This window comes from Oryza glaberrima, chromosome 7 (assembly GCF_000147395.1).
Source record: "Oryza glaberrima chromosome 7, OglaRS2, whole genome shotgun sequence".
Taxonomy (NCBI): Eukaryota; Viridiplantae; Streptophyta; class Magnoliopsida; order Poales; family Poaceae; genus Oryza; species Oryza glaberrima.
Window position 1 is genome coordinate 16176856 of NC_068332.1, and position 55423 is coordinate 16232278.

The following is a 55423-nucleotide window of genomic DNA, read 5'->3' on the forward strand; positions in this document are numbered from 1 at the left end:
TTATACGTCATATTAATCGGAATGTTCCAAGTCATATTACACAAAGATTATTTAGATAAGTATCACTGGATAGCCGATATAGCTCTTTGCCTAATCTGTTCTACTTCCTCTATGGCATGGGCATCTTAAGCGTCGGTTCCAGGAATGACCTTCAAATATTTGGTTATATCAGCGACATTCTTGATAGCCGATTTTAACCTTGCTTTTTGTTCTTCGATAGACCGTGGGAGATCGGCTAACTTCTTGTTCTCTAGATCCAGTTCAGCATTGCATTCTTGAAGTTGTGCTAGGAGTTCGATCTTGCAAGCTTCAAGCCGGTCAATATTGGATTTGATCGGGCCTTCAGATAGTTGATCGAGCTTGGCTTTTTCTTCATGAACAAGTTGCCAATTGGCCTGGATTGTTGCTTCGATGTCTTTGCGCTCTTGACGCTCGGCTAATCTCAGCTTGGCCTTTTCCAGCTTAAATTGATGTTGCTCAAGATAAACAGCTGGAGTAAGGATATCGGCTAACTCATCGGGGATTTGAGCCTGGACCTCATGAAGCTGAGTCCTAATTGATCCACAGTCGACTACTAGGCTGTCTAGTGATGATGTCTCTAGCCGATGAGAGATATCTTCAAGAGTTTTCTTCACGTCATCAGACAAAGGAGCTAGAGCCTTGCTAGTAGTGTCAACCTCTGTCTCCTCATCAAGATAATCTCTGATATCAAAAGAGAAAAGATCGGCTAAGTCCTGCAGTAATGATTTAAAGAGAGTTAGAGATCAAATAGGCATAGCCGATCTGCATATATTGGTTATAAGAAATTTACTAGAATAGCCGGAGCAGTTGGTTGAACTTCTTCTTCTATGTGGTGACTACCTACAGCTGATGGGGTCCGATCGCTTGATGCTTGTTGAATAGGAGGGGAAGGAGGCTGAAAATAGACAAGCGTTATATAAAATCGGCTGAGGTTAACTAATGAAAGAAGTAAGATTATTGTACCAGTGGGGCTGGTTTAGATGTCATTGGAGCCGATTTCTTCTTCACAGCAGCCTTCCTTTTCTGCAATTACCAAGTATGTGAGCAATCGGCCATAAAGTGAGATGATTACAAAAGTGGTTAGAGAAGGTTGCTTACTCTTGTAAAAGGAGTTGGAGAAGAAGGAGTTGGAGGGGTTTGCTTAGGTGAAGCCGATAGTGTTCTTTCAGTATCGCTTACTTCGGCTGCGGCTTGATCAACATCTTCTCCGATTTCTTCTTCATCCAGAGCTTGTTCAATGGATGGATCTAGGGCAGGCAGATCATCAGCTAGTTTAGCTTTCTTTTTTATCTTCTTCTTTGGAGCCGGGGCCGAAGTATCTACAGCCGATGATCTGGTTTTCCTTTTCTTACCGACATCGGCTGGTTCTCTGATAAGCCCTTGAAGAAGAGCTGAAGTCTTGGGGGCATCATAGCCGATGACAGGAGGAGATGGCCCACCTCCATTAGGAATTAAGCCTGGGGCGTAGGTGATATCCCTGCCACTATTGCTTTGACTAGGAGGAGAGGATTCTGTTGTCTACAAATCAAAGAAAAGATTAGTTAAGATAAATCGGCTAAGCAGTTATTCAAATGAAATCAAGTAAAGTCAAAGACTTACCTGAGGGACAACATCTGGAAAGAGGTCTGTCATGTACATTGAAGCTGGTTGGTGGAATAGATGCAACTTCCATTCACCCCACCATCTATCAAAGTTTTTGCTCCTGAAGCTCTATGTTTTCAATGCTGCCCAGAGGGGGTCCTGGAAGGCTGAGCAGCCGATCCATCATCAAGGTTGATGAAATTTCTCCTTGGCATTGGATCTTGTCAGCAAAGAATAAGCCGGTTGGGAGTTGGCCCATTCCAAGCTGTCTAGCTGAACTCGTTGGGTGATAGAATTCGTAAGAGGCTTGGATGTTTCTTCCTTGATGGATGCCGATTGGAAGAATGCATGGACTAATTGTAGCTGTGAAGACTTCTCTGGATGTTTGGAATCTTTCATGGTTAATGTCTTCGAATCTGAAATCTGATGGGAGCTCGAAGTCTGCTGAATCTTCATAGGGAAACCAAACTCGAGCATCTTTTTGAAAGCCTTCATAGAAACTGCAGAACCAATCTTTGAGCAGTTCGGCTGATAACTTTGCTCCAGCATCGGCCGGTGTGGATGCGTATTCTCCATATGACATACATCAGCGATGAGTGTGTTCTTCGTCATCTTCTATAATCGGCTCTAATCTTGGAAATTCAGCTTCTGTGACGGATGGCCGATTAACGACTTTCGTGACTATTAGATTCAACCAAGTTTGCAGCAGCCACCATGGTCCACCTGCTCCGACTACTGAGCCGACAGCTAACTTAGCCGAAGCATTATTCAACATTTGGTACAAGTAGCCGAGGAGGATTTTGCCTAAAGGAAATTATTTCTTTGCTTCCAAGGCTTCGGCTACGAACTGCCAGTTGGTTGTAGGGCCACAGCTTGATCCACAAAAGAGGAATTTTTCTAGCCACATTAGCAAAAAGGCCACATGTTCTCGAGGGGTGACAGAACCCTGGCCCATGTATGCTGCTACATAGCCTGACCAACCTCCTATGCTCTTGGTTTTGAAGTCGTATTGATTCTTTATGTTCAGATTCATGGGGCTAGCTGTTGAGGTGACATCTAGACCCGTGATCATAATGATGTCTATGAGAGTTGGGGTCATCGGCCCTTGGTTGAATAAGAAGGCGTTGATGGTGTTGGACCAGAAATAAGAGGCAGCTGCCATTAGAGGTTCATCCTTGGCTAAGTTTGCTATGGTTAGGTCAAGTGCTTGGCTGATTCCGATTTCGTCCCAGTGAACTCTTTTGCTAGCCGACATGCGCTTGAACCATGTAATCCAACTTTTCTCGGGTGAAGTTTTTTCTAGAGACGGCCAAGATTTAAAGGTGTTCTTCCAATGACCTAGATCTGGATTGGACAGTCTGAAAGGAATCCTATTGGTCTCACCGATGATGAACTCAGTGGTGTCGGGGTTGCCGACTGGGCCGAGAAAGTAGTGGTTTTCATGCGACAAGCTGGGAATTGCGACCAAATTGGAGAAATGCTACAAGTTCAAAGTAACCGAGAGAAGAAAGCAGTAAGAGGCGAGAGAAAACCGATCCAGTGATGAAAAAGGGGATCTAGCCGATGGTAACTTACCTCAGCGTATTCGGCTGATGGTGCGGCAGATGGACTGGCGGAGATCGACATCGTAGTAGGCGGAGATCTGGCCGGAGATGAAGTTGCCTGGGGATCGCCTTGAGCGTCGGGGGAATTGCCGGAGAGAGAGAGGGTAAAGTTTTGCTTAAGCGGGGAAAACGGAAGTCACGGTGTGAGATCTCGGGGATAACGGTTAGTATTTGAAGCACTAGAGTAACAATCGGGAAAACGGCAGAGTGTGAAACTTGTTCAGAGTCGATACACGGCAAATCCGGAACATTACCAAATATCCCGGACTTGGGGGGCATGTGTTAACGACAAAATTTGGTAATATCAGCATCGGAGATGAAGATGAAATCGAAGCGGAATCGAAGATAAGGGTTTTTCCGGAAACAGAATAAGAATCGGCTGGAGTCCGGATCGGCTACGACTGGGATCGGCTAAGTCTGAGTTGGACTGGTTAAGTGATACAGCCGATTCTGACAATACGACCCATGTGCGACATTGGGTTCGAGTTGATGTGCTTCAAGATGATTGCCACGCATGGATAGAGTCCTGAGAAGGCAATTGTATCTATTAATTAGGATATTTTATGTAATTTCCTTAGAGATTTGTTTGGGCAAAAGTCTGCCGCAAAGACTTATAGTATCTTAGAGTTTGTTAGAGATAAGAGTCGTGTCCAATATGGACATATCTTGTATTTCTCGGGTATAAATAGACCCCGAGCCCTATGTAATAAAAAACACACACATTCAATACAATTTCGGCGCATCGCCACCCTTTTTGCTTTCGTTTTATTTCGACGAGTTATTGCTTTCAGGTTGAGCTGCATCGGTTTCGATCTTCAACAAGAGGTAAAACTTGTTGTGACGGCTTGTGTTCCCGAGATTAGTGCTTCCATCTTTATGATACTCTAATCTTGTTTATGTAATCCGTCAAGTTATCATATATCTTGCATAATCCTTAACAATATCGTCATTTAACCTACAATCGGCTAACATCTGTTACCAGAAGGTAGCCGGTTAGGTTAAATAGCGACGTTGGCTTAGATTATATAAGATATCCACCACTCTATGAAACATCCAGCAGCTTGATTGTCTAGATATTGTTCTTCTTTTCATACTTAATGCTGTATCAGTTGAGTTTGATCTATTAAGTCGTGCTTAGAATTTCAATCTCTAGCCTGCCTACTGGTTGCCGATTAGGGTAGTATCGGAGTTTCAGCCGATCTTATCTAATCCAATTGCTTTTGTTCTACATGCTCAATTAACATGTTAGATTTGTCCTTCATGTTAAGATCTTGTCGCATTTAAGTATATTAGATTTCTGTTTAGTATATTCTATTTGCTTTAATATCTTAATATAAAGTAGTATCGGAGTATTAGCCGATACATGCTAGATCTATTTGATCGGTTATGCTATAAATATGTATATAATCTCATTATTAATATATATTTCGATCTAAGTGATTTATACTGTCTCGGCAAGGTGACCGATCTATCTCAATTACTTGATTCAAGTATATATCGACATAAGGATTATATATCATTGATATCTACAGCCGATCGAGTAAATTTAGTTCTGATTTGTTTCCTTAACAATTGCCGATCGATTTACATATGACATCGGCTCAAAGATAAATGATATGTCATCGGCATTTAGCCGATCGGCTATCATTTATGGATTTAATCACGGTTTCTTTGTCTTTGTTTCTTGTTGATTGCAGGATCAAATCAACTGGCACGCTCATACATCCGAAGGCGAGTTTTGGACCTGCACTGGAGTTAAGCAGATCTCCCAGGCCTCGTGTTTTCCATCAACAGCACCGCGTCGCTTCGCTGCTCGACCACTGTTGGCTCGGCGCTAGCGGCGCCCAAGAAGCTCCTCAGTGGCGGGGTCTCCATCGAGGAGCCGCGCGCCGGCGGCGTCGGCGAGGAGTGCGACATGTTCGACCCGCTCTACGTTGGCTTCCGCTGCTCCGAGAACGGCCGCCCCGACGACCCCTACACCAAGTGGCGCTGGCGCTCCTTGCGCTGCTTCCATTGATTCCATTGTTGGATTGGGGCCGTCCTAGCTACCAACCGCCGCCCCCGGTCCGGTTCCGCTGCGCCCCGATGGCCACCGCCGCTCCCCTCATCCAACCGCCGCCGCTGCCATCGAGAAGGAGAGAAAAGAGAGAATATAGGGGTGGAGTCACTGACAGGTGGGCCCCACTTATTTTTTAAAACTTATTTGATGACTAGGATGCCACGTAGGCGCCACGTCAGCGAAACCGCCCTCCAAAACCGCCGAGGGAGTCAAATTGCACCGGTTTTAAGAGTTAGGGGGGGGTCGAGATATCCGATTTTGTGGTCAGTGGCGAAGCCAGAACAAATTGAAGGGGGTGCACCACTCAACTGTACGTGTAGCGGCACATAGAATTTTCAAGCCATGATATACAAAGCGTATGATGGAAATGTGATTAAAAATTCCTACTTAAAAATGTAAAATAAAGGGAGCCATAATAAAAGAGATACTCAGTATTGTAAGACACATCGAACCATTGAATAAGGGTGTGTTTTTGTGAGGAAAGTAGAAGAAAGCGTATGATTAATTAAATATTAATTATTTTAAACTTGGAAAATAAATTAATATGATTTTTAAAGTAACTTTTCTATAGAAGATCTTTGCAAATACACACGGTTGGGGAAGTATGTGCGCGAAAAACGAGGGATTTTTCTCCATGCTTCAAACCAACTCACCCTAAAACTGGTGGAGTATGAGTACTAGATATTAGAATGTGATAAAATTCAAAAGTTAGGGAGCTAGTGCCATAACTTCTCAAATTGAAATTTTAGTACTTAGGATCAATATACAATTACTCCACTTTCCTAAATCCCAATGTAAAAGTATAATTATTTAAATCCTAAACTAGTATGTAGAACCATTAAAATAATAACTGAAATTGTACTCTATATTTAAACTTTAACTCTTTAAGGTTTGAAGTGAAGAATTCAGACAAATTGAGGAAATACGATTAGGAAGATCTATGTCCTTGCCTCTATGTCATTAACATAAGCACATACGAGAGATACACATGATCAGTAAAAAAAAAAAGAACAGAGCAGTACGCTGATGCAGCAAATTGGGTACCAACTGAACGCGTGCGGCCAAGTGACCTCGCGGCCGTGCGTTCGTCCTGCCACGCTTTGGCCAGCCGCCGGAGAGTGCACGTAAGGGAGCTGAGGGGGGTGCACATTGGCAAAAACAGGATATCAAGCACTGTAAACAGAGATGTAGGGGGGTTCATGTGCACCCCCCTCAGCCAATGTAACTTCGCCCCTGTTTGTGGTTTAGGGTCACGGTTTAGGGTCACGGATTAGATTCCAGTCACTTTTGAGGATCACAAAGTGAACTTATTCCTGCAGCTGCCGTGCAAGTGTAGTGGGCCGACTACACAGACGCATTCGCACGCAACGCAACACGCATCGTGTGGCATCCACGCGTAGGCGCAGCTTCCGCTTATGGAATGATTGTGTTATTTTTTTTATTTTTAATAAACAGAACGAAATGGTCGGGAAATTTTAATACTCCTATTTATGAATTTAACTACTTAGTGTCAACTTCAATGTCACGCTAACAGAAATAGAAAAAATTAGATTTTGAAAACGGTAACCATCGATGAAAATATTATTATTATATTAGTTTTCCGGAAACAGTATCGGTACAATTGGGAAATTTTCGTACCGTTTTCGCTCCTAATCTATTATGTATATGGTATGTTTTGATTCATTGTATTAAAAGGGGTTCCACCCAGATTAAGTTTTTTTTTTGGACGGATGGAGTGGCCTCCAAGCAAGTTACTTATTGGGCTCTTCCAAGTGAAGGCAGCACAGGAGAAAAAAAATATCTTTAGGAGCTTAGAGCCTTTGACAGGGGAGGAAGAGGGAAGTGAAAGGACGATGGCCCTATGCTGGGCACGACCGCTGTTAGAGCAGGGATAATAGCGGGCTATTAGCCAGCTATAAACATATTTTAATGAGATAAAAGATGAGAGAGAAGAGTAGCGGGCTACAGATCTATAGCCAGCTATAGTACGGACTGAGACCATATGTTAATAGTATAGTAAGCAACTATTATATGAATTGGCTATTAGATCGGCTATAGATAAATTGGAGTTAGTAATGGGCTATACTATTGAACTTGCTCTTAGGATCATCACAGATGCACAAGCGGTCACTCCGTGGAATCACCAACGCCGCTCTTGCTCGGTCCGAAGGAGTCCGGGGGAGACGGAGGAGAATGAATCTAAGGTTAGGGGGTTCGATATGGTAATATTTGTTTGAAGTCACCCCAGGACCCTAATTACCCACGTTTAGGTGTGTCGCCAGTGTCGGGAAAGAAGACGAGGAGATCATCGGAACTGAAAAAGGACAGGGACAAGAATCACAAGTATTTATAATGATCCAAAATCTACGAGATTTGGAGGTTGATTCTCTGGCGAATGACATTCAGCAATTCAGTTTTAATATACTTCCTCCGTTTCTAAATATTTAATATCGTTGACTTTTTAGCACATATTTAACCGTTCATCTTATTAAAAAAATTTTATGAAATATGTAAAACTATATGTATACATGAAAATATATTTAACAATGAATCAAATGATAGGAAAAGAATTAATAATTACTTGATTCTTTTAATAAGATAAATAGATAAATATATTTAAAAAAATCAATAGCGTCGAATATTTATAAACAGAGAATATTTATAAACAGATAGTAGAAAACAAGCAAGGCTGAAGAGAAAAATCTACTAGACGCAAAGCGGCAAAAGTTGATGGACACAAAAAGTGCAGCTCACCTGGCGCCGGGCCCCACTCTTCCAGGCCCCTGTCCACAGGCTGCAGCTCCCAGTCAGATAAGGAGATAATCCAACCCAAAAATATCACACTTCCACAGACAAGCGCACACGCACTCTGCTCTGCTGCCATCGCGGCTCATCCAAAGCTATAGCTTAGCTCTGCACACCTGCAGCTCGTCGTCGGCGATGGGAGCGACCATGCAGCTCGTCGTCGGCCTCGCCGGCGTCGCCTCCTCCTCCCCCCGCCTCGCGCCACCCTGCGCCGTGGCCACGGCCACCACCACCAGCAGCTGCAGCGTCAGGAAACAGAGCTGCAGCTGCTGCGGCGCCGCCCATCTGCCACGGCGGCTGCAGCACAAACAGCAGAGGAGGTGCGGGATTCGTGTCCACGCCGTCGAGACGGACGCCGCCGCCGGCGGCGAGGCGGAGGCCGCACCGGAGGAGCCGCCGAGCGTCGACTTCGCGTTCGTCGCCGTGAGTTTTGTTCACCAATCTCTCTTATCCCGATTCAGTGATTCCTCGCTTTGGTAGTTTCGTTGGTTGATCGATGCGAAGCTCAAAAATGGGCATGGCGTGCGTGCGTGTAGCCGCGGCTGCTGCCGGACGGGACGCCGGACGTGCACTACCGGACGGCGTGCGGCGGGCAGAAGCTCCGCGACATCATGCTCGACAACTACATCGACCTCTACGGGCCTTACGTATATTACTGCGCTTAACTTTTAATTATCGTTAATTAATTGCTTCATCGCTTTGCTCTTCGTGCTGTCCTGTTGCTAGTGATGATGCTGCTGCTGCTGCTGCAGGATAAGCTTCTGCTCAACTGCGAGGGAGGTGGAGAGTGCGGGACCTGCATCGTCGAGGTACTATACTAGGCGAGATTCAGAAATGCCAATACTGGTTTTCAACTTCTGATTAGACTTTTCAACTCATTTGATTTTTCTTCAGGTAGTTGAAGGCGGTGAACTGCTTTCCCCCAAAACTGATGTTGAGAAGGAATTGCTGAAAAGGGTTTGTTCATCACTTACCCCCGCATGACAAATCACAAACTGTATTTGATTCATTTCCTGTGTGTTCAACTGTTCATATGACCCAAAAAAATAAACATCTTTTTTGAAATATATGCATTGTTCAGAAACCAAAGACATGGAGATTGGCGTGCCAGGCTACTGTCGGCAATCCAGATTCAACTGGACAGGTATGTCTTGTGCTCCATTTCACAAGATCTCTATGCATAATTTAATTGTTGCAAATTAATGCTGCTCCTTGGCAGTTTTAATTTACACGCTGAATATATAATTCTCACACGAATTTCTGAACATTACCAATAGGCGATCTTGAAATTTGCAAGTACTTGAAAGTTTATTGCACTACTGTATTTTCAGAGTCACATCAGTAATAACGGTGTGTGTTCTTGACACCCTGATTATGCAGATGGTCATTCAGCAATTGCCGGAGTGGAAGATACATGAGTGGGACAAGTAGCTGAATTTTAACTAGCGCTGCTGTGTGGCGGCAATACAGTAGATTAATTTCACCGACCATGGAGAAAAAGAGAGAGAACCTAGCACATGATCAGGAGAAGAAACATTGGAAGACGATTAATGCTGTACATCCAAACTCCATGTAAAATTGTATACGTCTCCTGTAGCTACCAAATGGTCAGCATGAGTGTAATCAGGGATTGAAATTCGCTAATCTCAGACCCCCACAAGCAAATATCTCGCCCAAGATTTTTGGATTTTTTTTTCCAAATTAATATTTATGAATTTGGTCAAAATTTATCCAAATTCAGTCAAATTTGTTAAAATTTTAAATAATTTCGTACAAAAGTATTTTGCCCGATACCTCAGCCAGAAAGCGCGAGGGACATCGGGACGCACGACGGCCAGCTCGTGGCTCGTGCGGCAGCCATGTACGTAGGGTGGATGAAAAATATTAGCCTAGTTAGGTTGTGAGCGTTGTTTTGCCATGACAAAGTTGGGATTGCATTTGCTCCATTTTATCTACAGATATAAAGTTTACAAACTACTCCCTCCGTTTCAAAATATTTGACACCATTGACTTTTTAGCACATGTTTGACTGTTCTTCTTATTTAAAAAAAAATTGTGAAATATATAAAACTATATGTGTACATGAAAATATATTTAACAATGAATCAAATGATATAAGAAGAATAAGTAATTACTTAAATTTTTTTAATAAGACAAATGATCAAACACGTACTACAAAGTCAACGGTGTCAAATATTTTGAAACGGAGGGAGTAATATACAAAACTTTATATTCTATCCCTCCGTTCTAAAATATATACAAGGACAGTTTGACTTAGGCATTAAGGAGAATAGTAAAATAAATTGATGGGTAGCTGTGATAAATTGAGAGGAGGATGTAGATGATAAAATTAAATAGGTGATTTTGAAATTGGTTAATATGAGAGAGCAGGTGTACAGTTAGCAATTTTAGGATTAATGAATTCTACATATAGCTGTATATTGGGATTGAGGGGTATGTAATATTAGAGATATCTAATTCATCAACATAAAAAATGCATTTTCCAACACACCCTGAACCAATATACACGGACTATAAATTAACGAGCACGTCAACTGGTGAGCTGAATATTCTATTTGGGTATATTGGCCGGATCAAATTAGAGGAACAAACTCATGCCTCGCCTTAGAACGTCCTCGTTTATTGTACTACATCCTATTGTCGACATATAACTTGCCATTCGGTGCACAATTATTGGCTTGCATACGCTTGTGTTATTCAACCATTCCTAGACAAGTCTCAATGGCCAAAAGTAAATCTTGTGTTCAAGTTGTTGCAACCTCTAATAAGAGAGAAGTAGGTCGAGAAAGGAAGAATATGATAATTGGTTTTCTTGAGAAAGCACAAGGCATGAAGGCAAGACTAGGATCGAAGCTAAGTGGAAAGTTCAATGCATAAGAGATGTCTTGTCATGGGTGAGAGGTCAACATCTCTCCCAACTTTTCTTTGAATGAAGAAAAAGTACCCATATACTGTCTTGTTTTCAGTTTTAAGATGTTGTCCATTTCCTTTCCAGTTTTTATTTACCTGTTTTAAATTTGCAGGAAAAATATAGCCAAACAAGGGAGACTACTAGGTTCAACCAGTTTCAGTGGGTGCTAGCACACCACACCAAAAAGAAGAAAGACCGCGGCTGTAATACCCCGAATTTCGAATTAGTATATTTCGGGGATATTAGAACAAACGCGCAAAATTTTAACTTTTAATCCGTTGTTCGAATAGGCGATCAGGAACCGTGAACGCGTAAAGCTCACCGAGTAGTGCAAAATAGACTATAAGTTTATAGTAATCGGAGTCCGAACGATGTCCCGGTGACCGAATTAATGTGGGCCGTTCGATCTTCATTAGTCTTTCTCTATTTAACCAACAGAAGAAAAAAAAAAGAAAGGAAAAAAAAAGTATCGCTAGCAGCCAGCCCTAGCCGCTCCTGCGCGCTTGCCGCCGCCGTCTTTGCATCGCCGCCACGACCATAGCCGGAGACCACAGCCGTCGGTGTTTCCTTTCCATTTTCCTTCTTCCCGGTGAGTTCCTGCTGCTGCTTCTTCTATCGTTGCTGATCTGCTGTTGCTGCTGCGGCTGCGTTGCTGCTGCTATTGGGTGCTGAGCCAATCTGCTGTTGCTGCTGCTTGATCAGAGAGAAGGGTACAGAGAGGTTGTACAGGATGAAGAAGGAAAGGAAAAGGCAGAGCAACGTTGAGAAATTTCAGCGATTTCACAAATTAGGGAAATTTGTCGCAAGGTAGCGTTCCTCCTCTGCAAAGGCAACTTCTCTTTAGTCCCTGGAAGTATAAGATTCAAATAGAAATTGATTTGATATCTACTCATGCAATTTTTTGAGGTGCTTGAATATAGGCTGAAACCGTATTTTTAATTCTGGTATTAAACCATCGGGATTCAGGTTAGTTGTCATAAACAAAGTTTGTAGTCATCGTCGATATCTTTCTAACGCCGCTGTTTTCGCTCAATTCCGATAAACGGTTTGGGAGAAACAACAAAAACAGTACTGCTGACCGGGTCTGGAAATCAGGACAGCAATTTGTTTTCCTTAATCTGGGATTTTCAGAGGCATAATCTGATTTTGTGCTCAACATGAAAGTTGTATACAATTTTGTCTAGATGTCCGAAGTTATATTATTTGCTAGTTTCCGTTAGACGGTTTGTGAGTTACGCATAAAACAGTAATGGAACAGCTATAGGTTATTTAATACAAATCGGTAAAAGGTTTATATGTTCTAGGTTTCGGTTTCGATTTTAGTAAATATCCCTTGTAACCATCGTTAGTTGAATATAGTGGTTTATGCGTAGTTTTTCTCCACAGGTGTGAAGGGTTCCAACGTTGGAGGAGTTAAGTCGGAGTATCGAAGGAGTTAAGGCAAGTACAAGACGGACCTGTGTGATGGATAAACTGTGTTACTTTATTTGATTTCATTTACCCAATTGTTATTCGAAGCTTCCTATTATTAATTGTGTGGTTTTGGTATTATGCTACATATTCATATTTCACTTTATGTTCAAGTTCACGACGTTATCATGTTTCATTTCTCCGGAAGTTTTTGTTTACGTTATTCAAGTACCATGCGTAGTCATGGGAGTGCAATTTGAATCTTTTTTGTTTACATTATTCAAGTACCATGCGTAGCCATGGGAGTGCAATTTGGATCTTTATTCATGATCCTTGAGAAGCGCTGATCACGCTTGCTCGGCTTACCGGTAATGCTAAGAGGATATTCACACCTGCCCGGGAGGGAACTACTACTTTTTGCCTCCTTCGTATTAAATTAAAAGAAACCAAATGTTTCATATTGGTTTCTTCTTGCATTAAACATGTGTATATTTTACTAGTTCAATATTATACTTGCTGAGTATTCTTTACTCACTCTTGTGTTTAATTTGGTTTTTAGGTACCTAATGATATTGATCGGCATGGGACGGGAGTAGCACCCTTGGACTACACATTATTATTGCACACTACTAAAATTTAGTTTTAGACTATGTTTCTGCTTAGCATAAGTTTTGTGTAGAACTTGTAAAGGTCATTTTAAAAAGTTGGGAAAATTGGAACCATACCATTATAATTTTGCAAAATTTGAGATATGCCATCCTGACCCACATGTCATTGACTAATGTGGGTCCTACATGTCATTGAGATACCGATGGCATATCTCAAACTTTGCAAAATTATAATGGCATGGTTCCAAATTACCCTTTTTAGTTCTGGTCCATAGTTTCACGGGGAATTCATGGAGCTAGGATGGTTTGGATTGTGGGGTTATATCGTTATTGAGTATCTTATAACTGCCTGTCGTGGATGTCCGTATTTTTAGGGGAGACTATGCCGAAATTTCTAATAATTTTGGGAGTTAGTGGTTTTTAGTGTTTTTGGTGTGGCACTCTAGGTACATGGTTACCTGGGGTGTTACAGCGGCATATGATTCTATTAATACAATGCTAGTCCTAGGCCTACTAATAAGAGATACTTCCTCCGTTTCATATTATAAGACTTTCTAGCATTGCTCACATTCATATATATGTTAATGAATCTAGGCATATATATGTGTTTAGATTCATTACCATCTATATGAATGTGGGCAATGCTAGAAAGTTTTATAATATGAAATGTAGGTAGTATCTATCTTTTCAATGTTTTTCCATCTATGAGATTCTACTACAAAGAAGACTGCACGAGGGGAAGGCAAAAAATGAATGATGTTATGTAATCTTAATTGTTTGACTTTTGAATACACGATTATGCATGAGAGTAGTAGAAGGAAAGAATATCTTTTTGTGCATCATGTCCAGACGACCATGAAACTTGATACTTTTATACTCAAATTGTTGTTGGCCTGGATGCTTGTGATTCGCTTGGATATGCTAAGACCCTTAACTCATTGCTTTGGTAATCTTAATTGTTGATTTGTTATTGATCTGGATGTTGTTGCTGAAAATTGTTCATTATGAGTACATATGGTGCCATTTTTACCCTATCATGTCTAAATGATGCCAGAATTTGTTCTCAGATTGTAGATTGTATGATGCCAATTGTTTCCTTTTTAAAAAATCAATTTCACAAAACTATAGGTATATGTTGACCAAACTATCATAAAACTACATATTCAGTGTGTTGTATTACAAAACAACATATTTTAGAATTTAAATCCCTAGCACCATTGTTATATTAGAGCTATAAACATTGTAGTTTTGTGACTAAATTGGTTCTAAATCTGTAGTTTTGTGATAGTTTTATTACTAAATATGTAGTTTTGTGACTAGATTGGTTCTAAATCTGTAGTTTCATTATAATTTTATTACTGAATATATAGTTTTGTGACACTATATTAAATGTGTACTTTTGTGATAAATTTGCTGTTAAATACGTAATTGTGTGATACACTAACTTAAATGAGAGAATCTATTCTATACCACTGAATTTGTTTGGGTTCAACAATTTGCCATCGACATTGTCTCTTTCTATAATATACCGACGACTTTATCAATTGTTCTACAATACGCCATTGGGCTAGGTCTTCTTTCCAAAAATACCCAAAGTACCCTTAGAGACATACAAGATTAATAATTGATATATCTCATTAGAAGTTTCAAAAAAATATGAAAAATATTGACATACAAAATATGAAGTTTGTGTACAAGTTTCAAGGTATATTTAGTTTTTAGAAAAAATATTTTTATGTGGTATATGAGAGAATTTCCTTATACAAGAGATAATAGCACAAAAAATATCTTATGTAGTCTATGAAATATGATATATATTAAAAACAACAATAAAAAGTATTTATAAAGCATATAGAAAATAAATTATATTTTCTTTTTTAAAAAATAGACATGTAAAGAACTTAAAACTTGTATACAAATTTTCATGTTGAGTAAGGAGGCGACATAGAAGTTTTTATATTTTCTTGAAACTTCTAATGAGATAACCTTATATGTCCATAAGGGTATTTTGGGTATTTTTGAAAATAAGGCCCAGCCCAATAGCGTATTGTAGAACAATTGAAAAAGTCATCGGTATATTTTAGAAAGCGACAATGTCGATGGTAAATCATTGAACTCGAACAAAATCAGTGGTATTTAATAGATTCTCTCGAGTTAAATCTACAGATTTGTGATAGTTTAGTCATAGTATCTGTAGGTTTGAGAAATTTACTCTTTTTTGCCAAATTTGATTACATGATATCAAAATATGTTCTCATATTGTACAACTTGGATGCTGAAGCATCAAGCCCCTGTTGTTAATTTTGGTAATTAACGATAAGTTGTGGACTAACTATTTTATTTGATTTGAATGGGATAATTTGAGTTAGGACAACAAGATGTGTATGCCAAGGGTGATTATGGCAGATTAAAATTGATGGCGCAAAAAAACCAAGATGAAGTTGATAAATCTAGCGTTTTGTTTTTATTGATTGACATGTTGGGTACTCAACTTTGCTAGGTTTTCTTTCTAGCTTTATTGTACTAGTGTACTATCAAGAGGGATAGTAATCCTCGCAAAGAAGTGGTCAAAATACAACATTAGTGTATATGCACGAGGGTATCTTGTTTCGGCTTTGGTCCCTTACTTTTCTTTGGAGGTTGGACAGACCGAGGTACTGGGCCAGTCGGTCTGGGCTGGTCCAGAAGGTTGGCTAGCCCTTCTGGACAAGGCCAGACGGACCAAGCTCCTGGGCCAAATCGGTCCAGGGATGTCCAAAAGCTATGTCCGGGTCCCAGCGCATATATGGCCACATGGGTGCCTTTATAAGTCTTTTTTTCTCAAAATTAGATGACACGAGAGATGATAATTGTTATCTAGCTGTTCTGACATGACAAACAAATGTTGCTTCCTTAAAAAGGACTTAATCAAGGGGACAATGGTAGGCAGTGGATTTTAAACTCTCCAGGAATACCCTTCGTTGTTTACGTATCACTCAAATAGTTATGAAAAAAAATAAGAAAATATATGAACATGTGATATACCACTCCATAAACATGCAAGTTAAAATTCAATTTCTACATATTACAACGAGAAAAACAAATTTGATTGTGAATATATGTTAACTAGTTGTAGTTTAATTTGGTTTTTTCGTTGCGAGATGTAAAAGTTGAATTTAAATTTACATACTTGTGAAGTGATATATCACATGCTAATACAACTTCTCAAATATTTTTAATTTTTCTCATAACCATCTCAGTGACATAAAAATAATGAGCGGACATTTCCAGATCAAAATAGTTACCCGACATTGGTACAGTGGTGCAATTTATCAATGCATGTGCATGTGTTCCACAAACTGTTCGTTTCTTTGCCAACGCCTCCAAATCCAAGGCTCCAAGTCTCCAACTACCGAGCCGTGTGCCAGCGAGCCTGTGACTGAGCAGAGTGCCAGAGAGCACCGAGGAGTCGCGGCGCACCGGCGATGGGCACGGCGCCGGCGCCGGCGCACGTCCTCGTGTTCCCGTGGCCGATTCAGGGCCACCTCAACGTCATGCTCCACCTCGCCGTGGCGCTCGCCGGCGCCGGCGTCCACGTCACCTTCCTCCACACCGACTACAACCTCCGCCGCCTTGGCGCCGCCGCCGCCACCGCGGTGGCCTCGCCATGGCTCCGGTTCATGTCCGTCACGGACGGCCTCCCCGACGACCACCCCCGCACGGTGGCCAACCTCGGGGAGATCAGCCGCTCCCTCCATACGGCTGGCCGCGCCGCGTACCGTGCTCTGCTCGCCTCGTCGTCGCAGCTGGTCCCCGCGGACGCAGCTGGCGGCGGCGCCTTCCCGCCGGTGACCACCGTCGTGGCGGACGCCCTCCTGCCGTTCGCCATCGACGTCGCCGAGGAGCTCGGCGTGCCCGCGCTGGCCTTCCGCACGGCGAGCGCGTGTAGCTTCTTGGCGTACATGTCCGTGCCGAGGCTTGTCGAGCTCGGCGAGCTGCCGTTCCCTCCGGGCGGCGACCTCGACGAGCCGGTGCGTGGCGTTCCGGGCATGGAGGGATTCCTACGCCGGCGAGATCTCCCGAGTCCTTGCCGCCATCACGGTGCCAACAACAACGACGACGCCGCGGCCCTGCTGGGACGTCTGGTCGACGCCGCCGTGCACTGCAGCAAGGCACGTGCGCTGATACTCAACACCGCCGCGTCGCTGGAGGCGCCAGCGCTGGCGCACATCGCGCCGCGCATGCGCGACGTCTTCGCCGTCGGTCCTCTCCACGCCATGTCGCCCGCCCCGGCGGCGGCCACCAGCCTGTGGCGCGCGGACGACGGCTGCATGGCGTGGCTCGACTGCCAAGCCGACCGGTCCGTCGTGTACATCAGCCTGGGGAGCCTCACCGTCATCTCGCCGGAGCAGTTCACGGAGTTCCTGTCCGGGCTCGTCGCCGCCGGCAACCCGTTCCTCTGGGTGCTCCGGCCGGACATGGTCACGGCGAGGCGGCGGCACGCCGACCTCCAAGAATCTGTCACGGCGGCGGCGGGAGACAGCAAGGCGCGCGTCGTGGGGTGGGCGCCGCAGCGGAACGTGCTGCGCCACCGCGCCGTGGGGTGCTTCCTGACGCACGCCGGCTGGAACTCGACGCTGGAGGCCGCCGTCGAGGGCGTGCCGACGGTGTGCTGGCCGTTCTTCACCGACCAGCAGATCAACAGCCGGTTCGTGGGCGGCGTGTGGAGGACGGGGCTGGACATGAAGGACGTGTGCGACGCCGCCGTCGTGGCGAGGATGGTGAGGGAGGCGATGGAGTCCTGCGAGATCAGGGCGTCGGCTCAGTCGGTGGCGCGGCAGTTGAGGAGGGACGTCGCCGAGGGTGGCTCGTCGGCGACGGAGCTGAAGAGGCTCGTCGGCTTCATCGGGGAGCTCGCCACGCCAATCCAACACGCCAAATCCGAATCCGAAGTGTAGTGCGTTGGCCTCTCCCTCAGCTTTCCACAGCCACAAGAACTCAAATCAGTGGCGGAGATAGGGTCTGTTTGGATGCTACCCTGAGAAGGATCAGCCTGGCCTGAGATATGCCAGAGAAAAACTGAAATGTGTTTGGTTGATGCCCTGAGACATTTGTCTACTGCCTGACCTGAGCCGTCCGGCACCGTGGTTAGCCTGGCTCAGGCGACCGAAAAAGGAGGCCTGACCTCCAGGCGTGAGCTAAGAATGTGATTAGCGAGTAGCACGTGTCCTGTCCGCAGGTAGTCAGAGCTTTGAATGGCTTGGAAGCCATGTTTGACTTGTCGATGCGACAGTACCTGCAAAGGATGCATGCATAACTGCTAATTAAGTGGATTAGCTATATTATAACAAAATGTCAGTGCTAATTAAGCACGGTTTTGCTTAATCTGTTTTCCTCAGGCGTAGAACTCCAACCAAACAAGAAAAGCACAGGCACGCCTCATCAGGCAACTTTATTCTTTGATTTTCTTCCATCCAGGCATGCTTTTTTCTCAGGCATATCACTCAGGTCACCAACCAAACAGCCCCATAGCTCCTGGGCAGGTCGGGCAGCCGCTCGGGCTCTGCTGCTGCCGTCTCCATTGTCGTTAGCTAGTCGGTCGGTCCCAGTCCCTCGCGCTTTACGACAGTAATGACTCCGCCACTGACTCAAATCTAAATGAAACTCTAGACTCCAGAGTGAGAACACAAATAAGTACTCCCTCCATCTCACAATGTAAGGGTCCATCTCACAATGTAAGGGATTTTGAGTTTTTCTCGTAACATTTGATCACTTGTCTTATTTAATTTTTTTTGCAAATATAAAAAATAAAAAGTTGTGCTTAAAGTGCTATAGATAATAAAGTAAGTCACAAATAAAATAAATAATAATTTTAAAAAATTTTGAATAAGACGAGTGGTCAAACGTTACAAGCAAAAACTCAAAATCCCTTATATTATGGGACGGAGGAAGTACGTTCAGAGCATAGATTAGATTTTTTTTTTCCTCCCACATTTGTATTTGAAACTTTCTTTGGTAATAGATATATATTGTACCAATATTGGTAATTTTTCACGACTTATTATAACTTTTGCATGTATTTGAAGAAAAAAAAAAAGAGTCATCCCTTGAGGAGGAAAAAAACATTTTCTCGATTAGTGTTGTGTATATCAATAAGAAAGAGACTCAAGATGCATATACTCCTCTGTTTTATAATATAATAACTTATTTTGGTTTGTCTTTAATCAAACTTTTTTAATGTTTATCTAACATTATAGAAAAATATAGTAGCATTTTTAACACAAAATAAATATACTATAAAGTATATATTCAATGGTGAATTTAATGAAACTATTTTGGTATTGTATATCTTTCTACTTTTTTTATAATCTTCATCAAACATGAGAAGTCCATCCTAGAAAAAAGAAATCTGGCTGAAATAAAAATAATTCAGTTTTAAACACACCTTTGTATGTATGAAGTTGTACTAATAAGTTAATTATTGGTTAATGCCACCTTTACATGCACATTGGGAATGTTCTTTAACTACCTTCATCCCACTATACAAGAGATTATTCTATTTTTTTAGAGAGATTAAGATAGTAACAAAAGAAACTAGAATTCTCCCATTAAATATGTGTTGGTCATGGGGGATGGATTGTTGAATGTAAGATAAATAAAAATTAAATTAGAACTAGTTGACGTGGCTACTAACATATTAAATTATCTTATATTATAGGAAAAAAAAGGTGAAATGTCTTATCTTATGGGACGGACGAAGGAAACTCTTATGACATCCACAATGTGGTGCAAAAATATTCCATAAGTGATATGATATTTCACTCAACCACTATTATGCGGCTAGTCCATATAAAGAAAATAATAAAAGATATATATATGCACATAGACTATCCATATGAAATAAATAATATTATTTGTCTCTACTTTTTTTCTTTTTTCTAATGCTATCTTGTATTTATATATGTGAGGATTCGGTATAGTTAAAGTTTATGTATGTGGTCCATCTATATGAATCATTTTTATCATATACTACCTCTATTTTTTAATAGATGATGCCGTTAATTTTTTATCACACGTTGGACCATTTGTCTTATTTAAAAAATTACGTAATTATTATTTTTTCATTGCAAGTCATTTTATCACTTAAAATACTTTAAGCATGATTTACATTTTATACGTTTACATCAAAATTTTGAATAGGATGAATGGTCAAACATGTATTTAAAAATAACGGTATTATCTATTAAAAAAGGCCAAAGTATACTGGTGATGTGTTAAATTTGAAAATATATTTTTTTCATAATTTGCGTTTATATACATGGGTGGTGAGGTATATCAAAAATATACCTATTCCGCAAGTTGGAGATGCCGGATGTAGGAGCGAGACGATACCGCAGACCGGCAGCACGGGAGCGTGGTACCACAGCATGGGAGTGCGGGACCGGTTGGGTCGTGCAGACCAGGGCTGCGGTACCGAGTTGGTCCCATGCAGTGGCTGTGCGCATTCCTGTAGCCCGCGGGACCGGCTGCCGGCGCGGCCGGTCACGCAGAGTGGTGGCCTGGGACCAAAGCGGTCCCGCACTACCAAGCTACGGCACCGAGCCGGTCCCTTGGGGCTTCGGTGCCGCTTTCCTAACGCGCGAGATCGCACGCTCTCCACATCTCCATTGCGCGGGACCGTACCAAAAGTTATTTTTATCCGCCGAAAGTTATTTTATCCCATGGCTCTGGCTCCATGTGACATCCTCAGGCACAAACAAAGGAGAGAGTGATTCTCTCCTCTAGTCCTAGATTTTTTTTCACGTGTTGCCTGCCGAAAGTTTTTTGTTGTCTGGTTATAGAGCCTACTCGTCGAGTGCCTATAAAAGGAACGTTACGAAACGAAAGAAGCAGACTCAAGTATAGCATGTAACTCATATTCGTAAAGTTTATCATTGGTGTAAACTTCAATAGGTTAGTGCGCTTGGCAAATTCACAGGCCCTATTTTGTGGTATGAACTGAGAACGCGATGATTTATGGTGCGTATTGGGGGCCGGCTCACCATAAGATAATGTCGTGAATTCACCAAGCATTCAAATCCACTGAAGTGTTGTGTAAAGGTAAATATTTGGAAGTGTTCGTGAAGGAAAGGCAGGTAAATATTTTGAATTTATTTATTTAGAAATATAGCTGACACATTAAAAAGTTTTAACACACAACATTACAGATTAGTTCGAACAAGCAAAATATAAAATCATTCTACTCATTAGCCTCATCATCGAAATTTCTTGATGTGGTAGTGTCTTTTTTTCTTTCCCTTTCTTCTAGCACCAGCTAGAGATCTGCGTCCTGACAACGATAATCTTTCAGGTGAATGTCGCTCACGGACAAACCTACATGCCACCTCAACACCGCTGAAATCAACGTGCCCGTAATCTTGGGTCGGCTGAATTATTGGAAGCGGGTCATCAAGCTGCGACGGTCCTAACTAGTGTTGTGCTATTGACAACCCCCAACCGTAGCTACATGGTTCTCCGTATGACTGTGTGCTGCCGGCATATCCCATCATTTGTTCGGCGGTGTACATTCCTACAAAACATTGAATCCAAAGTTGTAGCGTACACACATACTGGAACTAAAATATTTTGTAGTAAATTATAATTTGTACCTGTTGTTTGTGGTTGCATGATAGGTGGTTGACTTAACAAACAATCTCCTTGGCCTAACATCTCCAAAAAAAAGCTTGGTCCTTGTGGTTGTGCGCTTTCATTTATGGACATTTGGTACATCCCCTGTAGGTGTAGCGCTAATTTAATATAGCAACATAAAGATCGTCAAAAATAAAACACATTATGTACGAACTAGTGTTGTATGTGGAAACTTCATGCCACTGATCGTTCATACCCGTTGGAAACATGGGCATGTTAACTTGAGGTACACCTGCAAAAATAAGCAAATATGTTTGTGACTTAGTAAATTACAAAATGATGAATATTAACATGTGTGTTTATTGAACTACCGAAAAACGTTGTGTACCCTACAAGGAACTACGAGCTTCCATCTTCTATACGCATCGAGGGAACCATTTGGCTGGATCCTGCGAACCGCGCAAACCCTCCCTGCCATTCACTAGTGGTACTTGCATGCGGAATAGAAGGGATCACTGATGGACTACCTACAATAATCTCTATAGGTGAATATTGAATTCAAAAATAGCACCAGTTTTGTTCAGAAAATAAAAGGCAAAACCACCACCTAATTTTGTTATATTCCGAAAATTAGTCCATAAAAATAGTGTGTATTGTACTTTTTTAAGTCCCTAGATTAAATTAGCATTGGGTACAACAATTAATTCTATAAGTTAGGCCACTTGTACTTAAAAAATTGTGCATGAAAAAGAGCTAAATTTTTGGACAATTTTCATAATAATACGTAGAGCTTTTAGTTTAATTTAGAGAAAGGTTGCCATAACTATAATGATTAAAAATAATTCGTGCACCTAATATAATTCATATGTTTTCATATACATATCTTGTAACAGGTTTATTAGAGGCGTGTGAATGCTTGACTATATACAGTAGTACATGTTAGTAAGTCATCTGTGTAAAAATATTTTGTGAAATAGTTTCTATCTGGTACCGATGTGAACCCTTGATGCCACTGTGATCCTCCTGTTGTAGTTGGTATAGGCCTAACCACATGCGTGCTACCTGTAAAGAATCATTTATTTACTACGAATTAACAAGTAGTATGCTCAAAAACTATTTGTATCATAATAGGCTTTACCTGTATTGTTTGGTCAGTTTATCGTAGACGGTGCTACAGGCCTTGCCGACGGCCTAGGACGTGTGGAAGCTGAGGGTCTTGCCGATGTGGAAGCCCTAGAAGTGGAAGGCCTAGAAGAGGTAGACGGTCGTTCCGGTAGGGGGTCTGTAAACCTGTGTCCTGTGGGATAGTGGACTTCTGATGCATGCCTACACAATGCCGCCCGCATAATACGTTTGCATTTCCATCGCATTCAGTCCAGAGCAGACATCATCTCCTCGCGGGACCTAGCTATATTGTCACGCAGCTTCTCCCACAGTGAGGTTGTGTCAGCATATAGTTCCTCTGCAATATCGCCCTACGAAAATAAATGTTACAATGATTACAGGTTGCGGTAAGATTATTGTTTCCATTAAAAATTTAGTGCATAATATGTTACCGTCAGATGGGTAACTGGCGCTGACTGCATAGGGTACAGCGCGTCCATGTCAGCCATTTTAGAAATATCTGGATTCCCTATTGTCACAAGGCGTACGCATGTTTGTGCGGTGTACCACAACATGTACAACGCGTACGTACGACGGTCGTACGGTCTGGATTCGTTAACAATATCGAGTGTTGCCCTCGACCATTGTTCGACCAATTAACTTTTACATCGCAAACATCATTTTAGGAATTAGTTTAAATGAAAAACAAATCAAATCCTAGGGGTTGCTAGGGCGCGCATGCGTGCCAGGAAAGGAGCTGGCGCGCGCCAACTAGCGTCCCTTCATTTTTCTTTTTTTTCAATCTCCTATTTTGACGCATTTCCTTTTTTTCTCTTTTTTTTTTCTCAATCTCCTATTTTGACGCCACTATTTTCTTTTTTTCTATTTTCTTTTCAGATTTTTTTTAATTGTTAGCATGCGTTTTTTTTTTGAATGTTTTGAATTTTGATATGGAAGTTTTCAAATTTAAGTCAAATATTTTGAATTTTAAGGTGAAAGTTTTTAAATTTAAGTTAAAAGTTTTCAAACCCGAGTTAAGTTTTCAAATCTTGACTTGAATTTTTTAAAATTTAAGTTGAAAGTTTCAAATCTTCAGTTGAAAGTTTTCGAATCCGAGTTGAAAGTTTTCAAGTCTGAATTAAAAGTTTTCAAATCCGAGTTGAAAGTTTTCAAGTATGAATTGAAAGTTTTCAAATCTGAGTTGAAAGTTTTCAAATCCAAGTGGAAAGTTTTCAAATTCGACTTGAAAGTTTTTAAACCCAAGTTGAATGTTTTCAAATTCGACTTGAAATTTTTTAAATCCGACTTGAAAATTTTCAAATCCAAGTTGAAAGTTTTTAAATTTTGAATTGAAAGCTTTTAAATCCGAGTTGAAAATTTTCAAAACCGAGTTAAAAGTTTTTAAATCCGACTTGAAAGTTTTCAAATCCGAGTTAAAAGTTTTTAAATCTGAGTTTAAAATTTCAAAAAATCTTGAGTTGAAAGTTTTAAATCTTGACTCCTACACACGTGCGATAGTCAACAAGAAAAAAAAAACAGAGAAAGAAACGCGACGCTTGCAAAAAAAAAAAAAAAGCACCCGTGAGGGCCAGCGCGTGCGCTCCGAAGATGGGCCGAGTGGACCGGCACGTGCGCGCCAATTAGCTTTTCCGTCAAATCCCTCCATCACTGTTGGGCTGATTTCGCCCATTTCCTACACTCATCAGCTAGTGAGCTGAAATCAAAATGGGCTAAAATCACCAAAGACTAGAGTCCAATAGGTGGGCTGATTTTATCCACTTTCCTACACCCTCCTCAAATGGGTTGAAATCAGCCCAATACTAATTGAGGTATTTTCTTTGCTTTTATGTTTTCAATAATTTCTGAAATTGTTATTACACTTTTAAAATTACCAATATAGCTTCGAAAATTCCATAGAGTATTTTAGTTCATGGAGAATTTCAGAAAATTAACTCGCGCCATGATTTTTTAAGAAAATTTTATTCCCTAAATTATTTGTACATTTAATGAATCCCTTAATTGACTTTTAATTTGGTATTTCAAAGGTTAAGCAACAATTAAAATATTATATTATTACTATCCAAATGTAACAAATGGTTCATGGATACATATTAATGTATTCCAATTTTTTTACATATAATTTTCCGTGTGGCGCGGCTCTAAATACTATTGAAATTTATCCATGTATTATGTACAAACATAATACTAAAATAATTTTGCTAGAGATGACAGCAAATTTAAAAACATAATAATAATTACCAAATTTAAAAACATAAAAATATATACATGCTTACCTCTATATCTCCTATTTATTTCCCCTCCTTCTCTGAACTTGTAATTTCTAAATTTAATGCACCACGTTCACACTTATAACCTTCAAAATAATGAAGATATTTCAATAATAAATTTTGCAAAATCCATACTATTTATAATAATCCCAACCGTCATGCAAATTACCTCTAAATTTTATTCTTTCATTTGTCTTATTCACTCTCAAATGGTACACTGCACTAAAAAAAATTCTTACCACTTTCAATTACTCGCGCGGCACGGCTCTAAATACTAGTTAAAATTTTCCCCTTATATTGTACACGAAAACATAATACTAAAACCATTCTATCTTCATACTAAATTAATATATTTTTTACTCGTTTCTCTATCTCATTCAGATATTGTACATACAACTAAAGAAATTTCGAAATATATACATTTCTCCCTACGGCCTAACACACTAGTAAAAAATTTATGCACGTCTTATGTACAAAAAAATATAATACTAAACCTTTTCTATATTCAAACTACATTCATACTATATATACTTCTAACTTAAGTGGTACCTAAAATTTCTAAACTTACCATATAACCGAACTATTTACATGTAATATATGCACACTGTCTAAATTATTACTTATCCAATACACTAATAATTACATCTAATACATAAGACTTCGCTAAATCTATACTTAATAATATTTATATTACTAATTTACCTCTATTTCTTCTCTTGCTGCAAGCTCATCAAAATGTTTTCTCTTCTGTGCAGATCTCTCTTCTGCAGGAGCAGCAACTCTCCTCTCTTCCAGAATGCTACTCTCTCTTTTGCAGGAGCAGCATCTCTTCTCTCTACTGCTCATCTCTTCTATCTTCTGCAGGCGCATCACCCTCCCTCTTCTCTTATGGTGTGAGCTCCAAATAAAAAGAAACAACAGGATTGACGTTTTCACTATGCTTACCGTATTGACAGCACAGATTCATATTTTGTCTACCCTTAGGAGCAGTAGGCATCGTGGCAGACAACTTCACGTGGGCGGGATAGAGAGGACAGAACCGCAAAGCAGCACCCATGCGGGAGCGGCACGGTCCCACAGGGTGGTCTTGCAGGAGTGTCAGTCTCGTGCTCCCAAAGTGTAGGAGTGCTTCGGTCCCGCGCGACCGCGTCGGTCCTGCTTCTCCAACCCGCGCGACCATGTGGGTCCCGCGCAATTCACGTGAATCAGTGGTTGATTTGTTTTAACTGTGCGCAAAAGTTTAGCAGCTATTTGTTTTTAGTTTGCGCAAAAGTTTAGGAGTGATTGGATTTATTTTTCCTGTACACAAAAGCCTAGGACTCATATGATCTGGGAACTTGCTTTTACTGTGCGATAAAGAGCGGTGCCATACTTCCAGTGTGCGGCACCGTAGCGTGCGGGACCGAGTCGATGCCGCTCGCCCGTCCCGCACTCCACCGCGTGCCGCTCTGCTGCCCAGCGGGACTGCGCCGGTGCTGCATGCCCGAGATGCGGAACCGCGTCAGTCCTGCTCCTCTAACCTGCGGGACCGCTCCGGCCACCAGTCCCGTGCCTCTAATCTGCGCTTGCGCGTCGCTCCCGTATCGCCACACCACGCCGCAGGTTAGGTATATTTTCGTAACTCCGTCGCATGCATGTATATAAACGCGAATTATTATAAAAAAAAGATATATTTTCAATTTTTTTTCTACTGGTGATGCCCTTATTAGTGAGTGGGTACACAGGTGATGGCCTTCGTCCACGTGCATGTCTTGCCTTGCCACTCACCTCCAACTACCAAGCTGTCTGTGAGCCCGTGACTGGGCAGAGCAGCACAGGGGCGAGACGCGCCGGCCGGCCACCTCCGGCACCGATGGGCGCGGCGGCGGCGCACGTCCTCGTGTTCCCGATGCCGCTGCAGGGCCACATCAACGTCATGCTCCACCTCGCCACCGCCCTCGCCGCCGCCGCCGGCGTCCACGTCACCTTCCTCCACACCGACCACAACCTCCGCCGCCTTGGCAACGCCGCCGCCGCAACCACGGCGGGCTCGCCACGGCGCCTCCGCTTCCTGTCCGTCCCGGACGGCCTCCCCGACGACCATCCCCGCTCCGCGAGCGACGTCCCGGTGATGGTCGATTCCCTCCTGGGCGCTGGCCAAGCCGCGTACCGTGCTCTGCTCGGCTCGTTGTTGGTCGGGAGCGGCGGCGCCGGCGGCTTCCCGCCGGTGACCTCCGTCGTGGCGGACGCACTTTTGACGTTCGCAATCGACGTCGCCGAGGAGCTCGGCGTGCCCGCGCTGGCCTTCCGCACGGCGAGCGCGTCTAGCTTACTGGCGTACATGTCCGTGCCCAGGCTCTTCGAGCTCGGTGAGCTGCCGTTCCCACCCGGCGGCGACCTCGACGAGCCGGTGCGTGGCGTTCCCGGCATGGAGGGATTCCTTCGCCGGCGAGATCTCCCGAGCACCTTCCGCCGCCACGGCAACGACCACGACGTCCATCCCAAGCTGCAAATGCTGGTCGACCTCACCACGGGGAGCTGCAAGGCACGGGCGGTCATACTCAACACGGCCGCGTCGCTGGAGGCGCCAGCGCTGGCGCACATCGCGCCGCGCGTGCGCGACGTCTTCGCCGTCGGTCCACTCCACGCCATGTCCCCCGCGCCGGCGGCGGCCACCAGCCTGTGGCGCGAGGACGACGGCTGCATGGCGTGGCTCGACGGCCAGGCGGACCGGTCCGTCGTGTACGTCAGCCTGGGGAGCCTCACCGTCATCTCGCCGGAGCAGTTCACGGAGTTCCTGTCCGGGCTCGTCGCCGCCGGCCACCCGTTCCTCTGGGTGCTCCGGCCGGACATGGTCACGGCGAGGCTGCAGCACGCCGACCTCCAAGAAGCCGTCACGGCGGCGGCGGCGGGGCACAGCAAGGCGCGCGTCGTGGAGTGGGCGCCGCAGCGGGACGTGCTGCGGCACCGCGCCGTGGGGTGCTTCCTGACGCACGCCGGGTGGAACTCGACGCTGGAGGCCGCCGTCGAGGGCGTGCCGACGGTGTGCTGGCCGTTCTTCGTCGACCAGCAGATCAACAGCAGGTTCGTGGGCGGCGTGTGGGGGACGGGGCTGGACATGAAGGACGCGTGCGACGCCGCCGTCGTGGCGAGGATGGTGAGGGAGGCGATGGAGTCCGGCGAGATCAGGGCGACGGCCCAAGCGCTGGCGGAGAAGGTGAGACGGGACGTCGCCGACGGCGGCTCGTCGGCGACGGAGTTCAAGAGGCTCGTCGGCTTCCTTCAGGAGCTCGCCACGCGTATCCAACACGCTAATTGACTATAGTCGGTTGGCCTCGTTAATCAAAGCCATTACGCACGTTGATTGTGGTACAGTGGTTGTTGTTGTGGTCCTAGACGCGATATCATGCTACAGTCGTACGAATAAATGATCATGCTATCATATGATAAAAGACAATAAAAGGAAGTCCACTTAATTTTTTACCAAAGTTTCTAATGTCACTCCGTCCCAAAATATAACTCCGTCCTAAAATATAACATGATATGTCCTATCTATCTTAAAATTGTTATATTTTAGGACCTTAAAATTGTTATATTTTAGGATTAAAATTGTTATATTTTAGGACGAAAGGAGTACGTAAAAACAGGCTTGCAAAAACAGAGAAAAACCACACTCCTTGTCATTGGCTCAGGGCTTTGCCGATTATTGCTAATCTTATTAGCATTTACAACATGATATGTACTTGCATTGCATCTACATGTACATTGAAGCACACGCTGTTTATGTCCAGCTTAAAGCCAGCCAAACGCAAACCACCACAGTTACTACAGGGCTAACATCAAATTCATCAGCCAGAAGGGGTCAGCAAAAGCTGTATCAGATCATTCAGATGGTCCTAAAATGTACAGCGTCGGCAAACTGCAGGTTGTTCTAGCATTTCCAATAATGTACAAGACAAGAATTAGAGAAACTAGCTGTCCCTAAAAACCATTTCAACTCCTGCATGCTGCTCCTAGCTGCCCTTCACTGAACTCAATCTGCACAGCACAGTGACAAGCATAACTCAAGAGATTGTGTCAACAAAAAATATATGCCACTGCAATAGCATATTCCATGTTTTCTTTAAGAAATTGTGTGCAAGACATAGGCGTTAGGCATGCTGCGGTATGGGTTTTTTTCCCCTTTTTTTGGAGATGGTATTTGGTTGACAAATGGCTACAATACAAGTTCTAAAGGATAATTGGAATGTGTAAAAATCAAATAATATATGGTAGTCGGCACATGCCAGCAATTATTGGAGAAAGTTTTAAAAAAAATTACCTTGGCCTCCTCATGAGCAATCTTCATCCTCCGGTACTCCTGTTGTGCCTTGTAAGAACGGAACAGGGCTTGAACGCGAACCACAGATCTATTGAACCTGTCCTCGGCTTGTTGCCGGCCGGCCTGGAAGAAGTCTTCTTCTGCAGTACTTGCTGGTTCTGCTTCGGCATCCACAGTCATAACTACTGGCATTCCAGATGCGATCCCACGAAGGCCTTTTCTCTTCTTTCTCCATCGCAAAATTGCTTTCTCAACAATTCCAACAGACCATATTACCTTGCGGTACTGCCTTCTCACTTGATGACCTCGGTACGCAGCCTGAGCAAAATATTGTAGTCAATACACAAGATCCAATACACATGACATGAACAATATAAGAAGGCACAGCAACTTCCTTTTTTTTTTCTCACCAAAAATAAGAACATTGAAAATTTGAAATATCAAATGACATTAATTTGCCTTCCAAGTTCCAACACATTGAGCTACCACAAGTGCTCTTCAGCACAGTGAGGACAGAAGTAACAAATCAAAACATGCAACAAGAAGATGCAGAAGCTTACTTGTATCCTGATAACTTGTCTTCGCATGTTAATGAAGTTCCTCCTCATCTTCCATGTACGGAAATGACTCTGTATTCGTGCAGCAGCTCTCATTGCTTTCTTTCTGTTGTAGTTCCGAAATGCATGTTGAATCTTCATAGCAGCAACTATCTCAGATGCTTCAATCTCAGGATTAGCCAATTGAATTGCTTTTGTTTGAAGCTTAAGAGTTCTCTCCCTGAGTGCAGCTTGGATATTACTGGCAGCATCAGCAGCATTGCGATAGGCTGCTAGAGATTCTTTTAAGCAAAGTTCTTGTTCACTAAGGTGCTCAAACTTCTCGCTTTGTAGTTTTGTTAGCCTAGTCTTTGATGGTGATTGCTCAGTATCCTTGGACAGTGACATGGCCTCAAAATGTGCAGTCAATCCTTTCTCAGCAAGATATGCTGCCAAGCCATCGTAACCTTGTCTTGCTGCAAGATCAGCAGCAGTGAGTCCAGCAGGGGATTCGGGAGTAGGGTCTGTAACTAAACTTGGATTTGCTCCAGCAGATAAAAGAGTGGCAACCATCCTTTCCCTGGAAAATGAATGTTAAAAAGTTGAGCACAAGAAAGTCATCAAAAATCTATGACCCGATCTATTCCGACACAAAATGTACCCAAGATTGCCTATTACTAGTTGTCTCCAGCAAAAATGAACCAAATGCATCTAAGATCACACTATAATAGAAAATACTGCTTATGTATTACAAACGTTCCAGATGTAGCAGGTTGTTCATAACAAAATTCGGTTCATGTTGTCTAACAGCTGCTTATTTGGTTTCTCATTAGTCAGTTTCCAATCAAGCTTGACTTACAAATAAGCTGAACACATCACAGCTGCCAGAACTCATGCAGTAAATGGGTTGTTTAATTTTTAATATTATTTCGTCTATGTTACACAGCAAAAGAAGGATAGAAATATCAGGACATAGAGGGTACCTCCCGTGGTATGCAGCCCAGTGTAAAGCAGTCCAACCAGAAGAATCACGGAAATCCAAGGAGAACCCCGACAAAGAAAACAATCGAATAGCCCAAGTATAACCTAGGAAAGAACACAGATGGATAGCTCCTTGTCCTAGATCATCGCGACCAGTAGACTTATGACCTTCCATTACCATTTCAACAAGCCACTCTTGCAACCTATTTCGCAACACTAGTTCAAGCAAGCTTTCAGTAACAGGAACATATGTGCCTTCTGGGTCACTAAGAATATTCCACAAATCCATCCATTCCTTCTCTGGTAATGCTGACATGAGATTGGCAACTTTGGTGCCTTCTACAAGCAACTTTGGTGCTATCTTTTTCTTGTTTGTGGCAAACAACAAGCGAGCTAGTCTCATCTGCATCTGAAGATTTGTCCTTTTGTAATCATCCTCAGATGGCGGCAGCCTAGCCTCCAAGGAACTACCATGCATAACATGATACGTGAAACTGCAAATCTCACTGATTGGCGTTTTCCCATCCAAAGTCAAATAAAAATCCACTTTTCCAGGTGTATGTGGTCCAACCATGAAACGGTAAACACCAGTTTGAACAATATCTCCGGCAACACATTGGTCACCAAAGACACCAAACATAGCAGACCCAGCCAAATGCTTGTATTGCTCATAGAAATTCCCAATCACCACGACCTACAATTCAGCAGTCGTCAATACTTTAGTAATTTGCAGTTTGATATAACATAAATATAAAACATAACAGCTCAGGTGGATTATGCATGCAATTCTATATAGTACTCCCTCCATCCCAAAATATAAGCATTTTTAGAATAGTAAACATGTTTAACTTTGACTATCAATAATGAAAAAATAAAAAAGATCAATCATTTAATAATGATGTTACTAGATTTATCACTAAACAAACGATCGTACTCCCTCCGTTTCACAATGTAAGTCATTCTAGCATTTTCCACATTCATATTGATGTTAATGAATCTAGACATATATGTGTGCCTAGATACATTAACATCTATATGAATGTGGGCAATGCTAGAATGACTTACATTATGAAACGGAGGAAGTAATATGCTACTCCATTTATTCAAAATATTCTTTTTGTAAATATTATTAGTCAAAGTAGCATATGGAGTTATGACAGAAACAACCCAACCAAGAGGTACCTTGTAGACAATAAAAACAATATTTTTTTTTGAAGTTAACAAGAATAATAATTTTGGTAACTGGGAACAGATAATAATGGAACGCAGCTTTCCCATCAAAATTGAACATTTCAAGAATGAAACTAAAACTAGACAGCATGGAAGTTTGCTAGATATCAAAAGGACAACCTTGGTAGTCTCTGTAGAGTAAGCCCATTCTGGGGAGATCTCATTGATTTCTAATAGTCTTTCATTGGTCACTGGACAGAAGCTCTGTGGAACTGAGCTTGGATTATCTCCTAAACCAGGACTGTCATCATCCAAGTACTTCCACAGTCCAAGACTGTTCTGCCTAGCAGGCACCTCATTAGGAATAGATGTGTTACCATCCATTGGAGATTTCACCGAAGAACTTATAAATTGATCTGATTGAGAATCTACATCAGACGCCAAAAGAGATTGAGTCTGATCTCCTTGATGCTTCAGAGCTCCAAAATGATTTGCATTTACTTGATTGAGGCCATGATTTGTAGCATAAGTTTCTGACACCACATTAAGTGCTGGGATAGCCTGCATAGATACAAAAAAATATGCATATATACATATGCACATAAATGTGTGCAGAAATAGAACCCATGTATACTGAATAGCGCATACTCATATTTATCATTGGATCCCCATGGCTTTTAAGATAAAACGTGTTGTAGTTGTAGATCAAAAAAACAGGAGATGACGGAAGTGTAAAGACTAAAGAGAACAGCTTTTCTGGCCACCTTGCATTATAACCAGATTGGCAGAATAATCACATCTGCAATGTGTTGGATATGTTATGACTATATAGAAGACTTATAAGTTCACAGGAAGCATTGCTGGTTCATAAAAATTAACATACAGAAAGACCCTGAGTATTGATGAAGGAAGAAGAGAATTGCATGAAATCAAATGCTCCTCTCAAATTCCAGAGTATCAACCAGGTATGCTATGCTGAATTTAAAGCTAAAACCTAAAGAATAGCAATTGAGTTCCAGAATTGTAGTGAAATTTGTTTGCAATTTAAATCACAGAGCATATCACTTATCAGTTTAAAACCGATAGGTTTGTAGCAGCTAACTTACATTACTTGCCATACTGGTATTGAAGATGTTTCCAGAATTCTTCGGCCCATTATTAATCTGCTGACTGGACACAAAGGAACCACCTGTTTTATACAATAAGCAGGATTATAACTCTACAACAGTAATATCAATTGTCATAGCTTTGTCAAAAATCCCACCGCAGGCAGAAGTAACAACTTTTGGGTCGTTTTTTATAGATGACTCTAAAAGATTAGCCCAAAACTCCTCCAGGCTGGAATCATGATTGCCAGTCTCTGCGTAATGAACAATCCAAGATAAAATTAGTAAGACATGTAGAGAAGGGAACAGCCTACAAAAATTATGACATGACAATATGGAAAAGAATGAGAAACTAAAAACTAGTAGAAGCTAAACTTTCAGACAAAATTTTCTGAACATAAAGCTGGTAATGAAGCACATTTACATCCAATAAATGTTCAGGATCCAAGCATGTCTCACCACTAGAAGCTGATATGCCACCATGTGAATTAATTTCCTCTGGCAAAGATAGCTCAGTATGACCAGAGGTTGAATCTGCAGAGGTCAGAGGAGAGGTGTAATGGATCAAATTCACTGTAGGAACATCTGCAACTTCAGGTTCTGGGTTCGGAGGAGCCATTGCATTTTCCTGATCAAGATAAACCAGATTAAGAGACTGATCATAGCAGAAACTATAAATATGTAGAGGATCAACGACATCAACCCTTTGCAGAACATCCTACAACATGTCTAATTAGATCTACTTAGAAGTATCCTGAAAAGATCTTTTTTTTGTCATGAAGGGAATGGGTGTATATACACCATCACTCCGTTTAAAGGAGTGAAGATTTGACTTGCGTGACAACTTGAAAACTAGATAAGCATAGCTGGTACCCTTTCTTTGTCCATAGAAAGCTAAATAAATCTTTGAATAAAAGATACAGAGAACAGCATGCTCTGCTGGGCCACGTTAGAAATTAATCATTGTGTACAACAAAGAAAATAGCACTGATAAAAATGTTAAATCTAGCCACCAACCTTTTAACAGTTAGTAGGCGAAGAGCATCTGGTCAACTTAATGCAGTGCAGGAAAATACAAAAGAAAAAAAAACTATACAAAATTACAAACAGCAGAAAGAATGTGATAACCAAATGCAGGCTCTTTCTATTTGTTCTTGAAAGATTATATCTTTTATCATGAGATCTACATAAGCTGAAACAGATCAAAAAATACTTAACGAGTTACTGAGTGTTACTAATTTAGAATGCATCCTCACTTCAGCATCCGAAATGAATAATTTATTGTAAAACATAAAACAAGAGAGAAAAAGAAGTACCTCAGCTGTTTGCCGATAATGCACAAGAACTATGCGCTCCAAATCTCTGAATAAGAAATAACCAAGAACAATATCAGAAAATAAAATTTGCAGGACCATATCAGCAAATAAAAGTTGCAGAATCATATCAGCAAATAAGAGTTGCATGGTATATCTATCCAATTTTGCATCTGAACATACTGTGGAAAATATCAATTTTACAGCATATCTATGCATTCTGTAACCAAATACAAATTTTCTTTTGTTAGAAATCCATCCTAAGGTTATCAATACAAAATTTGACCACATTCTTGTTCATAGAATATGTTATCACGTTCATCACAAAAATTATTAGAGATGTCTCAATTTTAACTCATTGAAGTGGGAAGAAAACACGGCACAGCAAAATAAAATATAAGTTATACTGTATAAAAAGCTAATGTATCCATTAACATAAAATGCAAATATGCAATAACTGCAATATCCTACCCCTAGTATAAAGCAGTTTTCCAGCTCAGAGAATAGAAAATTTGTACTAAACTTCAGATAGGTTTGGGAAAGCAAAGAACACAATGGGGTGTCCTAGTCCAACATTAACATATATATGAATATATTAATTTTTGACATGGTGAATGTAGCCATATTGACAGAAAAATGTCTTAAGAAGCCTGTATTAGCCAAACAATAGTAGCTATTTGTCACAATCTGCTGAAAAGAGCACAGTCTACTTGCAGATAAGACCATAAGATGCAAACAAGGATGCAAGTCGATTTTGTCGAAATTTGAAAGAAAAAAAAATAGAACTGTTGGAGTTCAACTCTTACTTGTCAAGTAGCCAGTAGCATCTTCGAAAGAAATTTGGATCATCTTCACCTCGAGCATAATAGACATGAACCCTTTCTTCGTTACCAATCTACAAAATGACACAAATCAATACCAGTAAAGGGGGTATTAGAATATAGCACCAGTCAGGCAATTTTTGGGTTTTCCCCCTTTCACCTTTAATTTTTCATGAGCTTCTTGGACCGTCCTGCCATCCTTCTTTTTTTTCCAATTATGGCCATCCTTACGGAAGTTCCTGACTACTTTACGATCATATAGAACAACAGTTCCACCTGATTTAAAAGAAAGTTAGTGCTCATGTTTGCTTGGAATGCACAAAACAGTTTCTGATAGCAAAAGGATGGAACTGGAAACTGGGGACTAATATATGATTCACGGAAGCATGCAACAGTTTTCAACATAATTTCAAGAGGTGGAAATCCTCACAATGTAATGCAATCAGAAACATACCCTAGTTACTCCCTCTGTCCCAAAATATAAGGGATTTTGGACGGAATTATACAGTTAGCATAAAAGAAATTTTGAGTGACTAATGTTCTTATGGAATATCGTGCATGATAGAGTGGTGTTTTATTGGTGAAAAAAAGGTGAATGACAAATAGCCACTAAAAATTACCCGTGCAGATGGGTGAGCAGATTTTAAAAAAAAAGGTCAGTGTCAAAGTGAACATAGAGAAGCCTGACTAGTAGAAATGGCAGAACAACAAAAGAAAGAATTCAGAGCAAGCACAAATTAATTTGTAATCTATACTAATATAAAAAGGAGGAGTTGTCTCCTTCCAATCCTACAGGCCAAATCACCCGGATCAATCCCTACCGTCCATCTGCGCGCATGATTTCACCACCGCGCGATCCATCCACGCGCGGATATTTCGCTGCTCCTCCTCCACCCGCGAAGACTTCGCTTCTCCTCCTCCTCGCTCGCTCCTCCTCCCCGCATGTTCTGCCGCCACGCCGCCGCATCCTCGCTGGAGATCCTCCCCGCGTGGACTGCCGCCGGAGCCGCTGCTTCTTCCCCACCGCCGTGGCCGGTTCCGACCTCGGCCCCATCCGCCGCCGTCGAGGTCCCCTTCCGCCACCACCGCCACCACGACCGCCGCGGCCAGAGCCGACCTCGGCCCCATCCGCGGTTGATGAAAAGGGTACTGGGAGGGCATTGCCCACTCGCCCCCGCTGTTACCCATCCCCGCAGCTTCGACCAGGACGGCTGATTCGACAACGGCTTTGGTGTGGAAGAACCAAAGCCGTGCATCTCCCCGTCGGCGAGCATCTTCTAGGTGATGGAGGAGCATCAATCACAAGGTATTGCTTCGATCTACTGCTTTGATTTGTAAAATATTTCTCCTGCTCAAACCCTAGAAACAATCACCAAAAAGAACACACAACCCTTCTTTTGCTGTCACCCCTGGGATGATTTGTGTTGTTAGATTTGTGCATATGGTTGAGATCGATCAAATCTTTTATTGGTGTTACCTTTTTCTGATTAGGAGAAGCATTGGTGGAGATGGATCAAGAACCATGACTTTTTATAATGAAAATAAAAAACAGTGTGTTGTTTGTCACAGATGTATATGTGCTTGGAGCTGTATGTCTGTATGTAGGTGGATGCAGAGGTTTGCAAAAGTCCGTATGTGCCGGGTGTGTGTGTGTATGGAGGTTCCTTTGTGCTAGGCATGGGTGGAGCAAGAAGGGCGGCACTGGGGCCAGCGATGGTAGCATGACGCTAATTCCACCTGCTGTTCATGTCTGCAGATGGCTCAGACACGACGATGATGCTGCTTTGTGTGATGGATAAGGAGACATGATCAGTATGCATATTTGTAGGAATCTGCAGTGCAGACATATGTTCAATATATTTCTGTTTTGCTATTATATAGTTTTTTTTCTTCGCTAGATACAGACTATTATTAAGAAGTGAAAACTACTGCTACTGACTCAATGGGAGACTCTGGCCATGATAGTGGTGCAACTAAAAGTTCAAGCAGGAAAGAACCTGCTATACTTTTAGATGCTGCTACTTCTTTTAGTACTCACAACAATTCATGATGTATGATTTTAGGCAGTAGAAGAAATTTTATTGCACTGAACTCTGGTGACACATGTGGTGAAATCCAAAGCTCAGATGGAAATCAAAAGAACTGCATAGTTTTCCACATTAATCAACAGAAGAGCATTATAATGACAGGTAGTATTTCTATGTCACACGTTTCTAATTAATTGTACTTCTGATATTTTCATGCTAAAAGAAACATCAAAATTTTATTGCATCCAATAGAGTGTGGACTTTATTTTAGAGTTTACTAATACTTTGCCTTTAATTCAATTAAATAGACTTGGAGTTATTGAGCTGATAGTGCACAATCACCATGCATTCTGATTAATTTCAATGGGTAATGTACTAAGCCCTACACCGCAAAATTCTGCAATGACAGGTCCATTATTTTGCTTTTCTAAATTTTGATTTGTTTGCTACCATTATTTTACCTGCAGACAATTTATATTGGCCTGTGATAATACTCTATCTATAGCGTATGTATTAAAAGTGCTTTTACGTGACGATGTCGTTTGTTGCTGGCAGCTGACTCTCATTTTTCATTTTTAATCATTCACTATTTCTTATGCTCAAGCTTTTTTGTGGCAAACGATGTGTCAATTATGATTTCCCATTGGTCCTCTATTTGTATTTTGTTGTTCAGCTGAATGGTGACATGTTGAGACCTGATTCAGCTCGATGTTGCCATGACGAATTTGTTGGTGAGTTTGGAATCCCCATCTCCAATTCATACAATCTGACAGTTGAATTGTAGATTCAAGTCTGAATTCAAAATCTTGTGTCTGTATATTAGGAACGATAGAGTCTCATCAGATTAATGAGCAGCCTTTTGTTTATTTAATGCACTTATTTTTGGTTCCTCTGCTTTCAATTAATCCTCTGAAATAAGGAGAAATCCTGATTTCTGACAATATGGCAGTGTGATGCTAATGTTATGATGCTACCTTCAAAATTTACATTGTTGATGTACACAGGTGACAGATTATTCTTTTTTGTTTAAGAATTACATATAATCTCATTCCTCTCCCAATGTGCTGCTGCTGGCCACTTCCCTTGGTGATGAATAATAGGATAGGCTTTGCAAGTCAACATTGTCAACAAGGACAGGTAATTTAGAAACACTATGTTGCAGCTTCAATATAATAATATTATACTGCATCATAAACAATTCACATATAGACAGTTCCATACATATAATGATTATCTTAGTGTTTTGGAAAATGAAATATCAAACTATTCTTCAGCAATAAACGTTATGGAGGGAATATTTTTCTCATTATTAAATGCAATTATTGTTGTTCCTGTAATTGCATAGAATTTCTTATAGATATTGGCCATCCAATAATCATTCATGTGGCCATCAGTAGGTATATGTCTTTATTGATGTTGTTTGTCACAATGCCTAAAAGGCCAAGGAGAGGCTATGGAGAGGGATTGATGATAGTTAAATTTACACATTGATCAGTTTTGTGTTTCTCTTGGACGAGATATGGAAGGGAGACAAAATGTGATGATGAAAATTGGTATAAAAGCTGCATGTCCCATGAAATACTTCGGTACCTTCCATGGCATCTTGTTCATCTTTCAATGCAGTTTTCAATATATTTGCTCACTTCAGACATAAAAGATCTTCGATAGTTATATATTCATTAATTCATTATCATTAGACTTTGGATATGATTATATAGTTTTTCAACGTATGTATCTCAATTAAGTTTTGATAGGAACAATACTGGTGGGAAAGTAATGGATCTTCAAGTTTGAAATGAACATTATTTTACACAGAATGGAGAAAGATTTCTCATGCTATGGATATTACAAACATTGGTGTGGCTTGGTGGCAGAATATCATATTAATTTTCTCTTTTCCTTTTGCACTTTAGCTTAGGTTTTGATATGTTTGAGGTCAACCGCCATGAGATTGCTAACCATGGGCTATTGTATTCCTCTCTGTAATGCAATTCTATCAATGAGAATATGAGATGCTAGCTGATGAACTTGTTTTACCAGATGGTGATTCTAGCAATCTCATAGAAACAGTGATCATATAGTGTCATGATTCAAATTATTTTCTCAGCCAGAGATGCTCCAAAGTTTTTTTTTTTTGGATTCATGAGATATCTATGCACATGTTTCTATGTAGTTGTCCTGTGGGGCATTCATACGAAGCTTTGGAATTTCTGTTAATGAAGGCAGCTGGTGCACTGCATCTTATGTTGTCACTTTAGGATACAAAGTGCATGTTTTGTAAAGATCATCCAAATTGCGATCATACTATGATATGAAACTCTAATTTTTACCGGAAGAATTCGTATGGAGTGCACTGCATGAAAAAGGTCCCATTTTGTTGTTGTACTTTCGCATATGAATTGCTAAAACGTGCTTTGCACGTGCACGATAACTAGTTTACATTCAGGACACAGAAACGCATTCATGTTATGCATGATTGCACATTCTGTTATGATCGTAGAGATGATATTTTGAAATTTTAATACTCAAGATAGACAGGATAAGAATAAGGACTAAATTCCTGTGCATGTGTGGTAACAAAAGATGTTCATAAACACAAAATTTTAGTTTCATGAATCCCCAGCAACGAAAGAATAAAACAAAAATGTTCCCATACAAATAAAATCAAACCAAACAAAAATTTTCATTAAAGCTCTATTAAAGTTGTCAGCAAGTTTTAGGCAATGTTGTGTACAAGGTGAGGTTGCTGACAAATAATAAATTCAGGTAACTGATATATAGAAAATACATAAGTGGATACCTACATTTTGAGCAATATTAACCTTACTGATGTTGGGAGCATATAATTTTTTCTACATCCAATATCGCATAATCTGATCCTAGAGATGGTATTTTGATCAGAATAGTAACAATACGGCTCTTGGTGCACAAATATTTCTTAACAAGAGCAATTTCATTCAATTATGCCTACTGTAAATGTACTTCAATACTCAACATGCTTTCATCCATCTAACGCGAATGATGGGACGCTCAGGTGCTCAACACCCCAAGACCATCGCAAAATCAACCATCACATTATTTCTTAAGCGATGGACCAAGATGCCCTAAACTCAAGACAGCATTTTTTTTCCACACACAAGACAGCCAATCCAAAAGATCAAGAAATGACTGCCTTCCTACACTCTAACACTTTACCAATCAACGTGCCCCTATGCTCTGCTCCCTTGAGTTCACATCATACCATCAAAGAAAAGACCATGGCAGGTACATGAGGGTCTAAAGGGGTGCATGAACACATACTCACGGGCTTGTCGACCGGTTGTGCGTGGATCTTGAACCTCGCGTGGTTCGCCAATATCGCGTAGATCTCATTAGGCCGGAACCACCGCGCCGCCGCCTCCGCCACCAGCTTCTCATAGTTCAAGTCTACCACGACACATACACCAATCAAGAAGTCAGCTCAAAATTGATTTATTTCTTTCAACAGCGAATGCGGCATAAACTCAGTGTCCTAAAAATATCAGGCCAAACTAAAGCTTAGAAAAAAAAAACACCAAGCTTTGAGCTAGCCGCAAATCCCTGAAACTTAACGGAACGAAATTTAAGCAGGAAAAATCAGATAGACAAAGGAATTGAACTGTCAAAAACCCCGCAAACTACGAAGCATCCGACCAAATTCCAACAACACAAGCAACACGAAACCAAAACAAGCAACCGGCCACTTCAATCAAGCTACCGAACCACAAACAGCAAGGATTATCCGCAGAAACACACCTATCCAGCACAGCAGCAGCTCAACATGGGGGAAATGTGTGAACAGTAACACCTAAAAAAACAGGAAACTACAGCAGCTAGCAGGAGAAAACATCAAACGCCAGTGTCTCAAACCCCAAACGAACCAAACACGCCGAGAAAAGACAGCACGAGACAAAAAAAAAAAGAGCAAAAACCACCACGAAGAACCATAGAAATCCCCCCGCGCCGAACTCAATCAACCAAAAAAACAAAACAAAACGAGAGGAAATAGAAAAGGCCGCGGTCGGGGATGGGGGGCGGCGGCAACCTGGGTAAGTGAGGAAGCCGTGGATCTCGGAGCCGACGAGCGGGTCCCATCCGCCCGCTCCCGCCATGGCCGCCGCCTCCGCCTCCGCCGCTGCTGCTCTCGCAGAGGAAGACAACGAGGAGGACTGGAGGTGGAGAGGAGACTTTAGAAAAAAAACTAAAAGAAAAGAAAGAAAAAGGAAAACGACGAGAAAAATCAGTAACAATAATTAATGCAAAAGGATACTATTACAAAAAGTATTGGTAAAAAAAAACGTACGGGATTATTTTAAATAAAAAAGCTGCGCGTGGGGCCCACGAGCAGTGTGAGGATGTTGTGGGACACACCTGTCAGTGGCGGAGTAGTTGGGGGGGGTGGGTGGCTGCATACTTGGCAGCATCAGCGCTGCGGTGAAGCAGATCCTTGAGCTGTTCCATGTGACACGGGTGGGCCCCACATGTCAGTGTTTCGAATCAGGCGTTGACACGTGGCATCCTTGAACAAAGCGCTTTTTTGAAGAAGAAAAAAGAAGAAAGGCCGATTTTTTTAGAAGCTGTTTAGATGGGACTAAAATTAAGTTCCTATCATATCGGATGTTTGAATACTAATTACAAATATTAAACGTAGACTATTAATAAAACTCATCCATAATCTTGGACTAATTCGCGAGATGAATCTATTGAGCCTAATTAATCCATGATTAGCCTATGTGATGTTACAGTAAACATTTTCTAATTATGGATTAATTAGGCTTCAAAAATTTGTCTCGCAAGTTAGCTTTTATTTATGTAATTAGTTTTATAAGTAGTCTATATTTAATACTCTAAATTAGTGTCTAAATACAGAGACTAAAGTTAAGTCACTAGATCCAAACACCACCTTAGTGTTCGTATACTTTTTTGATTCTGCGTGACAACGTTTGCGCAAATCAATCACTCAATCAGTACAGAATTGCTGGCATCGTTCGTCCTAGAAAATAGGATAATCATGTTTTAAGACTAATTTTGTAAGCTTAATTAATCTATAATTAGCACATGTTTACTGTAGCATCACATAGGCTAATCATGGATTAATTAGGCTCAATAGATTCGTCTTGCGAATTATTCTATGGTTATAGAATAGGTTTTGTCATTGGTCTACGTTTAATACTTCTAATTAGTATCCAAATATCTGATGTGACAGGCATTCAAACACCCTAGTAGCAGGGGCGGAGCTAGACCGAAATGTAGAGGGGTGTCACTTGCTTAATTTACTCTACTTTACATCGAGTTTAAGCTGACATAGGTGTCTAAGTTTATATTGAGGGGTACGTACATGGTGAAAATAGGCAAAGATATAGCTAAAATTTTTTTTACCGGGTTCCTGGGCACCCTGAGATACTCTACCTCCGCCCCTGCCTAGTAGAACGAATAGTGTAAAGAGGCTCGACACCACGAAACAGAAAATTGCTTAACGCAACGTTGCACTTGGCACCACTACACAAAATGCGAATTTGCGATAGCAGCAGCTAGTACTCGTTCATTTACTTTGCACATCTTGGAGTTTGTTCGAGTTCAACAATTTGCCATCGACAATGTCTCCTTTTATAGTATATTGACGACTTTATCAATTGTTATATAACACATCATTGGGTTGGACATTCTTTTAAAAACACCTGAAATACCATTATATAAATACAAGGTTAACAATTGATTTATCATGTTAGAAGTTTCAGAAAAAAAAATATGAAAGCTGTGGCCTCCTTACACAACATAGACGTTTGTACATAAGTTTCAAGTTTTTTTCATTTATATTTTTTTAAAATATATAACTTATATGTTATATGCCATATAAAATACTAAAATACTTTTATTGATGTTTTTAATATAAATCATCTTTCATACACTACATAAGATATTTTTGTGCTATTATCTTGTATAAGCAAATTTTCTCTCATATACCATAGAAAAATATTTTTTCTAAAAACTAAATATACCAGAAAAAAACTTGAAACATGTATACAAACTTGCATGTTGTGTAACGAGGCCACATAAAAATTTTCATATTTTTTGATACTTCTAATGAGATAAATCAATTGTTAATCTTGTATATCTATAAGGGTATTTTGGGTATTTTTGAAAAGAAGGTCCAACCCAATAGCGTACTGCCTCCGTCCCAAAATACTTGTCACTTTGAGTTTTTCATGTTAACTTTTGATCATTCGTCTTATTCAAAAAATTATGAAATTATTATTTATTTTGTTTGTGATTTGCTTTGTTATCAATAGTACTTTAAGTTTTATATTTGTACTAAACTTTTTAAATAAAACGAATGGTCGAACGTTGTAAAGATAAAGTCAAAGCGACAATGATTATATTTGTACTGGGACGGAGGTAGTATTATAGAATAATTGATAAAGTCGCCGGTATATTATAGAAAGAGACAATATCAATAGAAAATTGTTGAACTCGAACAAACTCAGTGGTATAGAATATATTCTCTCTATCTTAATTGTTAAATAAAAGCGTGTTATAGATCAGTTGTACACGCATCACAGAACTTATATTTAACACCACTCGTACTTGAGCCCTCACTAATGAACTCACGTTCCGTAACTCTACCACCAAAACATATATATTTGTGTGCTTCCTCTTTTTAAGAAACACCAAAGTAATCTTCCATGTCTTCATTTATGAAAGAAAAAATATATTTTACTCTCCCGAACTTTTTCACCGGAGCCACTTGACCCCTAAACGATTTCTCAACTCATTTTACACTCCCAAACTATTGAAAATGATTTACCGTACTCCCTAATAATATTTGTCTTTTTCGTTTCGCTATGTATAGGTGATATTTTACAACGAAATTTAGTGGGATTGATATATGCATTATAACTTTTCTCTCAATATTTTGGAACTTTTTACGTAGTGTTGAGACTAATTTAAGTATAGAGGTTTTAAATTTCAAGTAAATAGTCATGGAAAATTTTAAAACTATTTTAGAACCTTGATATGGTGCCATTTATGGCTCTTAAAAATTTGTGCTTAAAATACAACTCATATATAGATAAACAAATAATAATGTAATTAACCAATAAAGTTAATATTTTTAATAGCTTAGAGGTTAAAATGAGCCGAACAATAGTTAGGGGGTTAAGTGATCCATGAAATAGTTTAGGGGGTAATTAAACTTTTTTTATTTATGAAAATGTGACACGCTTCTTTCGACAGCTACAAATAAACAAGATTTGGATGATGGTAGACCAATCGCTCGATATTATAAATAAATCATTTCTTAAAATAAAATAATACTCACTCCTATCATTTATATGAACTAACTAATGTCATGTATAACGTCATACACAAATTGAACGAGGGAGTAGTAAGCTACACCAACATAATCATTGCCTTTTGAGGTGATCATTTATCTCAATTTATAGAAAACTTTGCTCTCTAATAGTAGGAGGTAGCAAGTCATATGCGCGCATGCACGCGTGTGGTAGAATTGTTCCATCCAACCCTGTGCTGTTCCCACAGTCGTATGATGGCAACCAATTTGTCACCGCTGGGCTCCGCTCTTGAGGTGCGTGGCAAGCGATGACGGTGGTGCTGATACATGTATCGTCACTGTCGGCGAAATTTCCTGTTGGATTAGCAGCCGCTTGTGTTTGTGGTCCATTTTCAACGCCGGCCTGTTGTTTGGAGGACGAAAGGCATATAAGAGGGAGCATACGATCCATGTGTGTTTGGAGAATCAATTTTGACTATTGTGCATTAATCCACTAACAAATTAGGCTAGATTAGCTTTTGCCGATGCAATTCTGTAATTCTTCTTAACGGGAAAAAAGGATACTTCAGTACCATTTTATCCTTATCATTTCCCCTACTCTGTCAAACCGCTAGGTGCCAAAGCCATATGCATACCATTTCACTCTTTTTCTTCAGAGTTCAAAGAAACATTTCAGATCATCACATATATGTCCCGAGGGCAAACAGATATGGGAAATAGGCATGATCACTCCGACTAGCAAACAAAAGAAAGGGGCCTCAAAAGCCCTAATTGGACCACATCTCAGTCGGAGGAATATATTCTTCTGATGTGATGTAAATCATCCTCCGTTCCAAAGTACTCTCTCCGTCACAAAAATAACCAACATGTCCAGATTCATTGTAATAAGAAGTGTCCCATTCTGAATTAGATACAACAAGTACTAATACTAGCTGTGTAATCAAATACTATAGATTGCTATATTTTACTAGGATGGAGGAAGTACCAAATACCTTGCTACTAGATGGGGCCCTGTCAAAGCTGTTGCTGCCTTAAACGATATAAACAGTCAATAAAGCAATTGGCGTACCAATTCATAAGATGGGAATGTACTAAACTGATTCGAGAAGCTTTGATTACATTCTTCTCCCACATCATCAAACCCTACTAGAGATGTAGACAGATCTGTACGGATACTTGCCTACCCAGTCCCACGTACAAATGATGCTCATGTCCAAATCAGCCATGACAAAAATGATAAGATTGCAAACATCCAACCAACGTCCCTACCGTGAGCTCAAGGCAAAGAAAAAACAAATTCCTAGCTAGGATGAAATATAGTCATCAAAAAGGGGCAGATTCGCAAGGATTCCACGATAAATAAGTGTAGGGAAATTCCTGTTATTTTATGACGCTGATAGAATATTTTTTGTCCATGTTGTTTACCAATCTTCGTATGGGATACCAACCTACCATGTCATGGTTCACCGCACAGGCTTCGCTGGGCTGGGAGAATTCGGCAGCAGGGCTGTAAATTTGAAGTTGCCAGAGAACATAGCTTCTTTATCTGATATTCAAATGTTCAGTAAGAAAAGGATTTAATGAGTCAAAATATCAATAAGGACTGCGTGTGAGAGCATTTATGTGAGGGTTAAGACTAACCTGTCAGTGATAGGCAAGTTGCCTCCCTCCGAGTGTACCGTGCCAATGCCTGCAATTTAGTAAAGAAGAAATCTTAGGCCTGTGGAATGTCATAGGCTACAACCTACTTTAGATAGTTGTCTACAGCAGGAAAGGAACTTGCCTGGATAGCAGGGACAGCTGCTGCATCCATAGCCTCTGAACCTTCGTCGGCATACACATTCCTAGAATTCAATTGACATAATTATCATGTATAGAGTTCAATAGTTCTATCACGAAACAAGTACTCAATTATGCACAGAATAACAAAGATAGTTCTGGCAACAAAAGTTGATTTTCTGGTTTTTGAAGAACATATAGCATTAATTCATGCTTTTATAGATCAGTTAAATTCTATAGACACAAATGAGAAATAATGAAAGGGCATCAGATATTAAACTGGTTTGGTAAGTTCAGATATTCATGTGTTGAACCTATCCCTGACAGGTCAATATCACGCAATGGATAAATAAGAAATAAGGATAATGAACATGGAATTTCAAATAGATAAAATAACTTCTGAAGGTAAGGAAATGGTGAATGGGTGTCAGTAATCATTTGGCATAGATTGAGTCAAGAACACTAGAAGATTTGTAACAAGCATCAGTTAAATTAGCTGTTGCAAGTAAAATGAACATTTATTAGAGACTTGACTCACTGTTGCCAAATTATCAACTCCATCTCCAGTCAAATGCTCACCCAAATGGTATTTCATGTGTGTTGAGCATCGGCCAGAGATGGAAACAAAATCACTAAATTAAAACCCTTGTTGTTTTTGTTGTTTCAGATTTTTCACAACTATTCAAGATTATTAATAACTGAAATAAGTCACTCCAAACATTTGACTGGTTTTGCACAGCAAGGAGTTGATCCAGATACTTGACATATTCCAAACTCCAAAAGGCCATGACAAAATTTTCCAATTCACTTCCAGTCCTGCTAAGCATGGGAGTTATACTCAAGCCTTCTATCATCATTGTTTGACCAGACCAGTTTGATGCTCATGCTCATATTTGGCTGGTCAAACCACAACATTACTCCAAATAGAAAAATTGCTTAATAAATCACCAACCACTTAAGCTGATTCATGGAGTCTCAGCAAAATCAAATCATGAAAGAAGAAATATGCCACACCAACCATAACTGAGACTCATCAAACCTATGGCATTTCCATTGAGACGAAATCACACAGATATTTTATTAAAGAATGGAAGAGGTTTTATCTTGAAATCAATTGCCAATATGGGACCATAGATTAACTAAAGTGTTTTTTACACCAGATGGAATAGAGACTTGGATGAATAGAAACTTGGAGGAAGAAGACAAGTAAAGAATTACCTCCAGATGACATTTACAAGATCATCCTGACGTGCTTCTGGGCTTATTGCAGAGTCATATTTCACAATGTTCCCATAGAATATCTTCTCAAGTTCTTTCATCCATTTTGTCAAGAGCAAGTTAACCTACAAAGGTACTAGCACATTAAAGAGAAAACTTTCACACGAGAGAGCATGCACAGAGAGCAATGGATATTCAAATCATGAATGAGAAACTGAAAAAGGATTATCAAATACAGGTTCAGTGTTTTTAGATAAATTTTACCTTTTTCTGTTTCTCCTATAAACTGGAACAAAACAAGCAATGATTTCTTTTAGCGTTATATAAATAATAGTACTGTCTTTCAGTAGTGGAGAATTCCTCAGAAAGATACATGTATCTACTTTTGCCGCTATACTTCTAAGTTATGCTTAGGGGTTAACAGGCCGCTACTAGTTCAATGGTTTCAGACTTTCAGTATGTAAATTGTGGCGGTTTCGTCTTCATAAGCCATCAACAGATCAAAGGAGAAAAATAAAGATGATAGTACCAAATACATAAGTGGAAACAAAAGATAAACAGCATGACTTTTAGCAATATTTTCCACATAAAAATGATAAGTGGAAACAAAAATATTTACAGCATGACTTCCAGAAGTCTCAACCCCAGACAAGACATATTCCGTCATTGAAAACGCAATAATGACAGCCAAATGAAATGCAGTTAGATAAAATGAAATAGGTCAACCATTGCTGCGGTCTCTTTTGGACATTGGTGAACAATTTCCTTTAATTTGAACCAAGAAATTTGATACACAGAAGTACCACTTACCTCACAGAAAGTATATAAATTATTAAATATGTGACCTGAGATTTGTATGATGATAGCACATATTTTATTAATCAGCAGACAGTATCAAGAACAAATAAGCACAATTAATACCATAAGATTCAACAAACAAGATGACAGAAAATACGTACATAATTTAACCTCAGGCACCTAATACTCTTAGAATGGCTGAACAGCTTACCCCAGCTTTCGAAACTCTAAGCTCCACATCATGATTGTAAATTTCATAGATGTACTGTCCAAATTTAACACCATCCTTCCCTTCTTCTTTCAAGCGACGTAGAATAAGCCACATATGGAGAACAAGTAATGAAAATGTTGTTTTAAATGTTTTCTCCAACTGAAAAACTGTAAAAGGAAAATGTCAGAAATTGCCGACCCAGTATATCTTAAGCATAAAAAGATGGAAATGAAACAAACAGTTACCAAAACAGGTATGCAGTTAATGCTTACAAGCCTATCAGTTGAAAATGTTCATTTTTTCGAATATAAGGCCTACCTACATAAATGACATATTGCAATATTACAGGAACTATGCTATTGGAGAGCAATACAGCCTCCTTGCATAAACAGACATACATAGCTAAATCTAACGTATGTACTTCTACATGTTAAATTGGCGATGAAGGTATGCTACTTCAGTGATGCAGTTAACGGTTCTGGAAATATGCTAACTCATGCTCTAGATATCAGGCCAGTTTGGATGGCTCCCTAGCATTGCCACACATGCTTGCCAAACCTAGCCAAAATGTGTGGCTAACAAATTGATGGCCACACCTCAAGCAAGGTGTGGCAAAATGAGAGCATGACATGTGGGACCTAGAGCTAAAAAACTGTGGCATATGCCATAAGTGTGGCAATGAAACAAACAATAGGCTCATAAAGTGTGGCAAAGTGTGGTAGTGAACGAAACACCCCTGGACCGGTGATTTGCTGACCTAAAAAAAGTCCATTCATACTGTGATTTGCGAAACAGGCTGGGAATACAATTGAATCCACTGTTTTGCTATGCTCACTACCTAAAGATGCTCCCTCAGGTAAAGGAAATATTTCAATGGGATATCTACAATCCTAAAAAATGCAATTTTGATTTCTAATTTCAATTGTAATGAGAAAAGATTGGCTTGAAGCATGTCTAGAAAACAAAACTGCGTACCAATCAACAGAGTATCATAGGTGGGACTACTGTTCAGAGGAACATGTGAACAAATATATGCATCTCTATATAAGTAGCACCAGCAATTTATTCTAAATTAAGTTGCAGCTAGGCATATACTTTAGTCTAGGTATAGAGCAGAAATAAAAATTCAACAAACAAACACCAAACACAAAATGATCAAGAAATTGCAAAACATGACTAGAAAAACAAACAATTTGCTAACAAGCATGAAGGCCTACCATCAAAGATATCAGACTTGTCAACTTGAGAAGTGATGCGATGATAAACAACATTTGCTCCTCTAATGGACTTGCTTTGTTTACTGTAGAACAGCAAAAGCGTGAGCATCAAATGCTTAATGCCCTCAAACTTTGGATCTTCCACTCGAAGAGGGGAGTCAGGAGGCAATGCCAGCGAGCAGGGCTTTGACAGGAACATAGAATTCAGTCTGACCTGAAATTGAGATAAACTAATCAGTACAATGAATGGAAATGCAAGCTAGAAATGAATCAGTAACAAACATAGAAGTATGCAAGAGAGACATCTATCTGAATTCAAGAGTAGTAGGCAGTGGTGGATGCCACGGAAGAAAAATATGGGGGTGTACAAGTACACAATACGAGTAACTTATTTTTTTATATTTCCTCAGTATCCTCCCACTGCTACCTCACCAAACCCACATCTTTACAGTAAAACAAGCTTAAAGAACAAGTCATTTTCCATGGCCCTTCTTATAAATTCTTTCAAAATCATTCAACTACCCAGTGTCACTCTATTCAGTAGTCATCGATGACCCCCAAAAATGGAAAAAAGAACATACAAACAGCTAGAAACTCATATGCAACCAGTGGGTATTCGCACATTTTAGCATGGAAAAGAGTGTGCAAGACTGCGAGATACATCAATGATCATAAAATGATGTAGCTTTGCACATGACATATCCTCCATATAACTTCTGGATTTACAGAAGATTGCCGAATCATAACAGTTCCATGCACGCTTGATACTTCATGGAAATGCCCCCAAGTTCCAGAACAAAAGCTCACAATTTCAGAAATAGCTAATCACCGCAGCAGAAAATTACAAAAATAAAGCAAAATTAACCATGTCCTTAAATTGTAATGTACGCCATGTCATAAATAGTTGAACTAGATGAAAACTACAATTCCCGCAGCACATCATTTCCGTCCCCAAATCCCAACCGCTACTCACTACAGCGCCTTTACTCATAGATCACGCGATACGGGCGATAAATCCCAACGGAACACAGCTAAAACGGCATACCATAGATGGGAGAGAGGGTGGTAGATACCTCGGGCCTCGCCCCAGCGGCAGTGGCGGTGGTGGTGGCTGCGGCTGCGGCAGGGCCGCGCGACGACGCGGCGGCGGCGGCGGCGGCGGAGGCCTTGGAGAAGCCTCTGCACGGGGGCTGGGGAGCGGGCGTCCCCACCCTCGAGAAGGCCCTGGAGAGCAGCCGCGATTCCGCCGCGGCCGAGATGCGCGCGGCGGCTGCGCGCCACCTCGACATGGCCGATTCCCCCCCTCGCGCTCGCGCTCGCGCCCGCAGTCGCGGCTGCGGAAACCGCCGGCGAGAAGTCGGCGGCGGAGGCGCAGGCGGCGGAGAAGGCTGCGGCTGTAGACACGCGACGCAGAGTGGAGCCACAGGAGGGTTATCACACTGACAGGTGGGCCCACCCCCCCGCGCGCGCGATGCTGTGGAGGTGTGATGTGGGTTGGGCTGTGGGCCGCGGTCCACCACCTCGTCTTGGGCCGGCTACGGCTGAGATCAGCTAAACCCTATCGGCTCGGCTCCGCTTGGTTCGGCTTGGCTTGGCTTAGCTTATCCCCTTAGTCTCCGGGATCGGCAGGAGGAGAAAGAGCGGGAGCGGAAGGCGAAGGCGTGACGTCACCCACCGGGGAGGGAGGAGATGGAGCTGGTCTCCTCGTCGCGCTCCGTCCTTCCGCGGTGCGGCGGCGGCGGCGGTGAGGGCATCGATCCCTTCCGAAGAATCTTGCCCGAATGGGCGTAGGTTAGCTTGTTTGTTTGTTCATCCGTTTCTTGCCCGGGCGAAAATTCTTGCAGTTGCAGGTATAGCTGCTGCTCCGTTCAGGACGGCGTCCGCCAGCTCGAGGCGCAAGGGGACGAGCGGATTCGTGTGGTAACTCCTGCTCACTGGTCCAAATGCTTTCCTGGCTGCATTTGTGTGTTCGATTCAAGAATTTCGCGGTGTATTTGTGCGAAATGGATTTGTGAATGGGGGAAAATCTTTCTGTGCGGAACCATATCCAGTGCTTTGGGTTGCGATGGTGAGGGGAAGAAGAGCGTGGCGGAGGGGACGGTCAGGAGGAGGGCGGCCCTCGCTTTGCTGCTGGCTTCGCCGGCGATGTCGGTGGCGTTCTCGGCTCACGGGAAGACCAAAAGCAGGAACCCTTACGACGAGAGGCGGCTGCTTCAGCAGAACAAGAAGATCCAGGAAGCCAACCGGGCTCCTGACGATTTTCCGAATTTCATCAGGGAAGGTGAGCAATCTTGCCCCTGATTTGGGCATCATCGGGCCGCCGTAGATTATCTTGTTCTACTACAGATAACATGCTGAGCAGTTCAAGTTTACTCTGGAGCAATGTAATGTAAGACATTTGATGCTGAAAGGCTGAATGACAAGGTTTAATTCCATAAAAAGACTTTATTTTCTTCTCTAGATGATCACAACATAGAGTTATCAAGAGGGTTAATTTGATGTACTTGCATTGATATCTTTGGGCCTTTTGAGAGTGTACATATGATTGGTGAGTCAATGCACACAACTGTGAATTATTTTAGACTGTTATTTGAGCTTGTTGTGAATACTGAATACCGAATACAAGTAACCATAGCATACTAATGCAATTCAGGTTTCGAAGTCAAAGTAGTGACATCTGACAACTACATAACGCGAGACTCTGGGCTACTGTATGAGGACATCAAAGTTGGTACGGGCAACTCTCCAAAGGATGGTCAGCAGGTTCTTCCTACTCAGTAACATTTATTGTCTGTATAGTTGTGCATGGTTGAAGAATATGCTACTCAGGTTTATTTGGTAAAGGACTAGAAATATGTGCTGTATGATATGTTTGAAAATTTGTGGCCTGGAACTTTCCATCTTGTTGAACTACACTTCTCCCATCTTAAGCTTGCTTATTTGATTCTCCATGGTTACACTTGTAAAGGAAGGTTTGAAAATTTGATCATGGTTACATTTTACGCATTTACTAAAATGAAGGAAACAATTTTATGTTATTAGAAATAGATGTATTATATAGTTGATTTCTTTTGATTTATCTTTTATAGCATATCTTTCCATTGTATATGGTGCTGATTTCCTTCATTTGAATAACAGGTTATATTTCACTATGTGGGCTACAATGAGTCAGGGCGCAGGATAGATAGCACCTACATTCAGGGTTCACCTGCCAAAATTCGGTTAGGGAACAAAACACTGGTTCCAGGAAAGTACTCAATAGTTTATTATGTCTCCTCTAGCTTCCTTGCCTGGTCTGATGCAGCATTGCCTATAATTTATTCACTAGTAACGTTTCAAGTTAGGAGAATGTTGCAAAACCGTCATGGTGAATTTTGAGGCAATGTGCTGTAACAGTTCACTCAATTCAGACATGATACTGCAGGTTTTGAAGAAGGGATACGGGACATGAAACCAGGTGGTAAGAGAAGAATTATTATACCTCCAGAGCTTGGTCCTCCTGTAAGTTACTATCGCTGTTTATAGGGCACAGCATTGCTTGCTCATAGCAAACTTTGTTTTGACTTCATGCATATTTATGTCGTGTTTCTCTTTTCATGTACTCCATGCTTGCAAAATTCATTTTGTAGCTAAAATAAAACCGTGCGAATAGTATCCGATGCTTAGTTTTCTTCAATAGAAGCCAGGAAGAAGAGGAAACGTTGCTTCAGTGTTCTCTTTTTCTTTTGTGGAATAGGATACAGTTGGAAAAGCCCTACTGAAAATCTCTAGTATTATAAAAATTGAAGATGTTTTTGCTGGTACTTTGGTACGTCATCCGTGTATGACTCGGTTTTTAATTTCGTTCGCTTTTGGAAATGCATATCCATATTTGAGTCGGTTTTCAAATTCATTTGCTTTTGGAAATACAAAAGGACTTATATAAGAAATCTCTTTAAAAAAAACTCGCATGCTAACTTGAGACGACCGGACTCCTAACTGTAGCTCATGTTTTTTTAAAAAATATATATATCCAAGTGAATTTCACCTTAACTAAACCATATAACAATAATAAGATTAAAATAGTCTTCACCCATTGCAACGCACGGGCATTTTTTTCTAGTATGTTAAAAATAAAAGAAAAGGTAAATTACTTAAAGGCATCTTAGTTCCTATGCATCTACATCATAGGCAGCTGAATCGGTGGCGGAGCCAAAAATTTCAATGCTAGGGCTCAATTAATGTATTACCGTAGGTTTATCTTTTTCCTTCTAATTTTTCAAGATTTCGAGTGTTATTTCAATGGGTATTTAGGACCGGGAGTAGGGCTCTAGCACTAGCTGCCCTACTCCTGGTTCCACCCCTGGGCCCAATACATGTGTCTAGTCAAAATGAAATATACAATTTGGATATGAAATATTCTATATCATGGCCCCCAAGGTGCCTTACTGAAAAGATCAAACAAAAGTTAGACCCACTAGTTGATGGTAAGCCAATAATAGCATCGACAAGAGGAGAGCCTACATCATCAAGTGGGAGTTGTTCCATCTAAGCCTATTTGAAGTCATTATTGCAGAAACGTCAGTTATTGATACCTATGAGCAAACATCCCATTGTTTGTAGTACCTGGGCCTTTGGGAAGCACTGAGGTACCTTCACTAAAAATGATTCATTTAAAGTAACTATAATCCGGGTTCGCTCAAGTTTGTTAAAGAAGCTGTCATCTGTACAGTGGGGTCTGGACCTGAATTAATACTTCAAATGGACTAATATATATGGTTTCTAGGTGATCAGTGATAGAAGATAGAAGATAAACAATGAGAAGTGAAATGGAGTAGATTAGTATAAAGAATTTTTACACTCATGCCACAGATTAGCTTAGTGGCTGCAATCACGAGCCCTCCCAAACACAGTCTCTGACATCTGCATTTCACCTGTTTCAGGTTGGGCCGTCAACATTCTTCAGTGCGAAGCAGTTCGAGGTATTCGACATCGAACTCCTCGCTGTTCAGGACTGCCAACGGAGAACAATAGCCTTTTACTCCGATGTAGTGTGCAGCTGAGCAAAAGATGATCATCAAATCTCCAATTGGTGTGTGCTGGTAAATGTAAGGAAAAGATTTTTGTTTCTGGCCAGGCTTCAGAGTTCTTCAGAGTTGCTCCTACTGTAAATGTAAGGATGTAGCAATGACATTAATGTGATGATTGAAGGAACAAGTGAAGTAGTACGTCTTAATTATTGTCAATGGTGATGTTCGTTCTGCCATTCTTTGTCATGAATCTCATGATGTTGGGGGGCATGTGTACCTTCTGCTGCTTTTGACAAGCTGAGAGTGTACCTTGATGTTTAAGCTACTCCTACCTTTCGTCTACAATTCCTACTGCACCATTTCTTTATTTATTTCTTTCTTTCTTTTGGGAAGAAACCCTACACCATTTTAGGCCTCTGATCTATTGATTGCCTTCATCTATCATGAAGGTTAATTGAAGCTCACTCGAGAATCAGACGTCTATGGAGATGAATCATGAAATATTGGAAATGTATGTGTTGACGTGGAATATCTCTGTTTTTTCATGTATTAATGGGTTTAGCAGGAGGGATTGGTGGAAAGCACCATCACGGTTAGCAAATCAAACTT

The 55423-nt window shown here is 41.0% G+C and overlaps 6 protein-coding genes and 2 long non-coding RNA genes across 13 annotated transcripts; 5 read left to right on the plus strand and 3 right to left on the minus strand.

The window, feature by feature from the left end:
• Positions 1-8102: 8102 nt before the first annotated feature.
• LOC127779827 (photosynthetic NDH subunit of subcomplex B 3, chloroplastic) lies at positions 8103-9765 on the plus strand. Its single transcript, XM_052306737.1, has 6 exons — positions 8103-8493; positions 8607-8717; positions 8823-8879; positions 8965-9027; positions 9152-9214; positions 9451-9765. The coding sequence occupies exons 1-6, from the start codon at positions 8206-8208 to the stop codon at positions 9499-9501; spliced, it is 633 nt and encodes a 210-aa protein (XP_052162697.1). The 5' UTR covers positions 8103-8205; the 3' UTR covers positions 9502-9765.
• Positions 9766-11480: 1715 nt separating this feature from the next.
• Positions 11481-12443, plus strand: LOC127780397 (uncharacterized). Its single transcript, XR_008018782.1, has 3 exons — positions 11481-11591; positions 11705-11809; positions 12389-12443. It is a non-coding gene; the product is annotated as an uncharacterized LOC127780397 (long non-coding RNA).
• Positions 12444-16358: 3915 nt separating this feature from the next.
• Positions 16359-18721, plus strand: LOC127778635 (myricetin 3-O-rhamnoside 1,2-glucosyltransferase UGT709G2-like). Its single transcript, XM_052305256.1, has one exon. It carries the CDS (start codon positions 16485-16487, stop codon positions 17955-17957), a length of 1473 nt encoding a protein of 490 aa, XP_052161216.1. The 5' UTR covers positions 16359-16484; the 3' UTR covers positions 17958-18721.
• Positions 18722-21135: 2414 nt separating this feature from the next.
• Positions 21136-25888, minus strand: LOC127780023 (uncharacterized). Of its 5 annotated transcripts, none has more exons than XR_008018761.1 (7): positions 25722-25888; positions 25026-25105; positions 22766-23102; positions 22619-22689; positions 21884-21919; positions 21648-21771; positions 21136-21568 (listed from the first exon to the last, which is right to left on the minus strand). It is a non-coding gene; the product is annotated as an uncharacterized LOC127780023 (long non-coding RNA). The 5 variants fall into 5 exon arrangements; XR_008018762.1 differs by having other exon boundaries at positions 22021-22689; XR_008018764.1 differs by having other exon boundaries at positions 22016-22689.
• A 676-nt stretch (positions 25889-26564) lies between these two features.
• Positions 26565-28538, plus strand: LOC127778306 (myricetin 3-O-rhamnoside 1,2-glucosyltransferase UGT709G2-like). Its single transcript, XM_052304887.1, has 2 exons — positions 26565-26626; positions 26744-28538. The coding sequence occupies exon 2, from the start codon at positions 26872-26874 to the stop codon at positions 28315-28317; it is 1446 nt and encodes a 481-aa protein (XP_052160847.1). The 5' UTR covers positions 26565-26626; positions 26744-26871; the 3' UTR covers positions 28318-28538.
• A 114-nt stretch (positions 28539-28652) lies between these two features.
• Positions 28653-41490, minus strand: LOC127778305 (calmodulin-binding transcription activator CBT). Its single transcript, XM_052304886.1, has 13 exons — positions 41337-41490; positions 40574-40699; positions 35407-35522; positions 35232-35320; positions 34429-34474; positions 33572-33740; positions 33271-33366; positions 33113-33195; positions 32187-32567; positions 30839-31530; positions 29880-30435; positions 29320-29637; positions 28653-29036 (listed from the first exon to the last, which is right to left on the minus strand). The coding sequence occupies exons 1-13, from the start codon at positions 41401-41403 to the stop codon at positions 28992-28994; spliced, it is 2784 nt and encodes a 927-aa protein (XP_052160846.1). The 5' UTR covers positions 41404-41490; the 3' UTR covers positions 28653-28991.
• A 4164-nt stretch (positions 41491-45654) lies between these two features.
• LOC127780842 (uncharacterized) lies at positions 45655-51205 on the minus strand. Its single transcript, XM_052307816.1, has 7 exons — positions 50879-51205; positions 49806-50019; positions 48589-48755; positions 47580-47704; positions 46366-46426; positions 46224-46272; positions 45655-46128 (listed from the first exon to the last, which is right to left on the minus strand). The coding sequence occupies exons 1-7, from the start codon at positions 51092-51094 to the stop codon at positions 46046-46048; spliced, it is 915 nt and encodes a 304-aa protein (XP_052163776.1). The 5' UTR covers positions 51095-51205; the 3' UTR covers positions 45655-46045.
• Positions 51206-51395: 190 nt separating this feature from the next.
• On the plus strand, positions 51396-55139 carry LOC127778424 (peptidyl-prolyl cis-trans isomerase FKBP20-2, chloroplastic). 2 transcript variants are annotated; one of them, XM_052305024.1, is made up of 7 exons: positions 51396-51549; positions 51650-51725; positions 51857-52086; positions 52459-52568; positions 52944-53049; positions 53227-53306; positions 54571-54696. In XM_052305024.1, the coding sequence occupies exons 1-7, from the start codon at positions 51495-51497 to the stop codon at positions 54589-54591; spliced, it is 678 nt and encodes a 225-aa protein (XP_052160984.1). In that variant the 5' UTR covers positions 51396-51494; the 3' UTR covers positions 54592-54696. The 2 variants fall into 2 exon arrangements, with proteins under 2 accessions (XP_052160984.1, XP_052160983.1); XM_052305023.1 differs by lacking the exon at positions 54571-54696 and adding an exon at positions 54728-55139 and having other exon boundaries at positions 51398-51549.
• The last annotated feature ends 284 nt before the right edge of the window (positions 55140-55423 follow it).

Coding starts and splice junctions, on each gene's coding strand:
- LOC127779827 (XM_052306737.1), top strand. CDS start 8,206: ATGGGAGCGACCATGCAGCTCGTCGTCGGCCTCGCCGGCGTCGCCTCC. Junction 8,880..8,964: donor GCGGGACCTGCATCGTCGAG/GTACTATACTAG, acceptor ATTTTTCTTCAG/GTAGTTGAAGGCGGTGAACT. Junction 9,215..9,450: donor ATCCAGATTCAACTGGACAG/GTATGTCTTGTG, acceptor CTGATTATGCAG/ATGGTCATTCAGCAATTGCC.
- LOC127778635 (XM_052305256.1), top strand. CDS start 16,485: ATGGGCACGGCGCCGGCGCCGGCGCACGTCCTCGTGTTCCCGTGGCCG.
- LOC127778306 (XM_052304887.1), top strand. CDS start 26,872: ATGGGCGCGGCGGCGGCGCACGTCCTCGTGTTCCCGATGCCGCTGCAG.
- LOC127778305 (XM_052304886.1), bottom strand. CDS start 41,403: ATGGCGGGAGCGGGCGGATGGGACCCGCTCGTCGGCTCCGAGATCCAC. Junction 33,741..34,428: donor ATTATCGGCAAACAGCTGAG/GTACTTCTTTTT, acceptor TATCTTGATCAG/GAAAATGCAATGGCTCCTCC. Junction 29,037..29,319: donor TTGCTCATGAGGAGGCCAAG/GTAATTTTTTTT, acceptor TGTGCTGTGCAG/ATTGAGTTCAGTGAAGGGCA.
- LOC127780842 (XM_052307816.1), bottom strand. CDS start 51,094: ATGTCGAGGTGGCGCGCAGCCGCCGCGCGCATCTCGGCCGCGGCGGAA. Junction 47,705..48,588: donor TTAGAGTTTCGAAAGCTGGG/GTAAGCTGTTCA, acceptor GTACCTTTGTAG/GTTAACTTGCTCTTGACAAA. Junction 46,129..46,223: donor AACTTGCCTATCACTGACAG/GTTAGTCTTAAC, acceptor TTTGAATATCAG/ATAAAGAAGCTATGTTCTCT.
- LOC127778424 (XM_052305023.1), top strand. CDS start 51,495: ATGGAGCTGGTCTCCTCGTCGCGCTCCGTCCTTCCGCGGTGCGGCGGC. Junction 52,087..52,458: donor TCCGAATTTCATCAGGGAAG/GTGAGCAATCTT, acceptor AATGCAATTCAG/GTTTCGAAGTCAAAGTAGTG. Junction 53,307..54,727: donor CTCCAGAGCTTGGTCCTCCT/GTAAGTTACTAT, acceptor CACCTGTTTCAG/GTTGGGCCGTCAACATTCTT.